The sequence below is a fragment of the Zingiber officinale genome, chromosome 1A (assembly GCF_018446385.1).
Source record: "Zingiber officinale cultivar Zhangliang chromosome 1A, Zo_v1.1, whole genome shotgun sequence".
In the NCBI taxonomy this organism is placed as follows: domain Eukaryota; kingdom Viridiplantae; phylum Streptophyta; class Magnoliopsida; order Zingiberales; family Zingiberaceae; genus Zingiber; species Zingiber officinale.
Window position 1 is genome coordinate 181,408,424 of NC_055987.1, and position 72,089 is coordinate 181,480,512.

Here is a 72,089-nt window from a genome sequence, read left to right on the forward strand (position 1 = left end):
GAGGAACACTCGGCACTTCACACCATCTGTGTATTGATGCAGAGTGGCAGTGCTGTCGAACTTACCCAGATGGTCGTCTGGGTCAGTTGTCCCGTTGTATTCCCTGATTGCCGGGGGCACATAATGCTTCGACAGTGGATCACGCAGGATGGCCTCTGAGAACTGCCGGTTGATCCGCTCGGGTGACACGTCTGTTCGGGGTGCTTTTCCTTTTCTGACGTCTCGGACAGGTGCTTCATCCGATGAAGATCCTTTATCCTGATTAGCTTGTGCGACCTCCGAAGGCATCTGGAACAGAGCCCGATGAAACGGTATCGGGGCGGGCGGCGCCCCCACCTGGGTGCCGGTCGGCCCCTTATTTTGCCCCCATATTGAGAGCTGCTCCAGCCACTCTTCGGGTGCCGCTTGTCGCCTGCTGCGCTGCCCTCTCAGCCTGAGCTTTCTGCTGCTGCTCCACTATTTTTGCTACTCGCGCTTAGATGAGTGCGTCGAGTTCTTCTGGGGAGAGCGTCATTATGAGTTGGCGTCCAGCTTCTTCCATCGTCTCCGCTCGAATTTAGGTGCGTTCCCACATACGGCGCCAATTTGATCCTGTCCGAGCGCTGAGTTGACGGACGCTGGGGACGTGGCACGCTCCGCTGTCTCTGGCCGGCGATGAATATCTCCGATTGACCTGCAAAGAAGCCGAGTCGGGAGGGGTTTCCCGACGATGGCCCTCCGACGCTCAAGTCAAGCAACGAGAAATGAGAGAGGCAGCGTAACTGTGGCTACAGTGAGGATTGCGCATACCTTCGTCGACGTCTGGGGGTCCTTATATAGGACCCCGGGGAGGCGTGGGCAAGCTTCTCGATGCGTGCATGCTTCCCCAAATATACCTTAACGAACCCATGTTAGAAAAGTACCCCTGACGTCATTCCGCAATCGTCCGATCATATCCCGGATGTGACGGTGGAAGCTTCCACCATATGATCCTGTGTACGGCTCGACCGCCAACCCTGCTGCCTGTCGGCGGCAGATGTCTTGAGGATGATGTTATCCCCTGTCTCCTTTGTCCTCTTGCGCCTCCTTTCTGTTCCAAGGCCGAGCGGTTCGGCCGCTCGGCATGCATATCACTTCTGCCCCGGTTGTAGGTATCGGTCCGACTAGGAGGACTCCCGGTCGTATGCTCGGATGAGATTGCTCCTGTCTGTCTTTGTTGCCTTGTGCCCAGGCCGAACGGACAGCCCGCTCGGCCCTGAAACCTTTTTACCTTGAGCATCGACCACCTAATCGGGTCGGTTGGGTGGCCGGTCGGCCCTCTCAGTCCGGTCGGTCGGGTCTCAGGGTTGAATCTCTTGACCTTTGACCTCCACGTGTCGTTGACCTTCCGCCAACGAGGGTCCCCAATCCTTACCACCGGATCATACAGGTTATCCAATTCAAGTGGCTATGATACTAGGTTTTTCTTCAGTTTTTGTGCTTCAATTTAGGGTGTAAGTTTTTGCTTTAATTTAGTTTTTCCGTAAAACTAGTTTTTCTGTGGTTTTTAAATTTCTAAGCCTAGGTCTTAGTTTAATTTTCCTAGAACGCACCAGTGAGCCTCACCTAGTAGAGAGCCTCTAGAACCATTTTATAGTCTTTGGTTTCTTACCCCAGCTTCTTCAGGTCTTACAATAGCCTTCAAGCTATTTTGCCTTACACTAGCCAGCACAAGTTTTACAGAATCAAAGGTCTATAGTTTCGTCTTCTCTCTTAGCTAGTTACGAGTCTATGAAGAGATTTCGATAAGGACTGAGGACTATTGATCTAAGAAAAACTAAACAAAGCCTTAAGGCTTAGAAGCAAGATTTACTCAGCCATAAAAAAAGATTTACAATACAAACTTACTTGCATATAAAAACCAAACAAGAGTACAATAAGAAAAACTTACAATACTTACTTACAAGGTTGCTTGTAGGGCATACAAGTTGATATTCTTATGAGCTAAGAAGAGAGGAAAGAGGTTGGAAAGCTTGAGTGTACATGCTCTTGTGTTCTTCTGTCGATGCCTTAGTTAGGCTGAGAAGGGTTGCTTTTATAGGGGGAGTGAAGCTTCAAGAAGAGAGGATGTGGAGGATAAGCATCCTCCTTAATGCTATTATGCGTCATGGATAACGTCTTTAGTGTTTGCTGACGTAAGTGCTTTCGTCAAGTTAGAGTAAGTGTTGTCTGAGGTCATGGCGTAGTTCAAAGTTCCATCATGTTGATCAGGTTGGCCTCTTCTACTAATCCCATGGAGGGAGGAAAAGTGGAAGTTGATGCTGCTGATGGTTTTGCTCTTTGTTTTTCGAACCAGGCAATATTTTTCTTTTGGTAAAATTAACAGAGATTTTGATGTTCAGTAGTATATAGAAAAGGGAAAAATATTGTACCCAAAGTTTTGGGCCAATAGATTTTTCTATAAAAGTTTCTTCAACCAAAGTATGATCTTGGGAATCCTGAAAGAGATCCCAAAGCCATGAGTTTCCTTGGAGAGAGGATCTCCAATGCTTATATTGTTCTTCTAAAGGCTTTGGTGACGTCCAGTCTTTTTCTATGTGTGACGGATAGTTCTCAAAAGGTAATAATTGTATGTTCAGGCCTTGAACATCTAATTTAATTAGATGTCTGGCTGGTTTTGTTTGTGTAGAGAGCCATTCTGGAGGGGAGCTTTGAAATATTGCCAGGACTAAAGTTTCTTTTTCTTCTAGTATATGAAGTATTATTTTGCCTAGTACAAAGGGTAAAGTTTGGATCGAGTCAATGTCTTGGATCCGTAATTGCTGTAACAACCCATAAGTTATCAGCTTTAGAGGAGTAATTAGTCTTCTCTATAATTTTTATGTTGATACTGTTCAACTTGAATATTTTCTTTTTCTGAAAGAATAGAGAAGTTGACAGCGGCATCCTAAATCCGAAGTGCCAGGAGTAGAACATTGAGGAAAAGCTTTTGAGCACTTGATTTTATAAGTATATTCTTCTACGTAAGTAATAGTTATCCCTTTTGTGGGTTTTGATGGAACCAATTTAAAGCTTCTACAAATTCAAGAAAATATTTATAGGAGGAGATATCTCCTAAGTCTCGAATATAAGTTTGTATGTCTAATGGTAAGGTTTTAATAGACAGTAAATTGTCTTTTGGTTTTGTGGACTGTATAATTTCCAAGGACTAGTAATTCATTGGTTTGAGTGGAACAACAAGTACATCTGTGTCTAGTCTATTAGGACTAGGCAAAGTTGTAGCCATTAAGTAACTCTTGTATTCTAGTACTAGATTAGTCATCTGAAGTACTGGATTAATAGTAAAGTTAGGACCTAATTTGGTTCAAAGTAAGTCATAAGCTTCATGGATGGAATAAAAACCTTTATAAGGTCGTGGATTATCTTCGTGGAGAAGGCTTTTTACTTCTTCCCAAGTAGCATAGAGACCAACGTATTCACCTGATAAAATAGCGTAATAAGAGAACTTTTTACTAAGTGGTTTCTGCACAATAGTAAGAAAGTAATTTGTAAGGGCATTAATGATGGTAATCTTTTGACTTGAGATACCTGGAGAAGTTGGAATGTTCCAAATATATTATCAATCAGGCATTGCTGAACATTATCAAGTTATCCTAGTAAAGGACATTTAAAAGTATCTTCTTGTCTGAAGCATTGTGGAAGTTCTTGTACTCCAAATTTCATAGAATGTTAGTATCCATAAGTTCTAACTCTTTTTTGTTGTCCGTCCTGCACAAGTAGTCTTATGTTAATAGGTGAGAAAGAGTATAAGCAAGAGAATTATTGCTTCCTTTAATATGTTCCCAGTGAATTTTTAGACCTCTGTTAAGAATTGTGTCTGTGAATTTAATCCATCTTTTTGAGCCAAGACCTTTTTTTACATCTTTTAACTATTGGCTATATTTTACTATAGCCTCACAATATGTTCTCAGTGTAATTTCAGGCTTACTGCAGATAAATAACATAAATGCTTCTAAACAGTAGATTACTACTAAAAGTTCATAATCCAAAGAAATTAGCCGTCCTTTTTCTTTATATTTACCAGAGCTATAACGACAAAGAGCTTTTGAAGTTTTAGGGTCATATTTTGATTTTTTTTTTTTTTTTTTTTTTTTTTTTACTAAACAAAGCACCACCCCATCCTGTTTCGCATCTATTTTTTTTCAGATTTCTAGATAGATTAGGGATTTGTAGTTGCCTTCTATGATGTCTTCTTCATGATGTTCTCCGGATTTTCTAGACAAATTTGGGATTCATAGTTCAAATTCGATGATGTTCTTCTTCTTCATGTTGTTTTCAAGATTTTTTGTCAAATTGGGTGGATTGGTGGGATTGTAGATCGAATACGATGGTGTTCTTCTTCTTCATGACGATTTAGGATTTTTGGAACAGAATGTGGTGGTTGAGACTTGATTGCAATGTTGTTTTGGTTCCCCTCTTGTTGCCGGATTTCTCTAAGCTTTGGGAGGTTTTGATTCAATTCCGATGTTGGCCTCATTTTATTTTTCATGTTTACTGGATTTTTTGGTATAGATTTGAGAGGTTGTAAGTTGATTTCTACGTCGTTTGTTCTTTCATGATGTCTCTGGGACCTTTAGTGCAGATTGGTGTGATGGGTTTTGATTTTCAATGTGTTCTTGCTTCTTGCGACAGCTTCGACTTCTCCTGGACAGTTTCGGTAGGTTGTGATTCATTTAGATGTGATCTTGCTTCTTCATGTAGTTCTTTCGATTTTCTACAATAGATTTGGGTGAATTGAGATTGAGTTCAATGTTGGTCTACTCCTTTCTGGTTGGGTTGGATTTCTGAAATATATATTGCTTTATCAGGAGTGATTTTGATATGGTTCATGCTTCTTCATGGGAGCTTCGAAATTTGGACAGATATGGAGATTTCAATTCATTGTCGATTGTTTCTCTGGTTTTCATGATACTTTCGGATTTTTGGACAGATTGTAACGTGGAGAATCATTCCTGGTGTTTGTTCTTGCTTCGTTAAGATAGATTTGAATTCCGGACAGATTAAGTAATTAGGAATATGATTTGATTTCGATGTTGCACAATTTCCTCTTGGTTAATTCATACTATTGGTCAGATTGGCTAGGTTGTGAAGTGATTATGACCTAGTTCTTGCTTTGCTATGGTAATTTCGTATTTCCGGACAGATTTGATCGGTTTTGTTGATTCGTTGAGATTTCCATTTCTTCAAGGTTGTTGTGGGATTACGGGGTTGAACTAGTATGTTTTAATTTGAATTCAATGTGGGTTTTGTTTCCTCACCATGGATTCAATTCAAGAACGGAATTGGGGAAAGGGATTAGGAGTCATTTAATGTAGTTGTTTTTCTATTTTTCCTCTTGATATGCATGGTTATAGTATGAATTGACCTTTGTTTCTCAAGATATGCATGATTAAGGTATGAATTGAGCAATGTTCCTCATCTAAATATGTTATGAATAAGTTATGTTCTTGAGATATAGAAAATTGGATAAATATGTACATGTGTGGTGACAATACAAGATGGGTGCCTTGGGATGAGCTCCAAAAAAGGTCCTTCCAAATATGAATGATGATGCAATGAATGTTAGCTTTAGCTATATGATTGTAAGTTTTACTAAGAGGTACCTCTAAAGTTATGAATACTAACCAAATGAATGCGCTCTAAAGATGGTTGCCACACTTGTGTCATGTTTATCCCTTGCTAAGTTATGCATAGTTCTTTTCCTTGTTTCCTTAATGGGTAAGTAAGTTTAAGCTTCTTGTTTCCTAGTTTCATTCTTGCCCTTCCATCTATTTCTTATACTTACTAGTAGAATATATTTGCTAAGTTTGTAGACTCACAATGCAAACGATACAGGTGAGGGAGATGCCACCAAGGATAGAATAGAGGACGTGGGGGCGGAATAGCTAAGGAGACAAGTTGGAAGCATAGCACATTGTCCGAGGACCTTGAGCGCATGTTATGAAATTGTTCTCTGGTTTGTTATATAATTAAGGATTGGAGTCTATTTGTTAGTTGCTTATCTTCCTGGTAGAAGTTCATCAACTTCAATTTACCGTGTTTGCTATGTGTTAAGGTTCATATGTCATGCAACTTCACTTTTATTTTTCCCATATCAAAAGTCTTAGGGTATGCTATGCGATGAGTCTCCCACTTGAGATCAGCATGTGCCGAATATCTTGTCAGGTGTAGGATATAGGGTTGTTCCAGTTGGTATCAGTAGTCTCTAATACCAACTGAAACGACCCTAACCACTTACCCACAACTGAACCATACAATATCAATAATGCACTAGCAGGTGATTTCCTCGAAGGTAAACCATAACCCCACGTTGAACTTTGCATCAAATATTTTTCCAAAGTTTTAAAAGAAAAATAAGAAAAAAGACATATCTCCCAAGAAAACACTTGTGACCTCCACCAAAGCAAACCAATAAATAATCTCTATCTCAGGCTAACATAACAATCGAAGAAAAAGAACTAATAACCGGCACTTGGAGCCCTTAGGCAGTGTGTGATGCATTCAACCTCATCTCCTCAGCTGCTCCGCCTCCGTGTCCCCTACCACATTCGAGATGGCACCTTCCCCACCTGTAATCATGATAGGATGAGTCCATAGACCCAACAAGCATATTTCACTAGTAGATATGTGACTTGGATAGAAAAAAAAACATAGCATAAGAACAAATGCAAGTTTCCAGTATTAGGAAACCTTAGCATAAGAATGAATGCGAGTTTCCAATAATAGCAAAACATAGCATCATGAATAACGGGGTGCCTAGATTTAACTACATAGTAAAGAAAAACTAAGGATAGAGCATAACATGGCATAATGAATAAATGCAAGTTTTCAGAACTTTGGGAGCATGATTCCTATCTGTACTATAAGTAACCATTTGACTTTCCCTTACATAACCAAATTTCATGAGCTAGGCCTCACCCTTGTGACGCTGCCCTTTTGCTGGAGCAAACCGGAGCCAGCTGGTGCTTCATCCTACTCACTCGACAGCAACGCCAAGGAAAGAGAGAGGCAAGTATCTTCCTAGGTGTGGATGAGGGTTCCCTCTTGACTGGCTAGCAAGATCTTCGATTGTTGTCCCTATTTCGATGCTAAATCATGTTCATTTCCTACTTTGAATCTGGGGAAATGTTTTAGTTTCTCGGTGATCTCGTGACCCTTTGTTTTGATTTTTGTTTTATTTTATTGAATGCGCTAGGAGGTGAGTTAACAATGGTATGCTTCTTTGTTTTGTATTGTGGGAATCGTCTTTGCTTGTCATTTTCTTTCTTGGTTTCAGAAATTTATATTTTCTCAACTGTTTGCTGTATTTGAAGTGATAGACCAAATGAAAATAACGTATTGAAAAAAAGGTTATTTTTGACATTCAAAAGGTTGTTGATTTTTTCAAAGCTTTTCCTTTAATTTATGTTCCTCTAATTTTGTTGCAATTAAACAAATGAGTAACTTAGCTTATTGATAATGCATGAATTACTTCAAAAAAATTGTTTGAGTTGTCCTAACCCAAAAGCATTTGCTGTCAAGCAATAGCCAATTTATATATTTATAGTTTGCATCCTCCTCATGTTTTCCTATATAATAGGATTGAGAAGCTCGAACAAGCCTAAAGATCAAATGTGTATGCAAAATTAAGTCTATTCACAAGCAGTTAGATATGTCCTAATTGTTGATGCAGTGGGTAGGAATAATGGTGCATTTAAATTCTGGTTAGTGTGTTGGTGGGCAGGAATAACATTGCATTTAAATTCTAGTTAGTGTGTTGTTTAATTTCCTTTCCTGTTGGTTTAATACTGAGGTAGATTCACTAGCATGGCAATGTTTGGTGGTTGTAAAGTTTGATATTAAGTTTTGGGTTTGTGTCGATTAATTTTATAATTATAGTGGACTTGATGGTAATTTGATTTGTTTGATTTTATTTTATCTTTTGGATTTAGATTTGATTTTGTTTTGTTTTTAAGTTTAAAATTTAGTTTTGAAGATTTATTTTGGTTTGAATTTAAGGTTTTAGTTGGATTTGATTTTATATAATGGATTTCATTTTTTGGTACATAATAGTGGTTAATTCCTACTCGTGTGATTAGGTACGATTTTGGAACCCAAGCTTTAGTTTGAGTCTTATTTTGATTAACTAAGGATATAAAGGATTTGTTGGTTGAGCTGGATTTGTATCCGAGTCCGGACTTGTTGTACACAGCTCTTTGTGACCCAAGTATCATGTCGAGATACTTGGATCTAGTTGTGAATTTTTGCAATAATTCTTTTAGCTCAATTATTTCATTTTTTAGTCTAAAATTATCCTCCTCAAGTTTTGCAACTTGAGTTGGGATTTTAGCTTGAATGGGTTCAGTTGTTGAACTTGATTTTAATTGTTCATTAAGTTTATTATTTTCTTTTATTAGTTCGTTTATGTAATTTTCAGAGTTAGTTAATTTCTTATTTAAACATGCAATAATTTTAAAAAATATTTTGCTTAAAGTAAAGTATACATCCTTAGAACCTTCAGAAACGAGTGCGAACTCATGGCTTAATTCAAGTTCGGACCCATCTTCTGATTCGTTCTCTGATTCTGATTCGTAAACTATCAGCGCGAGGTAATTGGTGTACTTCGGTTCTCCACCGTCTGATTCATCTTCGGAAGATTCGTTCCACGTTGCTTTGAGGACCTTCTTTTTCTTCAGATTCGGGCAGTCATTTTTATAATATCCCTTTTTGTTGCACCCGAAACATGTGATGTTTGTTTTGTTGCTATTTGATGTTGAGTTGATCTTTTGCAGGTCCCTTTTTAAGAAATTTTTCTTTCTCCTGGTGAACAGTTTTCTTACCAAGTTCACCAGGTGTTCTTCATCATCTGAATCTTGGTCAGTCTCAACTTTTGATTCTGGTTTAGTTCTGGTCTTCTCTTTTGACATTCCTGTAATAAGAGTAATACCTTTCTCAGTTTTGGCATTAGTCTGCTCGTGTAGCTTTAATTCGTAAAACAATTCATCTAATTTTAATTTAGACAAGTTCCTCGAAATCTTATAGGCATCCACGATGAATGCCCATAGTGCATTTTGAGGAAATGCGTTTAGAGCATACCTTATTAGGTCTCGGTTCTCTGTTTGATGGTCGATTATATGAAGCCCATTTAGGATATCTTTTATCCTTGCATGTAGTTGACTCACAGATTCTCCTTCCTATATATTTATGTTAAATAATTTATTCAAATAAAGATCTCTTTTTGTTACCTTTGCATCATTGGTTCCCTTGTGCAATTCGATGAGTTTATCTCATAGCTCCTTCACATTTTCGTGTGGGCTAACGCGGTTCAGTTCTTCCTTCGTTAGCCCACACTGGATTGTGTTGAGAGCCTTGAAGTCGATCTGAGCCTTCTTCTTCATTTCTCGATTCCAATGTTCTGGGTCCATTGGAATTTTGACGTTGTCGACGAGAGCCTTGTGGTCTCTGGTGATGCTGAACCACTGGTCAAAGTCGATCTTCAAGTATACTTCTATCCACTTCTTCTAGTACAGGAAGTCATCACCATTAAAGAGGGGAGGACGGACGGTGCTGTGTCCCTCGTTTTGAGCCATGAATCTTGCACACAAAGAGAAAAAGATAAAGGAGGTCTCAAGGCTTGGTCTTGGATTAGCAGTGTTTGAGATATATAAAAAAATAGAAGAACTCGAGAGGTGTTGCACCAACTTCAAGTTAATACCAAACGAGCGAAAAAAAATTTATCTGGATAGGTATAGTTTTACTAATTCAGATATAAAAAAACTGAAAATGTTTTCCCCCAGCTTGATTGGTGGTTGTACCAATTCAAAGCAGAACCAACTTTGATACAACTTGTTGGATCGATATGCACGTGAGAGGGGGGTGAATCATGTGATTTTCAAAAACTTGTTTTCTCATTTTTAAAATCGAGAGTACGAACGCAGCGGAAAGTAAATAAGAAATCGAAAATAAAAACCACAAGAAAACACAGTCGGTTTACTATGTTCAGAGCCTTTGGTGACTCTTACTCCAAGACCTAGGTCCCACGGATCTACCTATAGATAATCCACTAAAAACCTCTTCCAGTACCTTCGAAAGAAGGCATCGAGTATAAAAAGGATTAGAACAAGTGCAACATACTGCACTTGTCCTTTTGCAGAAATTAAGTACACAAACAAAATTCGTTACCAACACTTAAGGATCAAAATGGGAGCGCTCGTGTGTTGTTGTCGGTCTACTAGCCGTGATCGAAAGTCCTCAGAATAGTCATCAGGCGCATTAGCTTTGCAGTAGAGTCGTAGCAGACGCCTGAAGTAGTCAGAAGCTCAAACAGATACGCAGTAGCTTGTATATGCGTGTTCTGTCAAAGCCTTCTCGAGACTGCCTTAAATAGGGCTTGGAAGGCACCTTCCATATCTATTGAAGGTGCCTTCAACCTAGTAAATTTGATCCCGAGTAGCCCGGCACTTATCCGCGACTGCGTCCAAAATTTATCCTGCGGAAGGCGCCTTCTATAGCCAATAAAAAGTACTACTCTCCATGCTTAGAAAGAAGATGAGGGGGCTTTGGTTGAGGCAATATCAACCTATGGTGCACAGTTCGAAGGAACTCATTTCGACTTGTAGTTTCACTTTTGTTTCATATTTTTAAAAAATAAATATTCACATATTTTTTAATTTTACTTATATTTTTGAATTAATTAATTTATTGTATCAATTATAGTGGATGACCAACCCCATGTAATTTTGAATCCTGCTGGTCTTTCAAAACTAGCACTACAGTGTTCTATTCTTCTCACACAAGGTGTTATTGGTTTTCAAAAATCAACACCACTATAATGGTATTCTTAGAAGAACTAGGCCATTGAGTTCTAAAAGATTCAAAACCTTTTGACTATTACTAGGAAGATCTTAAAACAGTAAAAGAGGTCACATTTGGACTCCAGTGAATCTAATAAAATAATAGGAGTTGGAATGAGTTGAATATGAACTAGCTAAGTTCATCAATAGATTTTGACTGAAATCCATTAATGGATATAGGGCACTTAGATTTCTGAAAAGTTGACATGTAATGGAAGAAATGAGTATGTATAAGATATTTATGGTGCCCTTATCTAGTTTTGACATTCCTAAGATACATTATGTATATGTGTTAATTCCTTTAAAGTCTAATTTTGAAATCTTTTTTATCACTATTGTTTATGTCTTCAAGGTGATATCTCTGGGCACATATAGATTTCGAAGCATATCAGAAATCTACTTCACTTTGAATGAGCTTGATCAAAGCTTGTTAGTTCAATTAATGAGTTTTGACTGGAACCATTAAAGAACCTAGGAGACATGGATTTTTGAAATTTTGTCATGAGATGACGATGTGAGTGTGTAGAAGATATATATGATGTGTATTCCTGATTCTAAGGCTTGTAAGTGAAGTTATGGTTGAGTGCTAACTTGTACCTGCTGGATCGAGTTGCACGTGAGGGGTGAATCACGTGGTTTTGAAAAACTTTGCTTTCATTTTGAGATCAAAGTAAATGAAGCAAAAAAACACAAAAAATTGAAAGCAAGTAAGAAACTAGAAGCACACACGGTTGGTTTACTTAGTTCAAAGCCTTCGGTGACTCCTGCTCCAAGATCTAGGTCTCGCGGACCTATCGATAGGTAATCCACTAAAACTCCTTTTTCGATACCTCTAGAAAAGGGAATCGAATACACAGAAAAGATGGAACAAGTGCAACACCCTGCACTTGTCCTTTTACAAATAATTAAGTACAAATTACAAGTTCGTTACCAAACACCTTAAAAAATTATCAACTTAGGCTCGATGTCGGTCGACTCCTCGATAGTAGTCGAGCTCAACAGCATCGTAGCATAGTCATTGTAGGAAGCTGGAACAGTTAGAGCCTCAAATGGACATGTAAAAGCTTGTACAGAAGTTATTGTTAAAGGTTAGGTTGAGAAGCCCTTATAAGGGCTGTGGAAGGCGCCACCTGTTGGAACCCCAAGTTTGTCTTGGTGTGATCAACAAGTTAAGTTAGGGCCCGTGTGTTTCTAACCTGGTGTCTAAATGTACAGGAGCTTAGGAGCACAGATAGACGAGTGGAAGACGCAGCTAACGAGAAGGATGGCACGCGGTGCGTCCGAGGGACGAGGCGCTGCGGAAGAGTACACCGACGGACGAGAAGGAAGCGTGCGGTGGTTTTGAGGGACGAAAGCCGGAGCGGAGGACTGCTCGAGGAACAAGAGACGCAGCTAGCGAGAAGGACGGCACGCGGTACGTCTGAGGGACGAAGACTGCGGATGAGTACACCGGCGAATGAAAAGGAAACACGCGGCGATTCAGAGGGACGAGAAGCCGAAGGGAAGCCCGCTCGAGAAGACCGGAAGTTGGATTCGGGTGAGCCCTTTTCCGGATGGCAAAGATCACCCAAGCAAGCGGATCTGGAGTTGAAGACACGGACCGAGGCGAACTGAACTAGAGCAGTGGTCCCCGGATGAAAAAGTCAACATCGGTTGACTTTAGGCTCCGGGGCGCCCTGAACCATTTCGGGTGCCCGGAGCAGCCCGGGGCGCCCTGAACCATTTCGGGTGCCCGGCCCGGGGCGCCCGGAACCCTTCCGGGCACCTGGACCAGGTTTGTTGACCAGATCACGTCAAACGCGATTTGAACGTTGGGGGATAAAATTTTATCCCCCCAGGGCGCCCGGAACCCTTCTAGGCGCCCCGGCTAAGGCTATAAATATAGCTTTGGTCCAGAAGCTAATCATCAGTTCAGAAATTGTAACAACGCTTGTGTGTTTCCATTGTTTAGATTAGCTTCTTTCTTTCTGTGCCTAAATTGTTGTAAAAGATGCTTCTCCGCCTGAAGGAGATAGTAGTGTGATCATTTTCCTTGGATTAATAGCCTCCCCGGTTGTAACCAAGTAAACATCTGATGCCTCATCTTTTTCTGTTTTGATTTATTGCTTTTCTATTTTATATGCAAGTGTTAGTTTGAAAAGTCGAGAAGGGTTGTGTTTTATTTTTACAAGGCTATTCAACCCCCCCCCTTCTAGCCAGCCGCAAAGGTCCTACAAGTGGTATCAAAGACGAGGCGCTTCAGGAGGACTAACCGCCGAATGAAGCAACGACATGGTCGGACCAAGCATCCACCCACCGAAATTCGAAGGGGATTTCTCCACTTGGAAAAAGCTGATGCAGGTATTCTTTATCACCGATTCTAAAATGCTTACAATGGAATTTGGTTTTACAGCACCGGAGGGTAAGGAGAAAAATAATTGGACGAAAAAGGAGCAGGCCGACTTCGTGACGAACGGCAAAGCAGAATACCATCTGCTAAGTGTTCTTCTGCCTCAAGAAGTCAACAGGATCGGAAACTATGACTCGGCAAAGGAACTTTGAGAGAAGTTCCTCGAGCTGCACGAAGGGACGTCCGAAGCCAAGTTCGCCAGAAGAGAACTACTTAGCAATCAGCTCACCAGCCTACGACTTGGGGAAGACGAGACAGTTGCGCACCTGCACTCGAGAATCAAGGAGATCATCACCGGACTCTCAAATCTCGGAGAAAAGGTAAGTAACTGAGATTCGCTAAGGTACGCTTTGAATTTCTTTCCTAGAAATACCAAATGGGCATCATTAGTAGATGTCTTTTACATTTCTAAAGATTTAGAAAAGATTTCGTTAGAAGAATTTTTCTCGACTTTTGAAGTGCACGAATCAAGATGTGCAGGTTCGAAGGAGCCCAAGAACAATATCGCCCTCAAAGCTTCAAGAGACGAACCTGAGTTGAAATCTTCTCTCGATGACGAGGAAATGGTAATGATGGTAAGAAGATTCAAGAAACTTTGTAAATTTAGATCTACTAACCATCCGCAGGGGAAAAAGAAAAGGACGATCCGCTGCTACCACTGCGATGAAGAAGGGCACATCAAGGACAACTGCCCCAAGCTGAAGAACAAGGACAAGGAGAAGGGTAAGAAGCCTATCCAAAAGCGAAAGGCCCTAAAGGCGACGTGGGACGATACGTCGTCGGAGTCGGAAGTCGAGGCATTCTCCAGACTTGCTCTAATGGCAAGTCATCAAGACGACGATTGCAAGTCAAGCTCTTCCGAAATGAGCATCGAGAGTATCGATGAAGGGGGAGCCATGTCGGAAGAAAGCAGCAGTTTAGGGGGAGAAACGGACAACGAGATCGACAAGGTAAGTGAGGTACGATCACTTCCTCCTGATAAACTCTTTAAGTTTGTTAAACTATTAACAAAAGACTGTTGCAAATTAGAAAAGGAGATTAAAAATTTTAAAATCATTTTAGCTAAATCATGCCCTTTAGAAGAATTAGACAAATCAAAATTGAAAAATGAAAAATTGAAATTAGAAAATCAAATTTTGAAAATTCAAATAGATAACTTGAAAAACTATGCATGTTCATCTAAAACTAATTTTAGAAGATTTAATAATTTAAATTGGTACTTTAAATATCACCCGGGACAAATTAGGAACATTTCAAGAAAATATGTCCCTAAAAACTTTTTAGTTAATCCAGTAGGTTGGAACCTATATTGGGTTCCTAAATCATGCTTAAACTAAATTTTAAAATTAAAATTAGCGCTTTAAGTGAGAAAATTAAACAAAGAATTTCTTTATGAGGCTTTGTCAAGGAAGTGGTTGTTGCTCCAATAACCAAGAAGGCCTAGTGCCTCGCCACGACCTGGAAGTCAAAATATTGAAATAAATATTTCATTAACTTACTAATAAAACATTAATACAATAATTAATTAATTCTTTAAAAAAGTTATTCAAAACATTTTTTTTTCAATTTAGAAACTTACTTACTTAGAAAATTTTTACATTTTTTTTTAAAATTACCTAAGTCATTTTTTTGAAAACTTTTCTTAAAAATTCTCAAAGATTTAAGTTAGAATTTTTTTAAAAAAAAATTATCTCAAAAATATTTTTACTTAGATTTTTTTTTAAAAACTCTCAAAAATCATTTTTTTCCTAAGTTAAAAACTTTTTCTTGAAACTAGAAATTTCTGCTTAAATTACTTAGAAAAATTTTCATATTTTTTTTACTTAAAACTTTTTTAGAAATATTTTTTCAAAGTCTTTAACCCTTAGATTATTTTACTTGGAACCCCATTTTTTTTGTGATCAAAGGGGGAGAAGGAAAAATATTTATGTCTAGGGGGAGGTAGACCAAAAATAAAATTTTCTATCTTTTTTTGCACTTAATTGTAAATTCAATTAATTTATTTTATGTCTATTTTAACCCTAGCTTAACTTGGGTTGAGCACACCAAAAAGGGGGAGATTGTTGGAACCCCAAGTTTATTTTGGTGTGATCAACAAGTTAAGTTAGGGCCTGTGTGTTTCTAACCTGGTGTCTAAGTGTGCAGGAGCTTAGGAGCACAGGTAGACGAGTGGAAGACGCAGCTAACAAGAAGGATGGCACGTGGTGCGTCTGAGGGACGAGGCGCTGCGGAAGAGTACACCGGCGGACGAGAAGGAAGCGTGCAGTGGTTCCGAGGGACGAAAGCCGGAGCGGAAGACTGCTCGAGGAGCAAGAGACGCAGCTAGCGAGAAGGACGGCACGCGGTGCGTCCGAGGGACGAAGACTACGGATGAGTACGCCGGCGGACGAGAAGGAAACACGCGGTGATTCTGAGGGACGAGAAGCCGGAGGGAAGCCCGCTCGAGAAGACCGGAAGTTGGGTTTGGGTGAGCCCTTTTGCGGATGGCAGAGATCACCCAAGCAAGCAGATCCAGAGTTGAAGACCCAGACTGAGGCAAACTAAAATGGAGCAATGGTCCCCGGATGAAAAAGTCAACATCGGTTGACTTTAGGCTCCGGGGCGCCCGGAACCATTCCAGGCGCCCGGAGCAGCCCAGGGCGCCCGGACCTGGTTTGTTGACCAGATCACGTCAAACGCGATCTGAACGTTGGGGGATAAAGTTTTATCCCTCCAAGGCACCCAGAACCCTTCTAGGCGCCCCGACCAAGGCTATAAATATAACCTTGGTCCAGAAGCTAATCATCAGTTCATAAATTGTAACAACGCTTGTGCGCTTCCACTGTTTAGATTAACTTCTTTCTTTCTGTGCCTAAATTGCTGTAAAAGAGGCTTCTCTGCCTGAAGGAGATAGTAGTGCGATCATTTTTCTTAGATTAACAACCTCCCCAGTTGTAACCAAGTAAACATCTGGTGTCTCGTCTTTTTCTGTTTTGATTTATTGATTTTCTATTTTATATGCAAGTGTTAGTTTGAAAAGTCGGGAAGGGTTGTGTTTTATTTTTATAGGGCTATTCAGCCCCCCCCTTCTAGCCAGCCGCAACGGTCCTACACCTTCAACTCGGCAAATTCAATCCCGAACAACCTGGCCCTTATCCGCGATGAGGTCTGATTCTTATCCTGCAGAAGGCGCTTTCCATATACTGAAGACACCTTCTATGAACAGTGCCAAGGCGCATTCTACTACTTAAAGGCGCCTTTGATATTATTCACCCAGGGCTTTCTTTACTTTTCTTGTCTTGCAAAATATGTTAGTACAATAAACTAAATAATAATCTACAAGACAAGTGTTAGCATAATATTATTAAGTAGTAATTAGACTCTGTCTCTCTTGAGACCAAGATCTAGTCGAGGTCTCAGTTTAGGGATCCGAAATGGACATAAACTAGACTTCCGCCTATTGTCTCTTAACCGGGACGCGTCCTCACCGAGTCACTCTCCTCTAGTGACTTACCTTTACTTACCAACTTACAATCGGTTAACTAGCCTCTTGACCCACCAGGTCTTCATGCTAGTTGTCAGGTACACAGACCCAACTGGACTTCTGCCAGCTGTTAGGTCCCGCGGACCCAACCAAACTTTTTGCCAGATCTCAAGTCGGCTCGTTGACCTATCTGAACTTCACACCAATCATCCAGTCTCGCAGACCTAGCTAGATTTCAGCCTGGTGTCAAGTCTTTCAGACCCATCAATTCTTATATACTTGGTAGAGTAATTAGATCACAGAAATACCTAACTTAACTCACTTATCATTTATCGAAATCTGAGTTAGACCGTTAGTGCAAACTGCACCAATAGTACCCACATTGTGGCACTGGTTTTGGAAGAACAACACCATTGTAGTGACAAACTTCTGAAACCAGCACCACAGTATTTTGTTCTTCTCACGCAAGATGGTGTTGGTTTTTGAAGATCAGTACCACTATGGTGTTGTTCTTAGAAGAACAAGAGCACTAAGTTTTGGAAAATTCAAAACCTTTTGACCACTGTTTGGAAGGTCTTAAAATAATAAAGGGAACACATTTTGCCTCTGATGTATCTAATAAACCAACAAGAGTTGGAATAAGTCAAATCTAAACTGGCTAAGTCTATAAATAGATTTTAACCGAACCCCATTAATGGACCTAGGAGACTTGAATTTTTAAAAAATTGACATGTAATGAAAGAGATAAGTGTATATAAAGAATTTATGGTATCCATACTTGATTCTAACATTCCTAAGATACATTATATGTATGTGACAATTCCCTTAGTCTAAAACTTTGATTTTTTTTTTTTTTATCATTGTTGTTTATGACTATAAAATGATATCTCTGTTAGATCGAGACGTGCTAGAGGGGGGGGGTGAATAGCGCTCACGGCTATTGTGTTCAATTATCGGAATCGTAAAAACTCGTTCAGAAATTAAAGCAGCGGAAATGAAATAATGAAACACAGACACGAAGGATTTTACTTCATTCGGAGCCTATGACGACTCCTACTCGAAGGCCCGCGATCCTTGATCGCTTTCGATGGGCAACAACTATAAGCACGATTATTACAAACTAAGTATTACAATAAGTGCGTTAAATAAATCTATACCGACGACGAAAAATGAGATCTCGGAGCTCTGGGTCGTCGGGCACGAGTAGCAGCACTTCGAAACGTCTTTTGGAGCAGTACGTGGCAAGAGAATCACTTGTAAATCAATGAATTGAGGTGCTGCTCGAAACCCCCTTATAAAGGGTGTTCAAGGCGACTTGGAAGCCTCCGAAGGCGCCTCCATACTGCCGAGTCACCCGCGTGGATCAAGTTTGAACTGGTCGAAGTTCATCTGCTCAGGGCGCCTTATGCCCCATTCAAGGCGCCTTCCAAGGCGCCTTATGACTCCTTCAAGGCGCCTCCCAAGGTGCTTCGCAGCCAGCTCCAGCTTTGCACCTGAGGTACTTCCAAGCTCCATGGAGGCGCCTCGGACACTGTTCATCCGAGGAAAGATTTTATTATTTTGTACCTGCAAGACATATTAATCTAAAACAATATCCTGCAACACAAGGTTAGCACATAAAGCCATAAACAAGGTAACAAAATATTATCAATAGTCATCAGACTATCCGGGTCTGACTTCGGATTTTCGTCCGGAAATCCTAGGTCGACCCGATGCCTACTGTTCCCTCTACGGGGAACGCGTCCTCACCTACTCCACTCAGGAGAATTACTTGCTGCCAGTGCGATCCTCCAGATCGACTGGACTTTTGCACAGCACTCGACGCTTCCGGACTTTCTGCTGGACATCCGCTTCCCGGCTAGTCCAGTCTTTCACCTGGTTCGCGACACCAGGATTTTCCATCTAGGGTTACTACCCCCTAGGACTTTTGCCTGAAGCCATCGTCCTGCCAAGACTTTCTGCATAGGGTTACCACCCCCTATGACCTAGGGTAACCGCCCCCTAGGGTTTTCCCTTTGTCTAACCTCAGCTAGGACTTTTCTCCACCTAAGGTTACCGCCCCCTAGGACCTAGGGTTACCACCCCCTAGGGTTTTCACCTGCCTAACCGCAGTTAGGACTTTTCTGAAATACTCATTCAACATGTTAGATAACAACAAGACTTAACTTTGAACCCTTTGTCATTATCAAAACTTGGGTTCGATCGTCGGATGTTTTCCACACTAACAATCTCCGGGCAGATATAGACTTCGTGACACTTCAGAAACTTATATTATTTGGAATGATTTTGATCGGAATTTGATAAGTCGATGTATGAATTTTGACCGAAATTTATTGATAGAGCTAAGAGATTTGGATTTCTAAAAATTTGAAATAGAATAAAAGAGACGTACGAAGAAGGTAGATATGATGTTCAAATATGGTCCCGAGCCTCATAAACGAAGTTATGATTTCATGTCAATTGACCCTACTGTTTTATGATGCTGAATTTTTAAATCATCAGTACACAATAGAAAGTTCACCACTAACATGGTGCTGGAATTTATATTCCAGTACTACAAAAGAAAGTTTAACACCACTGTGGTGATGCTGGAATATAATGCTCAGCACCACTGTATTACAGTTTGGAACTATTGTACATCTTTCAGGTTTTAAAAATTCCAACACCAAGTTGTAAAACACAAAAAATACTACTAAAAAGTTGGAGAACCCTATCATCATATAATATCTCATATAAAATAAACTAATCATTTGCAATAAGATGATTGTATTTACGGCGTCAACTTTATAAAAACCTCAACTACATAGAAATGGACGATAAAAGAATCCTAGGATAATCTTTTCTATTATAAGCTACATAAATAAACAAATAAACAAGAACGATATCCGATATAATACATACATGAGATAATCTTGAATAGAATCGATAAGAAAATATCACATACCTTAATCAGTTTTCTTCGAAGAACACTGACTCTTCAAAGTTTTAGCTGCGCTGAAGTTTTTGATTATCTTGTAGGGTTTAATCTTCCCGACAGTATTTATACTCTGTTGAAATTCCACCGGAATGTGTGTTTTGTGAGGGAACGGAGCTCAATGTTATTTCATGTATCCGAACAAAAAAAAGAATTATTTTTTTTAGAATTGTGGCACGGATACTTATAAATGTGATCAATTGTTGGTGGGAAGGGTAAAATAAGAATGCGATGTACTATTTGTGCAAGCTAAAAATTTGGTGCGTTATTGGGCATTTAGAAACTTTAGATGCGTTCTGAGAAATTACCCTAGTTTTTATGTTTGACAAACGGGTTAGGTAAACTGTATTTAATGAGCAAAATTAAGTGGAAAGGATGAGACAGATCAAGCTTAATTGGATCTGGCTTGAAGTTGTTGAAAGTTTCAATAATATAAATACGTAGGTGGGAATGTTGGAGAATAATTCATTAAATTTGATTCATATAGGATACGTGCAGCTAGTCCATTCGGTTGAAAGTATTATAAGTATCGGTAAATTTTGTTTGCTAGAATCTGACCCGTTAGAAAATGAATTATAATGTATACTATCTTAAATTGTAATTAATTATAAATATAAAGAGAGAGAATTTTACTTGAACATCCTTAATAATAATTTTTTAACCGGTCAAATTTTAATAATTTAGTATTATCCTATAAGTATTGGATAAGAGAATTAATATACTTTGTTCATGGGCAGAACCCTAGAAAATGATTACACACACTTATTATTGGTTTTTGCCATTGATGATCACTACAAAAACTAATGCATAATGAAAGCTAATAAAAAAAAGGCATTTTTAAAGTCAATGTGTCACTAGTACAACCCTAAGGAATCCATAAGTAGCCACCCCTCTACGTCCACCCTTCTCAGCCATAGCAAATAAATTGTCTAATTGTTCTCATAGATAACCGTAGCAAGACTAAGGAATCCTTCCTTTCTTTAGAAAGCTTATAGTGGACTTCCATGACCTAAGGATTATATAAGATGGATATTTGTCAATTTTGGTGTTGTATGGTGTATCATTGAGTTCCACTTTGGCCTTATGATCATTGTATTTTATAGCCTTGGTGGCGAATGTTAGGCATTTGGATTTGATATCTAACTAATAGCTAACTTGCTCAACATAAAAAGAATGAAATAAAAAAGAAAAAAAAAACAGCAATCAAGAATGCTAAAAGGTTTAACATCCATTTGTTGTAACAAATTTGAACAAATAATAGCAGGAAAATAAAAGGATGTGATGAGAAAAACAAATGTCGAAGGAAAGAAGAATCTGCAAGAAGAAAAGAAATGTTTGATCAGAGACATAAGCGAGGAAGAAAGGTTACCATGTGATGTGCTAGTGTGAGAAAAAAGATAGATGCGAACAGATTTTATTTTTTCTTTTTAAAGAAAAAAGTGGTGATAGAATAGATCGCCAGAGGCTGTGAAATGGTGTTAAAAGTATAATTAATAATGAGTTTAATATACATGCTACAAGGCCCTGTTTACTGCTGTGAAATGGTGTTAAAAGTATAATTAATAATGAGTTTAATACGCTATACATGCTACAAGGCCCTGTTTACCGTACCAACAATGACCGAACACAATTTACTGATGTTTAACTCGTCCCACTTTGAGTAAGCATTCTGCATATTTTAGCAGCAAAAGTATCGTACGTTCAAAGTTTAGAATCTTCAAAGCAATTTATAACCTGTATCAAGACCATCACTTGGTCTGATCCATAGCTGTTTATACTTGCAATAGTTCTGCTCAAAACAATTGATATGGCAAATACAAAATGCATGCAAGTATATCAGCATTTAAGAAGCAAAACTTTAGCAGAGCATACTTAGCATCTACAAGCGAAGGTCATTTTCAGGACCATCCTTGCACTTGCAAAAGCTATCTACAGCAAAACAAGGAATTGCTAAAGCAGGATCACTAGGCTCTCCAATAACCATTGCTTTCTCAGAATCAGACCCCACTAGGGTTCTTCATGTGGTTCTCCATGTCCATTAGAATAATGTATACAATTGAAAATAATTGGAATTTCCAGGATGTTGTAAGAATCAAGCCTCCAGCTAGCTTAGAGAAATTACACAGAGCAGACTCAGTCTACAGATTGATTCTTCTTAGTCACTTTAAAAGAGTATCTGATAGTGCTTCACAGGATAACATAAAGCCTCCAAAGCAGGCGAGGCTCTTTTCTTTTGAAGGGGAAACCAAACCATGGAGATTCACAGGGTAAAGGTTGAACTAAGAGATTCCCTGTAACAGGAACCAGCCTTTCCATGGGCAAAAGAAGGTGGATTCAAATGCACCATAATGAAAAATATACAGTGGATGCATGGCCTAAGATCAGCACACAACAACAAGCAATTTGCAAATCTTAGAATCAAGAAATCAAATCGATAGAAATAGCCATTGAAAAAAAAAACAATCATCTGCAGTCAGACAGTAGCTTCCACTCTTGGCTCGAACGAGATGGCAGACATGAACTCCCTGGGTTTCCCGTTCACATTACATCTTGGCAACTCTACCCACTCTTCGTCTTCCATGCTGAACATTATGTATCTGCTGCTTTCGCTCGAACTGGCACATATGAAGATCACATCCTGGTATGAGGTGCAGTTTATGTCCATCTTCTGCCCGTGGAACTCATGTGACATTGCCGGCGGCATGGCAGCTACTTGCTTCCACGATTTGTCTTCCTTGGAGAACTTCCAGACCCTCAGGCTCGCGGTTTCCAGGAATTCAGACAAGACGACAACTAGCATCTCTCCCTTGCAACCAACCACATCTATTGAGTACTCAAAGTAGATCGGCAGAATTCTAGGGTACTCGAAGAATGTTTTCTGAGTTAGATTACAAGCCACAACAGTTCCTGTCTCGCTGAGGAAATATACAACCTGTTCGCTGTTTTCTGTGATGAGGACGGATGAGTATTGTTTAGAGGGGCTCCTCTGCATGTTTGTGGCAACCACATCTCCTGCTTTACTGAGGAAGTAGAAAATCTCTTCTCCCATAATTTGAGACTCTGAGGAACTATCAGCTTTCTCAAGCAATGTGATTTCATCTTCCCATGTAGACCTCACTGAATCAAAGACTCTGCAGACAAGGTTTGGTGGTTTCCCCAAGACTAGTACAATCTTGAAGAAAGTTGGCTTGGTTGAAGAAGAACACATGGCAATGGCGTGTAAAGTATGGCTCTCACTACCTTGGCCGGCTGGCGGCGGGAGCTCACGGCAGGATCCTGTTAGAAGATTGCACACGAAGAATCCACCAGAGCCAGTGCGGTAGCACACCAGGCCACCAGATGCAGCCACAGGAATGGCCTTGCGATTGTGGCCTTTTGGGTTGCAAGTTCGATGAGTGAAGCTCTTCCAGTTCCTTTCGCTGGTATCGTAAACAACCAGGTCTTCGAATTCATGATCGACCATAAGAAACCATGGTTCTCTGGAAGGTATTTGAGAGCATGCGATATGAAATGTCTCAGAAGTGGCAACAGATCTCCATCGCTTGCACACCGAACCAAGACGAAAGAGGCTTGAAGCAGGAAGCCAGGAGAGAACTCTCTCAAGTAGATCTTCGTTCAGCTCATCTAATAAGAAAGGAATCGTATGAGTTGCTTCGTTTGCTTTTCTCTTCCTGTTTTTTCCGGCTACGATATCCACCATCTTTTGTTCCATCTACAAGGAGATAAAAGGTAAGAAATTTATAAAGCAAGAAAAAAAAAGACTATTGAAATTCTGGATGAGAAAAAATTGAGCAAAAATAAACACTCAAAAGTCATGGTTAATCACAAGAAGAAAATTTACAGAGTGGAGCAAGAACAGGATAACCAGATGCAATTGCAATGCCTAATCATATAAGGGGGAAAAAAATGAAATTATATGTTATAGAAAAAAAAACTTCAACAATCCCAACACTCTCTTCAAATAAACGGTATAATCGACTAAGGAGTACGAAGAACCACCAAAGTTATACTGGCAAGAACCTAAGAACCAAAGATTGAAGTCTTCTATCTGCCTGGTTTTTCTTACTACTCATCACAAACAGAAAAAAAAACAAGATGAAAGAAATCAATACTGTTTTAGACCCACTTGGCTATGCCCTTTGTTACCACAAATTCCACGAGCGCCAGAAACCCTAACGCATGAATCATCCAAAATCACAACTTTTCTAAACCGCTTTCCGATTTTTCGTAGCAAAAAGCAAGAAAAGTCGAGAGAGAGAAAAAAACCCAAAAGAATACTCTCTTTCCACAGCTATTTGCTAGCAAAATCGCGTCTTTCTCGCATCTCCGGCAACAATAGAAACCCTAAGAACCGCACGCAATCCATGTAGACGGCTAAATCAGAGAAGCAGTAGAGGGGGGAAAAAACAGAAGACGCACCTTTGCCTCAGCGATGCAACCACGGAGGGTTTCAGGGATGCGGATAAAGAAACAAAGATGGAAGGGGCGAAGGTCGTGGGCTCCTCTTCTCCGGCTTTTGTAATGGATTTGGGGAGGGAGGAAGGGGAGAGATGGGAGGAAACTTCGTGTGGAGCTCTTTTTGTTTCGCGTTGACAGCCGGGAGAAGGGAAGAGACCGAGGGAGGAAGGAAGGTGGGGCTGTGGATGCTGCTGCTATGTTGGGGCGAGTGCGTGCCGGTGTTAGAGCTTGGAAAACAGATAAATAGAAGCGAGCCGAAAGGCTCGAATACCCAAAGCTTCTCGCTTTTGGCAGAGAAGCGCATGTGACCCGCTGCTGCCACCCTGCCCACAAACATTAATTCAACAAGAATCCAAAGTCAAGATCAAGTTTTTCTGAATTACCATTTCTAAAAATTGAAATTTTAACGCCGAGAGAAAATTGCAAAGACTAAATGAAGAAAAAAAATAAAAAAGAATTGACCTTTGTAAAGCAAAAGGCGTCCCAAGAAGACAACACGACGTCTAGATACGATACGCAATACCTCGTGACGACTCCTCTTCCTCTCCTCGCTGAGGGAATCTCCATGCTCTTTGGTTCTCTCTCCTCTGTATCTGGGGGTTGCAGCATCATTAGTCGCTTTTGCTTTACACAAGTCAAATGGGGGACATGGGCAGCTCTGGGAGAGAGATAGAAGAAACCAATAGTAAAATGATGAACTAAGAGGGAGAGAGAGAGACAAGGTGGGTGGGAGAAGGTAAAGCCGTCAATTCCGATGACTTTACCTGTAGACTGTAGGAGTGGCTTTGTGTGTGTTTGTTTTTGAGGTCTGGGAGGCCGTTGAATAGTAAACTTCAGTTTCTTCTTGCATCGATCGCAGCTTTACTTCTGCGGATGTTTGGAGAGGGATACATCTGATCATGGTTCGAAAATGACTATTTGACGCCTTAGAATCGTGGATTTAGATCGTCCAAAATAATTATGGCTCATTATTTATGATTTAAAACGGTCCGTTCACGGTTCAACTCATAATTAAAAAAAGAACTTGTATTTATTTAAATTGTCTATATATCCTTTTAAGATATAGAGGAATCAAAGTTTACATAATTTTTTTATATTTTTATCATTTTATATTGTCATTCACTTCCATTTTTCGTTCTTGTTATATTCGTTCATTCAATATCAAAATCTTCAATTTTGTCATTTGGAAATTATATTTCTTGGATTTTTTCTTGACTCTGTACAATCGTCCAGTAATACTTGGGGTTCCAATGAGTCGATAGATAAAGTTGATCGTCCTTCATCTAATATGTTGTTGTCGGCACTAAACGTCTGCTCCATAGCAACAGTTGACATTGGACAAACTAAAATTTTTTTGACGATCACAGAGAGTACGGGAAAGCTTTGAGTCTTCTATGACCACCACTTTAAGATATCGAAATTTTTATTATCTGCTTATTAAAATCAAAATAAGTCGTAAAATAATTCTCAAGTTTCTGTATGGAACTTAAGGATCCTCGTAGACGTTTCATCTGTTCTTTTAATAAAAATTGTGTTTTTATAAATTTTAAATTGCTACTAGTAGTTTGTTATATTTCAAAAATATTAATTTGTGTTCTATATTTTGCATAACATTAATTATAAATATCATATAAATAAATTCTAACAATATATATAATATTAAATCTAGAAACAAAAGTAAATGCAATTAAATAAATTTTAGGAATAAAATAAAATTATTTTTCCCATTTAGTTTTCATAGATACAAGAAGATAAAGATTTATTATTAATATGTTTATTTAAAACTAATACTATATTAGAAAAGTTTTCTAAAACTAATTGAGCAGTGGGATAATAAATACCGGAAAGTTGTTCGGCTACATCATTAAATACTTTTAAAATTTCATAGATACTACTATAAATATTCCATTGTTGTGAAAATAAATATATATTAGTATTAGTATTTTGTGCAAAAATAAATATAATAATTATTTATATTGAAATGAATCTTGTAATAATTGGTATGTTGAATTTCAACATCACATGGAAATTTTTTATGTTTCATTCCATTAGTTTTCCAAAACCTACCGTATTGTTTCATTATAAATGGATGGCATCATAAATAAGAAATTATAATTCTAATTGGTTTAATATAATTTTTTAAAATTTTTAATCTCAACACATAAATTTAAAACATGGCATACACAATGAATATGAAAAAATAAACCACTAATAATAAATTGACAAATAAATTTTAGATCATCTATATAAGCGGTATTAGAGTTTAGGGTTTAGGGTTTAATCTAATAATATTGAAAATATTTTATGATTTAATCCATATTCTTCTAAAATTAAAACATAATAAACATTATGTGATTTATCAAAAACTCAATAAGCTAACAATCTTTTTTGGAGGCTCTAAGGGTGCATTTGGTTGGTTATTCTTGATAACCTTGATTATCCATCCAAGGCTATCAACAAAAACCCTGTTTGGTTTAGGTAATCGATGATTCTCGAGTAATGTTCCATGCCCGACACGTCAACAAAAGGGGCATGCAACTAGGAAGCGGAAAAACCTCGAAAAACTGAGGTTTTTTTTTTATTTCGGGGTTAACGAATTTTTTTTTATCCAAAATACCCTCGGATAAGAGAAAAATGTGATAAAAAAACGTAAAAAAAATGGAAAATATAAAAAAAATATTAAAAATAAAAAAAAATAAAAAACCATAAAAAATAATAAAAAATTGTAAAAAACTTTTAAAAATAAAAAATAGAAAAAAAATTTTAAAAATGGAAAAAAATAAAAAAAACACATAAAAAAATAGAAAAAACATAAAAAATAAAAAAAATTAAAAGTAATAAAAATAATAAAAAACATTAAAAAACATAAAAACACGTAATAAATAAATAAAATAAAAAGGTAAAAAAGTAAAAAAACTTTAAAATAAAAAAAAACTTAAAAAAATAAAAAACATAAAAAAGCAAACAAAATAAAAAATATATAAAAATAAAGAAAAATGTGGAAAAGAAAAAACTAAGTAAAAAAAACTTAGAGTCTCAATAATAATAATAATAATAATAATATTATTATTATTATTATTATTATTATTATTATTATTATGTATAGTTGGTTTTGTAACTGAGGGTAATATAGTAAAATATTAAATTATGTTATCCATTAAAACCTTCAAATAAATAAGTTTTTGTTGTATTAACCAAACAACATTTGGTTATTTTTTTTTTACTCATAATCTTAGTTATGTGATTACATGGTAATCACATAACCAAGGTTATACATAATAACTTGAACCAAACACACCCTAACCCTCTGTTTGGATGGGGTGAGGTAAGGTTCATTAATGGAAGAGGATGGAAGGGGAAGGGAGGGAAAGTAATATATTTATCTTGCCCTTGTTTGGAAGGGAGAGAAAGTTTAAAGGGATGGAAATGAAGGTTAAATATACAAATTTACAAAAATATCCTCTTATTTTTTTAATAAATCTGCATGTGAAAATATAAATAAGGATAAAATTGGGATAATTTTTCCTTACCCTTCCTTACACCCCAATTTGGGGTGTAAGGAATTTCGCTGATTCCCGAGCATGCAAGGGGAAGCTTTACCCTTCTCTCCCCTTCCCCTTCATGGCTCACTCTCTCCCAAACAAGTATAAAAATTTTTTTTACCCATGTCCTTTCCCTCCCCTTTACTCACCTCCTCCCAAACAGAGGGTAAGAGTTATCGATCCAATGATAAGTCACACTCATATACAAATGTGTTTGCCAATGATCACTCCAAATATCAGAACATCGAGAAACTTTATTATCTAATTTACTAAATTCATCAATTAAATTATTTTTTTCTTGTTTTACTAATTTTTAAATTTTACGAGTAAGTGTAGTCCTAAGAACACATTTAACACATGGATTAAGAGATTCTTTTTTAGATCCAAAACTAAAAGAAAGATATTTTATGGAAACAAATTTAGCTAATGATTCTCTTAATTTATTATCCGAATATAAAAATAAATCGGAATAAGTACTATCGCTAGTTGAAGAAAATCTTGATAATTGTGTTTGAGAACGGTCGAGTCCATATTTCGTTAGGTGCTTCATTTATATATGTCGTTTCAACGACCCATAGCCGCTGCCGACTTGGAATTTGTAGGAGGCATTGCAATACTTACATTTTGCATGCATTTCTCCCAACAGAAGAGTGACATTCTCAAAATATTAGTGAAAATAGAAGATTTTAGAGAAGGAATTTCCCGAACTTTAGAAGTAATTACATAGATATTTCCTTGTATGTCGGGTGTTAGATTCGGAAGGTGCTCGATTTCATCATCAGTGGATTGAATATTAGGGTCCTCTTCCCGTAAATTTACTATTTCCTTTCCCTTCCAAACTCGAGATGATGCACCTCCACGGTTTCCTTCCATTGTAATTGAAAATTGAAAACTAAAGTGTGTAGAAATGAAAACGAAATGTATAAAGAATACGAAATTGAGATTAAGAGGGTGTTTGGCTAAACTTATTAAAAATAGCTTATAAGCTCGTACAACTTATAAGTTGTTTTAGGAGCTTATAAGTTGTTAGATCTTATTTTAAAAATAAGTTGTTAAAGTGTTTGGGTGAACTTATTACAATCAACTTAAAGGTATTGATGTGTTTGGTATTATAAGATCTTTTTATTAATAAAATTACCAAAAATGATATAATACTATTAATAGAGGGTTTTAAGATTTTTATTAATAGAGGGTTTTGGGCGAATTTTTGCACCGGGGGAGAGAAAATTGGAAAGAGGCATTGACCGAGAAGATGACACAGCGTTGGAAGAAAAGTCGGCGGAGATAAAAAGATATTAGGCTTATAAAAATTTATGGAGGATAAGATGAGGATTTATGAAATTATATAAGGATATTTTAGAGAAAAAAATTATTAAAATAAGATCTTTTTTAGAAAAGTAGGGTCTTCCATACTTTTTTAAAAACAGCTTATAAGCTCCAAAACAGCTTATTTTGACAGCTTATAAACTGTTCGAAAAAAATTTTACCAAATAAATTTGAAGAGCTTATAAGTTCTAAAACAGCTTATAAGCTGTTTTAGATAGCTTATAAGCTCAGCCAAACACCCTCTAAGAGTAGAGAAGATGTGTGTGAAAATGATGAAATAAGCTATCTATTTGTAGAGTTTGGATAATAACACATACTAAATCATAGTCATTGATAAAAAAAAATAATCAAATGATCTTAACCGTTGAAAAAAATATCAAAAAAAAATCCCCCACTGTTCTCTCAACGGCTAGGAGCTGCCGGTTAACCGACAGTTCCAATGACTTGGAACCGCCGATTAACCGACAATTCCAGCGACTAGGAACTGCTGGCTAACGGTAAAAAAAACCTATTGAATTGACGGGCGAACCGACGGTTTACCGGTGGGTTTGCACTTAAGGAACCAGAACTAGCCTGGCAACTTGCCGGACTGGTTTCGGTTCCGGTTTAGCCCGATGAACCAGGTAAATAGGCAACTGACCTGTTGACCTGATTATGGGCTCGACCCGAGTTGGACCCGACCCGGGGTCGGGTCTAGAGAGGGACAATGATCTTTTATTGTGAGACCAATTTAATATTTTAAACACAAGTTTTAATCTCATTATACATTTTGAAAGTGTACAGAATTTTAATCTCATAAATAACTTGAGATGTTTGAACGATCGATGATACCCAAACAGCATTTCAATCTAAAAAAAAACTTTAATACTTTAGTCCAGTTAATTGTTCATTCTTTAAGAAGGCATGCACTAGGCTTTTGGTACCATTTTTCTTTTTTAAACTTTGAACAAGAAAATCTACCAATTAGAGCATGCCAAAACAAAAAGGGCCATCATAATTGTTAAGGTTGTGTTTATACTTGTACACTCGTTCAAATTCTCAAATTCCCTATCAACACTCATTTATTGTTTTTTATAAAAAAATAATCTAAAATTAAATTCTAATTCATTTTTAAAGACTAAATTTGTACCCTCAAAACTGTCAAAATAAAAACTTAAATAGTAGCAAAGAGAAAAACGAGAATTTGGTCTCCGTTGTTTACGTTGTCATGAGAAACTAACAATTTTCTAATAAATTATTGTCGATAGATTTGGAAGAATTGTGTATTTTAGTTATTTATAATCTCTCACTCTTCCCATGTTAAGTTCCCCATCAATAGACAAAAATCCTCTCATTTATTTTTTTTTTTAAAATAATCTAAAATAAAATCCCAATTTACAATCATAAAATCACTAATTTGTACCACTCAAAACTCCCATATTCAAAAGCTTAAAGTAGCACCAAGAAGAAAATACGACTGTTGTTTATGTTGTCTAACCGACACTAATAATCTTCTTAAAGACTTTTGTCAATAGTTTTAGAAGAGTCATATTTATTTGTGAGCATTTTATCTTAAAGGTTTAATTATTTGTAGTTGGTGGCGGAGGAAAATTCTGATGGTACTAGATGGTCATCCTAAGTTCGATGTTATCTGATTTATTATTATTTTAATTATTTATAGTCATTTTTCTCCTCCCCTTTGCTTAACTAATTTTTGAACAATGCATCAATAGTTTAATCCCTAACTACGGTGTAGTAGAAGAGTGTCAAGTTATCACTTAGATATCTATGATTCGATCCCCAGCTACAACGTATTTGTAGGAATTTTCGACCGATAGGAAACTCTCATAAGGTCAAAATGTCATCCTATGATAGCACAAAGGTAAAATTTACCACCCTAACAACCCCAACATGAGTTGAATCATCGCTCTAGATTTAATATTATTTGGTTCATCATTTGAATTTTCAAATCATTCCCATGATTTGTATTTGCTTATTCAAGGCCGCCCCTATCTAATGATAATACCCATCATATAAAACTCCTTCACCCTAAATAGTAGGTCTCATTAACTTCATATTACTTCCCTAACTAATCTTGTAAATGTAAGTTTGAACACCAAAAGTTATGATTTTTTTCCCCACAAAGGTGTGTGAAAACTCTAGCAATTAAGTCATCATTTTCATCGGTCATAATTTTCTTATCCCCATAATCTTACTTTATTATGCATAAAAAAACTATGGCCTTCTATTCATTTTTCTTGTTCCTCATACGTCCATAGGAGTTTTTGCAAAATCTCCTTGATAGCCATTCAGCAATTTTTGATATAAGATAATCAAAAATATCATCCTTGTTTGGTGAAAATAGGCATCAAAGAGTTTTTTTTTTTAAACTCCTTAATGATTTTTTTAAATCGATCGAAATCTTCTCGATGACTTTTACAAGTTGTTTTGCTATACAATCAATAGAAAACTCAATAGAGTCCTAAGAGAATTCTCGTTCTTTTAAAGAACAAAGAGCCATCAGTTGGATTATTTATCCTCTTAGTTTCTTTGTATAGGTTGTTTTTGATATAGAAGGCATCAATACATTCGAGCAATATTTTAAATCCTTTTAGGTGAATATCTGTTTCAAGGAGGTTTTCTCAAAATCTCCATGTTGATTGTGCAATGATTGTTTTATATTCAAATTATAGTTAAAACATTGATGATGTGGTAAAAAAATTACCGTCGAGTTGGATATCGAGGTCGACATTCTGATGAAAATGGAGATTGCCTTCACCACGGTGCCATAAATAGTAAAATGAAAAGAGAGAGAGAGAGAGCCAAAAAAAAAAAACAAAAAAGAGAGATTGTGCCGTGGATATTTATATGCTTAAGAGAAGAAAGAAACATGTGAAAATCATAAAAAAGTGAGGGTTATTATGAAAGTATGTGAATGCCATAAATTTGAATCTATCTTCAATATCCAATGAATCAAGTGAACATATCCAAAGTGTAAGATGAATATATCTTATCAATGTTAGATGAATATATTTTACCAACGTAATGTATATAACTCTTCGATTTGTTCAAATGCATTTAACTTTAATGGTGAATGTATTTACTCACCCTATAAATAGGGAATTGTAAATATCATTTTGGCCAGAAGTAACAAGGATTCTCTCTTTTTCCTCTTCTCATGTCTTCTCTCTAGTGGTTATTCTGTTGCTTTTATAATATGTTATTAGCATGAGACTTTGACAAAGAAAAAAAGGTTGTTATTGGGAAAAGAAAGCTAGAGTCACTAATTTTCAAAAGCATTACTTTGGTTGGTAAAGAGTAATATATTTTATATCATTCTTATTTTATTTATTAGATTTACCAAATCTAAAAAAAAAAAAAAAAAAAAAAAAAAGGAGTTTCCTAAAAGTGAACTCTCCATTAATGATGACAAAACATGTCTTGCAATGCTTACATTTCGCTCTCACTCTCGGACATATTGATCTAGTCTCGGGCCATTAGTGCAAGGAGACTCGTCTGATCGAGTTCGTCGTTGTCGTCTTCTGAGGAAGATTCTTCGAATGTTGCCTTCAAGACCTTTTTCCTTCTTTGTTTCTTTATCTCCTTTTGGTTGAGACAGTTGGCTTTGATGTGTCCTTTCTGGTTGTAGCCATAGCACGTCACTTCAAATTTTACCTTCGAGCTTGATTGAGCTTCTTTGGACTGGACTGCCTTCTTGAGGTCCCTTTTGTTGAACCCCTTCTTCTTCTTGTAGAGCTTCTTTACAAGGTTGACGAGTTCAGCCGTTAGTTCGTCGTCTTCATCGTCTAAGTCAGGTTCTTCATCTGATTCTGGTTTAGTTCTACGCCTTGGTCTTAGTTCACGTGTTCTGCTTGTACTTGCAACCAAAGCAATGCCCTTCTCGGTTGGCTGTGCATTAGTCTGCTCATGTAATTCAAACTCAGAGAATAATTCATCTAATTTTATAGAAGATAAGTCCTTGGAGACTTTGTAGGCATCTACCATTCATGCGGGCAATGTACTCCTCGGAAACGCGTTGAGAGCGTACCTTATTATATCCCTGTTCTCGACCCTTTACCCGATCGCGTGGAGGGAGTTGAGAATGTCTTGAATACGTGCGTGGAGTTGACTTGCTGTCTCTCCTTCCTGCATTTTGAGATTATATAATTTATTAAACAACAAATCTCTTTTGCTTACCTTGGTGTCGGAGGTGCCCTCGTGCAGTTCGATCAGCTTCTCCCACAACTCTTTTACGGTTGAAAAAGGACCAACTCTATTGAGCTCTTCCTTGGTCAGTCCACATTGGAGGGTGCAGGTTGCTCTGGCATTGACTTCCACCTTCTTGATTAAAGCTGGTTCCTAGTTCTCGCAGGGTGTAGGCTTGTCATCTTCGTCGGTTGGCAGTTGAAACCCCGTCTTGACGATCATCCACATCTCGAACTGGATTTTTAGAAAATTCTCCATTCGTCCTTTCCAGTACCCGAAATCTTCTCCGGTGAAGAGCAGGGGATGAACGATGTTGTAACCTTCTTGCTGGGCCATTTAATTAATATGCAAGAACAAAATAGAACGAGATGTCCCAAGACTAGGTCTTGGATTAGTAGTGCGGGAAAAATTTAAAATAACGAGCTCGAGTGGTGTTGCACCAATTTCGAGCAAAAACCAATTCGTAAAAAGAATTAGAATGTAGCTATTAAGCTAATTCTAATTGATTCCATAAAACTGAAAATAACCACAACAAAAAAAAAATGCTTGATTGGTGGTTGCACCAAATCTAAGCGACCCCGCTCTGATACCAATTGTTGGATCAAGAAGCGCTAGAGGGGGGTGAGGAACGCTCGTGGCTATTTCGCGTTTGGATTCCTAAAACTATCGAGTTAAAGCAGTGGAATAAAGTAAAAGACAACAAACATAGAAAGGCACCAGGGATTTACTTGGTTCAGAGCCTGTAACGACTCCTACTCCAAGGCCCACGATCGTTGATCGCTTCCGGTGGGCAACAACTATAAGCTCGAAAAGAGTACAAATTTGTATTACAATAAGTGCAATAAAGAACTATTATATCGACGACAGAATCAAAATCTCAGAGCTCCGGGTCGTCGGGGGCCTGTGACAGCACTTCAGGGTGTCTTTTGGAGCAACACGTTGTAGTAGAAGCACTTAGGAATTGTTGTCTTGACTGCTGCCTCGAGACCCCCTTTTATGCACTGCTAGAGGTGCCTCCAACACCATCCAGGGTGCCTCCAACACGCCGAGTCAACCGCGTGGATCAGTGTTGAAAAGTTCACCTCTTATCCTGCTTGAGGCGCCTTCATGGCCACTCCAAGGCGCCTCCAAGCTCTGGTCCAAGGCGCTTCCATCTCTGTCTGAGACGCCTCCAAGCCTGCTACGCAGCCAGCTCACTCTCTGCACCCGAGGCGCCTCCAAGCTCCATGGAGGCGCCTCGGACATTGTTCATCCGAGGTGTGACTTGCTCATTTGTTCCTGTAAAATGTGTTAGTCTCAAACACATACCTTGCAAAACAAAGTTAGCACATAATAGTCACAGTAAATGAGATATTGACAGTCTTCGGACTGTCCGGGTCTGACTTCGGATTTCCAACCGGAAACCCTAGGTCGATCCGACGCCTACTGTTCCCTCTGCGGGGAACGCGTCCTCACCTACTTCACTCAGGAGATTTACCTAATGCCAGTATGATCCTCCAGATCGACTGGACTTTTGCTTGGCACTCGATGCTTCCGGACTTTTTGCTGGACGCCCGCTCCCCGACCCGTCCAGTCTTCCACCTGGTTCGCGACACCAGGACTTTCCACCTAAGGTTACCACCCCCTAGGACTTTTGTCTGAAGCTCTCGACCCGCCAAGACTTTCCGCATAGGGTTACCACCCCTTATGACCTAGGGTTACCACCCCCTAGGGTTTTCCACCTGCCTAACCGCAGCTAAGACTTTTGCCTAAGTACACTTAGGACTTTCCCACAAGCTTATTCAAACTGTTAGATCACAAACCAACTTATCTTTGAACCCTTGTCATTATCAAAACACGGGTTCGATCATCGGATGCTTCCAGCACCAACAACATACACTCGGGGGAGGCCTTGTACAAAGAGATACTCTACTAAAAACCTAGACTCTTTAAGTTACTTCTTCACTTGATGACATACTTGGTTACTGGTAGGGTAAGTACTCCGATACACTGTCATGAGGTGATATTCAGTAGTAATTTAGACTATCTTATAAACATACAAGTGGAGAATTAGGAAAGGATGAATTCATAATACAACATTCACCATTATATGAAACTCTCGGCCTAGAACATTTTCTGAACTAAGGACTTCCTCAGTTATCTTTCTTTTATTTTTCACATCTTAGTTTTAAAACCCAAAACAACAGTTATCGATTACTATTAGTTTTCCCATTTAGTCTGAAAGGCCCTGCCAAAACCTGGCTAAATACCTTGAAACGTTAAAGCATTCATGATTGGAGTGATTTAGAGGGAGAATTCTTGAATAAATATTTCCCTTCAAAGAAGACAATCTTTCTGAGGAATCAAATACTAAACTTCAAACAAGAAGAAGGAGAGTCATTATGTCAGGCATGGGAGAGATATATTACTCTTACTCAGCTATGTCCAGATTATGGGTTTGAGGAATGGTTGATTATCCAGACATTCTACATAGGGCTATCTTTTTCAAGAAAAATGCATCTCGATTTAGCTGCTGGAGGTTCATTGATGTGCAAGAATTTGTATGAAGCCTATGCTCTGATCAACCATATAGTCAGGAATTTAATTGATTAGTCAGAGGATAACTCGACAATTCCTTCATTCAGGATCTCTAAAATAGAAAATCTTTGTGAAGACAACGACTTTCAATTTGAAGACTTTGAACAATTACGTGATGAATTAGAAGAATTTGCACCTTGGTGTGGTGAAACTCTTACTCGAATGCTTGAAGATTCGATTCCATCAATTGGACTGGAGGTGAATAATGTTCATGAAGATTATGAGACCTCTGAAGAGTTGAGCTTGCAACTATTAGAAGACCACATTGAAATAAGTTATGAGTATGAGAAGGAGGACAACTCTGATGAAATCATGATGCTTGAACAATGCCCTTCAATACCCAGGATTGTGCCACCTTAAATTGAGCTCAAACCCCTGCCATCAAATCTTAGATATGAGTTTCTTGGACCGTATTCTTCCTCCCCAGTGGTAATTGATGCTAATCTAAATGAAATAGAAACTTAGAAACTGGTTAGGGTGTTGAAGATGCATAGGAAGGTAATAGGATATACGATTGATGATATTAAAGGGATTAGCCTTTCCTTATGCATGCAAAGGATTTTATTAGAAGATGATCAGAAGAGTTCAGTTGAAAATCAAAGAAGACTGAATCCTAATATGAAGGAAGTGGTCAAAAATGAAGTGCTTAAACTGCTTGATGCGGGAATCATTTATCCCATTTATGATAGTCAATGGGTAAGCCCAGTACATATAGTTCCAAAGAAAGGAGGGATGACAGTGGTGAAAAATAACAATAATCAGCCAATCCCTAAGAGAGCAGTTACAGGATGGCTCATGTGTATTGATTATCAAAAATTGAACAAAAAACTAGGAATAACCACTTCTCTCTTCCCTTCATTGATCAAATGCTTGAGAGACGTGCCAATCACAAGTACTCTTACTATTTTGATGGATATTCAGGATTCTTTCAAATCCCTATTCACCCAAACGATCAGGAAAAAACTACATTCACTTGTCCATAGAGAATATTTTCTTATAGATGAATGTCATTTAGATTATGCAATGCCCCTGCAACCTTTCAGAGATGTATGATGGCGACATTCTTAGACTTGATAGAAAAAATTATGGAAGTATTCATAGATGATTTTTCAATTTATGACATTGACTTTGATTCTTGCTTACCAAACATTTCTAAGGTCTTGCAAAGATGTGAAGAAATGAATCTAGTTCTTGTTGGTGCAGCGGAGGCCAGCAAGAGGGGGGTGAATTGCCTGAAAAATAAAAACTATACCCTCCCCGTCTTTCAACTCAAACAGATAGCAACAATAATAAAAATAAATAGTAGAAATAGAAGAGAGACAAACTTTTAATTTGGTTACAACCTAGGGGGTTGTTAATCCAAGGCGTTCGAAAATCACACTAACAAAGTCTCCTTCACTGTAGGCGGAGAAGCCTTTTTTACACACTTAGAGCGCTCACTAGTTGATAGGAATGAATACAGAATTGGTTACTGAGTTGATTACTAAGTTCATATCTAATTCCTAGCTCCAGGGGCTTTATATAGCGCTTGGAAAGTCTATCCCGAGGGTCCAAGGCACCTCCAATGAGGTTCAAGGCGTCTCCAATTCGATGAGTGGATAGAATTCTATCCGGTGCTCGAACAATCATTTTGACCAGCTTAGAGGCGCCTCCAATAGTGTTGAAGGCGCCTCCATTGTTGAAGGCACCTCCAAGATGGAGGACTACACAGGCGCATCCAACACTTCCTTTAAGGCGCCTACAGCTAGTTCTTTAGCTCCTTTTGACTTTGTTTTAGCTTCTAAAGCTCCGATAAACTTGGGCGATTGCAGCCAATCGAAATAGAGCTCACCCAAACCCAATTTCCGGCCTTCTCCTCGAGCAACCTTCCTCCTCGGCTTAACATCCCTCGAACAACACGCACGTTCTTCTCGCCCACTGGTGTACTATTCCGTAGCTCTCTCGTCCTTCGGACGCACCGAGCCCATCGACTCCCTTCCCATGCCGTCCTTCTCGCTAGCTGCGTCTTCCGCTCGACTTCCTGCGCTCCTAAGCTCCGCACACTCAGACACAGGGATCAAACACAAAGTAGGACCTAACCAACTTGGTTGATCACATCAAAACAACCATGGGGTTCAACAATCTCCCCTTTTTTGATGTACATCAACCCAAGTTCAAGTTAGGGTAAAAATAGACAAACAGTAATTTTAAAGAAAATTACTAAACTAACATGTTAAGCATAAATTTGCAATAAATAAAATTACGACTAATTAATTAAGAGTTAAGCAGAATTTTTCAAAAATATTTTTAAATTTTAAAAAATTCTCTCCCCCTGAACTTGTACTTTTCTCTCCCCCTTTGATCACAGCAAAAACGGGATAATAATAAGAGAATATGATATTTTAAAAATATTTAACAAATTTTAAGTTAAAAAAAATTTCTGAGCAAGATGAATTTAAAAAAATATCTAAGCAAAAATGAATTTTTAGAGTTTTCCAGAAAAAATTTCTAAGTAACCTGAATTTTTAGAATTTTTTAAAATAATTTCTAAGTCAAAATTAATTTTTAGAATTTAAAAAAAAATGTTTGAAAAACTTTCAAAACATTACTTAATTCTAGTTTAATGCTTTTTTCAGAAAATTAATTAAACATCTTATTTCAATATTTCAGCTTCCAAGTCGTGGCGAGGCACTAGGCCTTCTTGGTTATTGGAGCAACAACCACTTCCTTAGGCAAAGTTTCATAAAGAAATTTTAACGTTTAATTTTTCTTCTGAAAGCCTTAAAAAATTTTTTTAATCTGGCAAGGATTTTGGAATCCAGTATAGATTTCTTCCTACTGGGTTATTCAAGAATTTAGGAGGTACATAATTTCTGGGGACTTTCCTAAGTTTCCCCTGATGTTTTCTAATATACCAGTTCAATTTTCCATAAATTCTTAATTTTGATTTTGGAAATTTATTTAAGCATGCATCATTATTCTTCAATTTCTCAATTTCAACTTTTAATTTTTAATTTTCTAATTTTAGATTATCATACATTTCTAGTGGACATGATTTTGCTAGGTTCAATTTCAATTCAGCATTTTCTTTTTCTAATTTGAATAAGTCTTTAGAAAGAGACTTAATAAATTGAAACGATTGAGTAGGGGTTAGATTACATACCTGACTTGGTGATGCTCCCCCTTCATTGTCGCTTTCTTCGTCTGAAGTTCCTCCCCCATCATCTATGCTCATTTATGAGCTTGACTCTTTTTCCAGCTGATGGTTAGCCATTAGTGCTAACCTAGAGAAGGCTTCGACGTCTGATTTGGAAGAAGACGAATCTGACCAAGTGGCCTTCAGGTTCTTATGCTTGGAGGATTCTGGTTTCTTGTACTTTGTCTTTTCCTCCTTTTTTTTTCTTTAATTTTGGGCAGTCATCTTTGATGTGCCCTTCTTCGTTGCAATTATAACAACGAGCTGTTCTTTTTCTTTGTTGATGCCTCTTTGTCTGCAATCTAAATTTATCAGAATTTAAAAACTTATTGAAACGCTTTACCAGTAGTGCCGCTTCCGATTGGCCGATCGAGGCTTCGGAGTCAGAATCATTTGTTATTGCCTTCAAGGAAATGTTCTGACTTGCTTTCTCCACTTTATTGGGCTCTGCAATCCGAGATTCGTGAAGTTCAAATATAGAAAACAAATTTTCTAAAGTACTTACCTCGAAGTCCTTAGAGATGTAGTACGCATCTACTAAGGAGGCCCACTCTGGAGTTCTGGGGAAGGCGTTGAGCGCGTACCGGATCGAGTCCCAGTTTTATACTTCTTCTCCAAGATTGCTTAGTTGAGTTATTAGCTCCTTAATTCTTGCTTGGAGTTGCACTACCTTCTCACCGTTGTTCATCCGAAGGTTCGTTAATTGGGTCTGGAGGATGTCGCGCCTTGCTAGCTTAGCTTCCGAGGTACCTTCGTGAAGCTCTAGGAATTTGTCCCAAAGGTCTTTAGCGGAATCATAGCTCCCGATCCGACTTACCTCCTGGGGCGGCAAACACGCTGAGTAGGTGGAATTCCGCCTTTCCGTTGGCCACGAATTCTTCCTGCTCCTTCTTTGTCCAGTTGAATTCTTCTTTGTCTTTTGGAACTACATAGCCATATTTAATGATTAAACAAATATCAAATTCTGTCTTGAAAAATACCTCCATCTGGAGTTTCCACGTCTTGAAGTCTCCGTCGAACTTCGGGGGATGAATATTCGCTCCGGCCATCGTCTTGATCGTTGTGCTTCAATCGGCGGTTAGTCCTTCTGAGGCGGTCTGTGTTGGATCGATAAGCGCTAGAGGGGGGGGGGGTGAATAGCGCTCATGGCTTTTTTACTTTTCGAATTCGTAAATCGTACGAAAAACTAACAGAGTAATAAGTAGCGGAAAATTAGAACAAGCACACAGACACGAAGGAATTTACTTCGTTCGGAGCTTGTGATGACTCCTACTCGAAGGCCCGCGATCCTTGATCACTTTCCATGGGCAACAACTATAAGCTTGAATAGAGTACAAATATTACAATTAAGTACAATTGAAAAATATAGTTATATCGACAACAGTATAGTAATCTGAAGATTCGGAGCTCCGGGTTGTCGGTGTTAAGTCGCAGCACTTCTGGGTCGTCTTGTTAGCACCTAGTTGCAAAGGGATCGCTTGGAATTCATTGTTGAGAGCTGCTGGTCAAGACCCTCTTATAAAGGGTGTTCAAGGCGCCTTGAAAGCCATCCAAGGCGCCTCCATGCTGGCCGAGTCACATGCTGAGATAAGGGCTGAACTAGTCGAACCTTATCAGGTTCAAGGTGCCTTCTTTGCTCTCCAAGGCACCTTCAGCCATCAGTCCAAGGTGCCTTGAGCTTCCTTCAAGGCGCCTCCAAGCCTGCTTCGCAGCCAGCTCATCTTTTGCACCCAAGGCGCCTCCAAGCTCCATGGAGGCGCCTCGGACACTGTTTATCCTAGGCTTAACCTTGTTCTTTCGTACCTGCAAGACATGTTAGATCCAAAACACAAACATATCCTGCAAAACAAAAGTTAGCACATATAATATCATAAATATGAAGTTTGACAGTCATCGGACTGTCCGGGTCTGACTTCGAATTTCTAATTGGAAACCCTAGGTCGACCCTACGCCTACTGGTCCCTCTACGGGAAACGCATCCTCACCTACTCCACTTAGGAGATTTACCTGATACTAGTGCGATCCTCCAGATCGACTGGACTTTTGCTCGGTGCTCGATGCTTCCGGACTTTCTGCTGGACTTCCGCTTCCCGGCTGGTCCAATCTTTCACCTGGTTCGCGACACCAGGACTTTCCACCTAGGGTTACCCCCCCCCAGGACTTTTGCCTGAAGCACTCGACCCACCAAGACTTTCCGCATAGGGTTACCACCCCCTAGGGTTTTCACCTTGCCTAACCACAGTTAGGGCTTTTGCCTAAGTACACTTAGGACTTTCCTACAATCTCATTCAGGCTGTCAGATCACCACACACCTTAACTTTGAATCCTTTGCCATTATCAAAACTCAGGTTCGATCGTCGGATGCTTCCCGCACCAACAATCTCCCCCTTTTTGATTATGGCAACTCAAATTCAAAGTTAAGTAAAACAAATGCATAAATATATTTAAAAGGTTTAAGTGAGTAAGCTTAAGTATATAAAATCAAATACAAGCATAATTTTAAGCTAACACTAAAACTTTGTGAAGCTCCCCCTTAATACAGAGCTTTCTTTTTGAATTAGATTTTCTTTTAATTTTGATTTTCCCTACTCTTCCCCTTTGCCATTTATCAAAAATAAGCCATTTGAAAGCAAATTATAAGTTTTTAGAAAAAACCAGATTTAGACTTTAAAAAAAAAAAATGCTTGTGTAACACTTAGCTTATAATTAAATTTTACTGAAAAAATTGTTAGCTAAGGGAAAGGGAGGACTTAAAAGGAATATTTTTCACCTAAGTTTAAAAGGCTAATTTATGGTTGACTTCGAAGGATGACTTTAGCCACTTTTGAAACTTAGTTGTTTTTAGAAAAAATACTTAACTAAATTTTGAAAAACTTAGCTAGATTTTAAAGAATTTTTGGAGGCAAATTATTTTGAAAAAAATTTAAAGTCTTAGCAGAAATTTTTTGAAAGCCATGAGTTAAATTTTGCAAATAAAGAAATATGCATTTTAATACTTTTAGCTAAGTTTCAGAAAGTTTAAAAGTTGCTATATGAATCACTTAGCTAAGCCTTTTGCAAACAATGAACATGTAGTTTCAGGTTAAAAAGGTACTTAGCTTAATTAAAAAAAACTTAATTTTGAAAAAATAGGAGTAAACACTTATTTAACTTTTAGGACGAAGAGAGAGTACCTAAATATTTAATTTAGGTTATTTAATCAAATTTAGTTGGTCCTTAAGTCCAAGCATGAGTCAAGTTAAATAGTTGTTAACTTATCCAAATTATTTTGATCAGGTATCAGAGCCCTAAAGCACAAGCATGTATAAAATATAATAGGTCTTTTATATTTTGCCTAATTTTCCATCTCACCCATTCTAGGTATTCAGACATATTTAGCTTATGAGTGAGTGTGAGATAAAGTTAACTTTGTCAATAAAACTATTGAAAATATAAGCTTGAATTTAAAATGAGTAATTATTAAACTTTTGAGAATATATTTAAAAATTAATTGGAGTTAACATTTACAATCATATTTTATAATATGATTTGAGAATTAAAGATTTTTAAACCCTTTTAAATTACTCTTGAAATTAATTGAATAATATTATGAAATTAATTGAATAATATTTTGAAATGATTTTCAAAAATTTGTTAAATGATTTTGAAATGAATTTTCAAAAGATTTTTGAAATGAATTTTCAAAAGATTTTTCAAATAAATTTCAAAAGATTTTTCAAATAATTTTTAAATGATTTTGAAATTAAGTTTACAAAGATTTTTAAAATAATATTTAAAATATTTTGAAATTTATTTTAAAATATTTTGAAAGTAATTTTGAAATGATTTGTAAAATATTTTGAAAGTAATTTTGAAATTGGTATTAAAAATATTTTTCAAATAATTTTTAAAGATTTTTTTTTAAGATTTAAAATAATTATTAAAGAATTTTTTTTAAAAGATTTAAAATAATTTTGAAATTAAGTTTTAAAAGATTTTTAAAATGATTTCTTTTAAAAGATTTTAAATAATTTTGAAATTAAGTTTTAAAAGATTTTTAAAATGAATTTCTAAAAGATTTTTCAAATAATTTTGAAATTAAGTTTTAAAGATTTTTCAAATAATTTTTAAAAGTTCTAATTAAAAAAATAATTTTTAGTTAATTAATTTTTGAAAAATAATTTTGAGTTAATTTCATTTGAAAAAATAATATTAATTACGAATTTAATTTGAATTTGAATTAATTATAATTATGAATTTAATTTTGAATTTGAATTTCAATTTGATTCTCTTTTAAATTTCTATTCCTTAGTCATCTCACCCAATCTAAAGTTTCAATCAGGTAATCTTACAATTTTTGTGAGATGAATTAGGTTCAATTTTATGGTTATGTTTAACTTTGTGTTAGATTCAGGTTTAGCTTTGGGTTCAACAAGTAAGCATTCTTTGGATAAACTTCTGGGCTATGGTGAGTTACAAGGACATCATTAAAGTAACCATGCCTTCGAGATTTTCCGAATAGTCCTACCCATTGAACTTAGTACAAAACCTTGGTCTAACTAATTATGATCCATAAAGAGTAGCTTCGGTCAGTTTCACTTAGCCAAATGCACCAGGTCGAAGCCATATCTTCCTAGACATGCGATGACTAAGTTTCCCCAACGTTCTATTATCTAATACTTCACCAGTACCATGGGTCAAGTTAAACCTAGCTCATTTTAATCTATCCTTAATTACCCTGCCGGGTAGTCTACTCTTGGTTACCATTATCGGGTGGATTAAGTTCGGAGGTGCCAACTATTTTGGAGTCTTCCTTTGGATTTTAATTTGATCTTGATTTAATTTAATTCAAATTTAACTTGATTTTAATTTAATTTGACTTTTAAGTTTATTTAAATTGATTTTAATTTAATTTGAATTTGAATTTTATTTGTTAAGATAATTATTTATTTATTTATTAAGATGAATTTCATTATTTATTTATTAATTAAAATAATTTTTCTTTTTGCTCCCCCTGGATTATAGCCTCGATAAGGTCTATCAAGGTAATAGACTTGATCCTTGGGGACCCAATATTGACCAAGTCCAACTTGATTGACCAAGTCCAACTTGATTGACCAAGTTGGACTTAGGTACCCATGCTTGAACTACCTTTCTATTATTTCTATTTACTAATGATAAATACGATTTGTATTTTCTTTTAGTTTTAAATCCAAGTCCGGATTTGTTGTAAATGACTCGCTGTTTTCCAAGAATCAGATCCAGATTCTTAGAACCCAAGGTGAACCGTTCCAACGTGTCCTTGAGTTCTTTAACTTGAGTTTTCAAATTGAAATTTTCTTCCTCAAGTTGTTGGACTTGAGTTGAACTTCCAATTTGAACTAACTCAGTTAAGGGACTTGAGTTAGTCACTTCTTTAAGGGCTGCTACCTCCTTTAGAAGTGACTTGACCCGGACGTTAGATTTGGCCAACTTCTTAAGCAAGTAAGAAATTAAGTTTTCCGAATTATCTAGGTTAATACTAGACATTATAGAACTTACAGTGGGTTTGGGTCCTTCGGAAACGGATACAGATCCGTGGCTTCGCTCGGACTCGGTGTCTGATTCGTTCTCGGTTTCGGATTTAAGCTCGGACTCAGTTTCGGCAACATGTGCTAGTACTGGTAGAGCGAGGAGGCTTGCATGTTCTTCTTCATCGGATTTAGATTCGTCTGATGACTCGGACCATGTTGCCTTTAACACTTTCTTCGTCTTGCTTGTACCTACAAATGACGCAACACCTTTCTCGGCCGGAGTAGTATTGGTCTGCTCAAATAATTCGTTAATTAAAACATGCTTACCCATTTTCGTATCAGAAATACCTTCGTGAAGCTCAATCAGCTTCTCCCATAACTCCTTCGCACTTGAGAGCTTTCCAACTCGATTAAGCTCTGAATTTGTTAGTCCGCACTGTAGGATGTAGGTTGCTTTGGCATTGACCTCTACTTTCTTGATTAGGATAGGATCCCAGTTCTCGCATGGTGTTGGTTTGTCGGTTCTGTCAGTTGGTAGTTCGAATCCAATCTTGACCATCATCCATATGTTGAACTGGGCCTGGAGAAAAGATTCCATTCGGCACTTCCAATAGCCGAAGTCTTCGCCGGAGAAGAGCGGGGGACGAGCAGTGTGTTACGTTCCGCAAGTATACAGAAATGTCGTAAGTAATATAAAAGATTATCGTATCCACAGGGACTGGAATAAGCACTATAAATATCTCAAAGCGAATTAGCTAAACAACTAATCAATTGGTTTCAAATGCTAAGGATGAAAAACAAATCTAAAATGAAAGATTAACAAACAAGAGTTTGGGGTTTGAGTTATGATGAAGGGAGGTTCTAGGAGTTTTGGTTTCTTTGTAAGATCTCTTGAATGTATATGGTTTACCAATTCTTATTTCTCAATTGTCTCATATTTGTAGAAGGTTGTCGGTTCTCTCTTGCAATAGATAACCGACTTAGGACTGAAAAATGTACCTAAATGTGATCAATTAGATATGAACCTACGTTGTCCTTACATAGGATTGCACCTATTTCTATGCTTCCCTCGGATATCAACATAGAAGTTCATAACTTCTTAACCCATAAAGATACAAGGATTGAATCATAAACTCTATCCTACCCTCTTGAATATTCTCATTTCCCCTTCAAGGTTATCCCTCAAACGTCCTTACACGGGCTTACACCTGTCACGTGGATCCCTCGGAAAATCGAGTGAGAGTTAATCTCTACAAAGTCTATAAGATATCCAAACAATCAATCAAGAATGAGAATTAAGCCCTAATCATAATTAATCATTCAAGATCCAATCGATACAAACTAGGCAACATCATAGAAACAAAGAAATGACAAATCCACAAGAGTTTACATCAATTTATCTCACAAATACGCCCTCCATCCTAGAATAAAAAGATCTACTCCATAAAACGAAGAAAGAAAACCAAAGATAAGAAGATTACAAGCATTTCTTCAATCCCAATCCAAGAAGAGGAGAGAAAGAAAACTTATCTACAATATAGTTCCATCTTCGGATCCAATCCTCGCTCCCGGTGTAACGACCCGCCTTCTACTAACTAAGCTGTAAGGCCGATCGTCACATTATGCTGTGCTAACTAATCCATGACCATCATTAAGTCTAATTGCGGAAGCTGTACTAATTAAAATTTTTGCTAAACTATTATCATTTCTTAGTTCTACATGTACTAAGGGGTGTAATCTAAGCTATTCATGTCATTATTACCTCCCCTTATGGTCAAGGAACTTAACTAAGGGTTTCTAGCTAATATCAGGCCTCCCAATCGATCCACGGATCAATTGGAATGGTCGAATCGATCCAGTGATCGATTCAGCGGGCTACTGTGCTCGGCCGATATTCTGGATCGATCGGCTGATCAATCCCGACTGGTCAATCGATCCAGTGATCGATCCCAGGGCCTTTTGTTCGCGACAGAAACTGCTGGATCGATCGGCTGATCGATCCAGAAGCCTATTGTTCGCGGAACAAATTTCCCAATCGATCAGCTGATCGATTAGGAACCCCCAATCGATCCACCGATCGATTGGAGTTTCTGATTTTGCAGCTAAGCTCTTATTTCAGCACTGTTTCATGCCTCAATCACATTACAAGTTCTAAAATGACCAGGAAACATTCTAATAACAAACAACTAGCATTCTAAATAGGTTTACTAACAATCTAAGCAGAGTTTCTATTACTCCATGCGTGCAAACACTTAAATAAGCAAAAGTAGCGTAATAAGAAATGCTAAAGGTTCTAATACTTAAAACAAACTTGCTGAAATTCCCTAAGATCTTTATTCCAAGTTCCTGTCCACACACATCTTCGTAGCATTGCCCTCCAGCTTCCGCTAGTCCATCTTTCCTTTACCTTTATCTGCAGTATAAGGAAAAGAAAGTATCTGTAAGCTTTCGCTTAGTAAGAAACCATCTACCTCACTAAAACATGCATACGATGAGTTCATGCTTTTGAAAGATGCTGATTGAAAACTTGATGGAGAATGCTAGGCATGGAATACTATCTTACAAAACATAGAAATCAAAACTAGTCATGGCAATAACTGAAGTATCAATAAGAAAGGACTAAACTGAAACATAGCTGAGTTAAACTAAAGCTGAACTAGAACTGATTTAGAATATAATCACATGTTTGATTGTGAGTTTGGAAATCTAATATCATAATAGATTAAAATACATAATCATGCTGCTAATGGGCCCGACAACTGTACATGCTATGCGCGCATCCTTAACTAGACCCGGGGTTGCAAATCCCGAATTTAGTAAGGTTTACTAGGTTATCTAAACCTAGGGACCGACTATGGGAGCCCAGCCCAATGGATATCTAATCCAGTACAGTGCCACTGAAAAGTAAAATACTGAACATAAGCTAATAAATTCTTGTCTTGCTTTTACTAGGTTGTCTAAACCTAGAACTAGGTTATCTAAACCTAGAGGCGACTGTGGGAGCCCACCCTTTGGACATCTAGTCCTGTAAAAGCTGGAGCAAGACTAAATAAGCTATAAAATGCTTCTATTGCATTTATCTAAGTTACTAAAATGCCTAAGTTACATTTTTCTGTGCTAAACATTTAATCGGACACTTGGTATGCGCTAGTTCGCATCCTTTGTGTCGATATTTTACATATTACTAAACTAAGACATGGAATTCACACGAAAGCTACTTATACTGCAGGTGAGGGGTTTCTTACCTCGAGTTCGGATTTTCTTATGATTCTAATCGCTAGATTTCCGGAGGAGACGATCCTTTCGACGATCTTCTCGTGTCTATGCGTTCTTCTCGCGGAGGAGAGCGTCCTCGTGTCGAAGTCGTCGCCGGAAAGTGCCCTTGGGCCGAACCTTAGCCCTCCTTGTGGTTGGCGCCGAGAGGGGAAGAGAAGAGAAGGAGTCGGCGGTGAGGGTTTGAGGGAAGGGAAAAGTTACATTAACAATAACTCCTCACTTATTAATTTCCCTATTTATATTAAGTGGTTAATTCTCCCAACTCAAATATAAATATTATCGACCCCTTTTCCTATCAGCACGGCCCTGCTGGGTTCACCTGGTTACTAAGGTTCACCATAAGTCATAGGGCCCATAGGTCTCGGGTTCAATTCCCGCTTAAGCTATTTTCGTTTTCTATTTATTTTTGCTACTTCCGCTATTCTAAAAATTCCATAAAAATATTCTAAAATTCTAGAAAAATCATAGAATATTTCTAAAATAATTTTGAGAATTTTCGGACGTTACAATCCCCCATACCTTATAAAAAGTTCGTCCTCGAATTTAGAATAACTCTGGGTACTTCTGTCTCATACTGGCTTTTGTCTCCCAAGTTGCCTCTTCTGCTGTGTGATTTTGCCAAATGACCTTCACTAATGGTACTTCCTTATTCCGTAATTTCTTAACTGCTCGATCTACTATCTGAGTAGGACGACTATCATAGCTGAGGTCTTCGCGGACTTGTAACGGCTGGGGCTCAATCACCTGGGTGACATCTGGGATATGCTTCTTCAGCATAGAGACATGAAATATATTGTGGACAGCTGACATTTCCTGAGGTAGCTCTAGCTCATACGCTACCTTGCCCACTCTTCTACTGATAAGGTATGGTCCCACATATCTGGGACTTAATTTGCCCTTCTTCCCAAAACGCATTACTCCCTTCATGGGAGCTACTCTGAGGAACACTGAATCCCCAACTGAAAACTCTAAAGGTCTGCGCCGTGTATCAGCATAGCTTTTCTGGCGGCTCTGAGCTGTCTCTATCCTCTAGCGGATCTGCTGTATAGCTGCTATGGTATCTGCTACTAGATCTGTTTGAAGCTCTAGTTCTTTCTGTTCACCACTCTCATACCAGCAGATTGGAGATCTACACCTCCGCCCATAGAGAGCCTCGTAGGGTGCCATGCCGATGGTGGCCTGATAGCTGTTGTTGTATGCAAATTCTGCTAAACTCAGATATTTGCACCAACTTCCCTTAAAGTCTAGGGCACATGCTCGGAGCATATCTTCGAGTACTTGATTTACCCGCTCCGTCTGTCCATCTGTCTGAGGGTGGAAGGCTGTGCTGAACTTTAACTTCGTGCCCAACGCTGACTGTACACACTCCCAGAAGTGTGATGTGAATATGCTATCTCTGTCTGATATAATGGTTCGTGGGACTCCATGTAATCTAACGATCTCCTTGAGATACAACTGAGCTAGCTGTTCCATGAAGTAGGATATCCTGATAGCTAAGAAGTGGGCTGATTTTGTCAACCTGTCGACTATTACCCAGATGGTATCAAAACCATTCGTGATTCTGGGTAATCCCACTATGAAATCCATAGAAATGTCTTCCCACTTCCATTCTGGAATCTGAATAGGCTGCAGAACTCCTCCTGGTTTCTGATGTTCTGCCTTGACCCTCTGACAGGTCAGACAGGTGCTAACATATCTAGCGATGTCTCTTTTCATCCCGGACCACCAAAAACGTTTCTTTAGATCTTGGTGCATCTTGGTGGAACCTGGATGCATCGCATAAGGAGTCCTGTGAGCCTCATCTAAGATCTTCCTGCGTAGTTCCTCCTGATCTGGAACGCATAATCTGTCGCCAAAATACAACACCCCGCTAGTGGACACTCTGAATTCTCCACTTTCTGGTTCTGCTATCCCTTGCTTGATTTTCTAAATTTCAGGATCCTGTTCTTGAGCTGTCTGAATGTCATCAAGCAAGGTCGACTCTAAGGTCATAGTAGAGAGCTGTCCAACTATGAGTTCGAGACCGAAATCTGTGATCTCTTTTTGTAGGGGCAATGACATGGATGCTAGAGATAATAAGGTAGCACTGGACTTCCGGCTAAGTGCATCGGCTACCCTATTTGCTTTCCTTGGGTGGTAAAGGATGTCTATGTCGTAGTCTTTGACCAGCTCTAGCCATCTGCGCTGACGCATATTCAGATCCTTCTGAGTGAAGAAGTACTTCAGACTCTGATGATCTGTATACACTCTACACTGAGCTCCATACAAGTAATGTCTCCAAATCTTGAGAGCGAACACTACTGCTGCAAGCTCAAGGTCATGAGTGGGGTAATTCCTCTCATAATCCTTGAGTTGTCTGGAGGCGTAGGCGATTACCTTGCCATCTTGCATCAGCACTGCTCCTAGTCCCAGTTTAGAGGCATCACTATATATATCAAAGCTGTCTGTGCTTTCTGATAGAGTCAGAATAGGTGCACTGGTCAATCTCCTTTTCCGCTCGCTGAAACTGTTCTCACAGTCCTCTGTCCACTGAAACTTTCTGTTCTTCATGGTAAGAGCTGTCAGTCGGGAGGCTATCCTGGAGAAGTCCTCTACGAATTTCCTGTAGTAACCTGCTAATCCCAGAAAGCTTCTGATCTCACCAGCGTTCTTGGGTCTTTTCCAGTTGCTCACAGCTTCTATCTTACTGGGGTCTACCATGATACCATCCTTTGAGATGATGTGACCCAGGAAGGACACCTGATCCAACCAAATTTCACATTTTGTGAACTTGGCGTACAGCTGGTTCTGCTGAAGGGTCTGCAATACTATTTTCAGGTGCTCTGCGTGTTCTTCCTGAGTTCCTGAATAGATAAGAATGTCATCGATGAATACGATAACGAACTTATCTAAGTATTATCTGAATACCCTGTTCATAAGGTCCATGAAAGTAGCTGGAGCGTTTGTCATGCCAAAGGGCATGACTACGAACTCGTAATGTCCGTATCTGGTCCTGAATGTTGTCTTGGGTATATCCCCTTCTTTAACTTTCACCTGATGATAACTTGATCTGAGGTCTCTTTTAGAGAACACTGCTGCTCCCTTTAGCTGATCAAACAGGTCATCTATTCTGGGAAGAGGATACCTGTTCTTGATAGTGACTTGGTTCAGCGCTCGGTAATCTATACACAGGCGCATGCTCCCATCCTTCTTCTTCACGAACAATACAGGCGCTCCCCATGGTGAGTGACTAGGGCGTATGAAGCCTTTGTCAAGCAGCTCCTGTAGTTGCTCATGAAGTTCCTTTAGTTCTGCTGGAGCCATGCGGTACGACGCTTTGGAAATAGGATTTGTACCGGGAATGAGTTTTATCTCAAATTCAATCTCCCTATCTGGTGCTAAGCCTGGTAACTCTTCAGGGAAGACTGCTGGGTAGTCACATACGACTCGGACCTCTGCTAGTTGTTGGTCCTTGTCCTGTCTGGTATTGACTACGTGCGCTAAAAATCCCGTATATCCTAAATCCATTAATCGATGTGCCTTCATAGCTGAGAGAAACTTCTTGGCCTTTCTCTTGGGTTCTCCAATGAACTCGAACTGTGCTTCTGCTTCAGGTTGGAATACGACTTTCTGCTTATGACACTCGATGGAGGCACCGTATCTAATCAAGAAGTCCATTCCAAATATGACATCGTAGTCAGTCATATTTAGCACTATCAGATCACAAAAGAGTTCTCTGTCTGCTATAACGACTGGCACTGCTCGGAGCCAGTGTGTGGATGCCATAATTTCTCCTGAAGGCAGTGTCGTCAGAAACTGACAACTGAGTACCTCTGGAGGTATTGCTAACTTCTTTGCAAATGCCCTAGATACATAAGAATGGGTTGCCCCAGTATCGAATAAGACAGTTGTACTTTGCTGTAAAATGTTAATCTGACCTGTGACAACTGTCGAGGCATTTGCTACGTCCTCTCTGGTGAGTGAGTAGGTCCTCGCATTGGTCGTAGCTGGAGGGGCTTCTAATCTACCCTGGCAAATGTGTGGACCATCTAAAGCGGCCTGCATCTGATGAGACTGTGCTGGCTTGGCTTCATACTGGATCGGCTGTGGTGGAGGAAAGCTGGTCTTGTTCGAACACTGCTTGGCCATATGCCCTTCTTGTCCGCATTCAAAGCATCCTCGTGTGCCCTTACGACAAACTCCAGGATGGAATTTCCCACAAGTAGCACACTTTGGATAACTGGGCTGTTTACTAGCTGGTCCTCCCTTTGGGTAACTCCCTGGCTTGCGCTTGTTGCTGGAGTTTCCTTTCCAGTTAGAGCCATGAGAGCTGTGGCCCTGCTGTTTCTGAGTACCTGAGCCTCCTTGACCTTTAGCTTCTGAGAGGACTTGCTTCTGCTGCTTGATGCTGTTCTGGTAATGCTCAGTGATTAGAGCGTTGCTCACTAGCTCCTCGGTGGTTTGTGGCCTATGAACGCCACCAGCCACGTTCATTGCTATTTCCGGCCTCAGCATCTTGAGCATCAACCGGACTCGTTCTCTTTCTGTACTGACTAGTTCAGGGCATAGACGAGCCAATCTGTTGAATTTCTTCACGGCCTCTTCCATTGAAAGGTTGCCCTGACGAAATTCCGTGAACTCGTCGTAATGACAGTTTGTGACCCGCATGTGAAAGAACTTCTCGAAGAATTCTTTCTCGAAGTTTGCCCATGTCATCTGGTTTACTGGGCGCTTCGCTCTAATTCTCTCCCACCACATATGTGCATCTCCTGTCAAGCAGAAGGAGGCGCACTTCACCTTCTCGAGTTCTGGCCAGTCCAGAAGCTCCATCGTACTTTCCAGTGTTTTGAACCAGGCTTGGGCATCCCATGGTTCACTGGTGCCTGAGAAGTTCTCGGGCTTGACTCTCTGCCACTGGATCAGATAGGCCTCCCTCTTTGCTTCTGCTGCTGTAGGCTGGACTGGTGGAACCTCTAAGACTACTGGTGTCGCTAAGTTTGGTTCCGGGGTGACTGTGGGGGTATTTTGCTGACTAGCCTTCAAGGTGGCTATCTCCTGTTGCTGTTCAGCTAGCTGCTGCTGTAACTGAGCCACTAATGCTGTAAGGTCTGGGGTAGGCACTGAATTGTCTGCCTTATGCTGGGGCTCAGTAGTTGGTACCCTTCTAGCTGGGCGTCCTCGTGCCATTTCTAAAGGAACAAAGGACATACATAACTAATACAACATACTGGAGTAACTATTGTTATCATGTTAACTACCATCATAAACAAGCATGCTGTAGTTATATCAAACATGGAAACAAGAAGCATAAAGAAAGTGAGAGATGTTCTTACTTGGGAGCTGCAGGTTGAATGCTGATGTGCGTGTAGGAAGTATGGGAACTGCTCTGATACCACTCTGTAACGACCCGCCTTCTATTAACTAAGCTGTAAGGCCGATCATCACATTATGCTGTGCTAACTAATCCATGACCATCATTAAGTCTGATTGAGAAAGCTGTACTAATTAAAATTTTTGCTAAACTATTATCATTTTTTGGTTCTACATGTGCTAAGGGGTGTAATCTAAGCTATTCATGTCATTATTACCTCCCCTTATGGTTAAAGAACTTAACTAAGGGTTTCTAGCTAATATCAGGCCTCCTAATCGATCCACGGATCGATTGGAATGGTCGAATCGATCCAGTGATCGATTCAGCGGGCTACTGTGCTCGGCCGATATTCTGGATCGATCGGCTGATCAATCCCGACTGGTCAATCGATCCAGTGATCGATCCCAGGGCCTTCTGTTCGCGACAGAAACTGCTGGATCGATCGGCTGATCGATCCAGAAGCCTACTGTTCGCGGAACAAATTGCCCAATCGATCAGCTGATTGATTGGGAACCCCCAATCGATCCACCGATCGATTGGAGTTTCTGATTTTGCAGCTAAGCTCTGATTTCAACACTGTTTCGTGCCTCAATCACATTACAAGTTCTAAAATGACCAGGAAACATTCTAATAACAAACAACTAGCATTCTAAACAGGTTTACTAACAATCTAAGCAGAGTTTCTATTACTCCATGCGTGCAAACACTTAAATAAGCAAAAGTAGCGTAATAAGAAATGCTAAAGGTTCTAATACTTAAAACAAACTTGCTGAAATTCCCTAAGATCTTTATTCCAAGTTCCTGCCCACACACATCTTCGTAGCATTGCCCTCCAGCCTCCGCTAGTCCATCTTTCCTTTACCTTTATCTGCAGTATAAGGAAAAGAAAGTATCTGTAAGCTTTCGCTTAGTAAGAAACCATCTACCTCACTAAAACATGCATACGATGAGTTCATGCTTTTGAAAGATGCTGATTGAAAACTTGATGGAGAATGCTAGGCATGACATACTATCTTACAAAACATAGAAATCAAAACTAGTCATGGCAATAACTGAAGTATCAATAAGAAAGGACTAAATTGAAACATAGCTGAGTTAAACTAAAGCTGAACTAGAACTGATTTAGAATATAATCACATGTCTGATTGTGAGTTTGGAAAACTAATATCATAATAGATTAAAATACATAATCATGCTGCTAATGGGCCCGGCAACTGTACATGCTATGCGCGCATCCTTAACTAGACCCGGGGTTGCAAATCCCGAATTTAGTAAGGTTTACTAGGTTATCTAAACCTAGGGACCGACTATGGGAGCCCAGCCCAATGGATATCTAATCCAGTACAGTGCCACTGAAAAGTAAAATACTGAACATAAGCTAATAAATTCTTGTCTTGCTTTTACTAGGTTGTCTAAACCTAGAATTAGGTTATCTAAACTTAGAGGCGACTGTGGGAGCCCACCCTTTGGACATCTAGTCCTGTAAAAGCTGGAGCAAGACTAAATAAGCTATAAAATGCTTCTATTGCATTTATCTAAGTTACTAAAATGCTTAAGTTGCATTTTTCTGTGCTAAATATTTAATCGGACACTTGGTATGCGCTAGTTCGCATCCTTTGTGTCGATATTTTACATATTACTAAACTAAGACATGGAATTCACACGAAATCTACTTATACTGCAGGTGAGGGGTTTCTTACCTCGAGTTCAGATTTTCTTACGATTCTAATGGCTAGATTTCCGGAGGAGACGATCCTTTCGACGATCTTCTCGCGTCTATGCGTTCTTCTCCCAGAGGAGAGCGTCCTCGTGTCGAAGTCATCGCCGGAAAGTTCCCTTGGGCCAAACCTTAGCCCTCCTTGTGGTTGGCGCCGAGAGGGGAAGAGAAGAGAAGGAGTCAGCGGTGAGGGTTTGAGGGAAGGGAAAAGTTACGTTAACAATAACTCCTCACTTATTAATTTCCCTATTTATATTAAGTGGTTAATTCTCCCAACTCAAATATAAATATTATCGACCCCTTTTCCTATTAGCACGACCCTGCTGGGTTCACCTGGTTACTAAGGTTCACCATAAGTCATAGGGCCCATAGGTCTCGGGTTCAATTCCCGCTTAAGCTATTTTCGTTTTCTATTTATTTTTGCTACTCCCGCTATTCTAAAAATTCCATAAAAATATTCTAAAATTCCAGAAAAATCGTAGAATATTTCTAAAATAATTTTGAGAATTTTCGGGCGTTACACTCGGAGTCCAATTCGCCAAGATCTCCCTTTAGATCGCCCAAAAATCCTCCCAAGAATGGGAGGAATCCACCAAATCTTGCTTTCTCCCAAAGGGGAGAAGATCCCCTTTCAAATCTTCAAAGAGGCTTTAAATAGAGGGGGCTTTCGGGCGCCACACGACCCCAAAGCATGGCCGTGTGAGGTTCACACGGCCAGAGCCTTTCCCCTCTCTGCCATCCATACTCGGCCGTGTGGTGTACACGGCCGTGGACAACTCCCATCCAGACCTCCAAGCACGGCCATGTAGATCCACATGGCCTGGACTGCCCCAGCTTCTGGAAACCTGGCACGATCGTGTGGTGCACACGTCCAGAACACTTTTAAGCGCTGGAAACCTTGTATGGCCGTATGATGCACACGACCAGGGCCTTCTTGGTCTCTGGAAACCTTACACGGCCATGTAGATCCACACGACCATGTAAGGATTGAATTCTGATTTGCTTCAAAACTTGGCACGACTGTGTGAGGTTCACACGGCCAGGCCAAGTTCCTTGTCTGTTTCTCCTGGTTGACCACACGGCCAGAGCACTCCACCTAGGCAGAGCCGTGTGTAGCACACGGCTAAGTGCTTTCTCCAATGCTTAGCTCATAAGTTTGTCCAAGAATGTAGAATTTTCACCAAATTCGACTCCTGTGTACAAAAAATGCACAAAAAGCAGATCTCCGAACAAAAAGAGTAAATATGCTAAAAGAAAAGCTGGAAGTATAAAAATGCATAGATCAAGCAAGCTCAAAGTATGTAAATGTGCGTTAAAACATGCATAAAAGTATATAAAATCTACGCACATCACACCCCCAGACTTAAACCTTTGCTTGTCCTCAAGCAAAACACTGCAATCTAAATTCATATGTTCTACAACGCATTCATAAACCCTAATGTACTTTCCTAACTCTATCAAAGAGTTCCAATAACAAGCATAATCATGGAAACAAATCAAGTATGACTCAAGTTTAAGTATCCTGTGCACAATGTAAAAGTAACTCAAAAACCCTTCAAGTTTCAATCTATGTCCTAGTCAAGTCGTCATCAAATTTGAATTCCTAATATTTCCGGTGAGAGACAAGTAACCAGTGATAGGCACTTACTTGCCACTCACTTGATTCATATTTCTTAACCAACCCAAGGTCTCAAAGGTGTGCTCAATCTCAAGAGAAGCTAAGCAGTCATTTCCCCAGTAACCTAACTCGATCTCAAAGGGGTGACTTGCTAGATTCCACTCACGACAACTATTTTTTATATCCCTTATTTTTTTTCATTGCTTTTCTTTTTCAATTTTTTTCATAAGTATTTGCATTGGCCAAATCTTATTTCACAAGTGTACTTTTAGCACAAATATTGAGATATTTTGATTTTTCCAAATGAGCTTTCATGAGTTGAGCCTCATCCAGTAACCAAAATGAAGTTTGAAAAATCACTATGGAAACCAAGTACTAAGCAAATAAGATGAATCATGACTATATCAATGATATCAACCATTCAAGCATCAAGTCAAAGTGTAGTGAAAGTAAGATTCTTAAGGTCAAGCCAAGACTAAAACTCATCTCCATATGATTCTTAGCTTATTTCATGCTACCCAAGATAGAGAAAAGAAGTACATAAAGCTTACTACTAGCATCATTTATAACATCATGAATCTAGATAATGAGCGTGCTAACATTTTATCTTGAATCCAAGAAAGCATAAAAGTGAAGATTGATGTTCTCAAGATGTTTGCCAAAGAATTTCAAAAGATAATCAAATGACTATCAAAACAAACACTCAAGCAAGACAATCAAAATAGAATGCAAAACAAAAACTACACATGCAGAAAACAAGAAAACAATCAAAAACTGAAGCATAAAGAAATCAGGTTTGACACCCCCCCAGACTCAAACTTTTCATCGTCCCGATGAAATCAATATGGTGGAGGTGGAGGTAGATCAGGAAATTCAAGCAGAATAAAAGGGAAATAATCCATAAACCACCTTACTTCATTTTTAACAAACATATGATACTCGAAAAGTTTGTCAACATCATCTTGGAAAAACCTCATATACCCCTGAAAATCTTCATTAAACTCAAAATGGGTCCTATAGGAATTCATAAATTGAGAAATATTTTCACATAATTTCCTCTCACTCCTAAAACAATCTTGTAACTTTTTAAATTGTTCCTCTTCCATGTGTTCCTTACTTGTAAGGAATTCATTAGTCAAGTCTAGATCATTATGAATATTGTTCAAAACAGAGTGAAGTTCTTGGAAAATAAAACTATGGACATCTTGACTAGCCTTGGTAACATTCCTTGGAGTAAAAGATGACAATGTTCTAGATTGTTGCCTAACTAATTTCAAACACCAATTTTCTTTATCATGGATGGTAGTAAGATCATGATTTGACAATTTCAAAGGAAAATCATTTTTAATAATTAGACTGAATCCATGTTCTTCACACTTAATCATTTTAATTGCTAAACATGAATCTAAATCCAATCCACAAGAATTTTCAACCATTTCCAATTCACTTAAATCACACCCTAATACTAAAGCCAATTGAGTAAGTAATCCTCCTAGAACAATAGGTGTAGTAGAATATGATTTTCCTAATTTCACCAAATGTTTAAGAAAGAAGTAACCAGAATTAATTGGTACATTTTCAACCATTGCCCATAAGCAATACAAATCCATAAGTCTTATCGATCCCTCTTTATCTTCTCTTCCAAATATGGTATTTTTCATGACTAAATAAGCATATTTAATAATCGGGTTAATAATGTGAAGAGCTCTGGAATTATGAGGGTTAAAATGTAATTGTTCAGAAATGTGTTGCCAAAAATGTGAATTTTCAAACTGAGGTAAAATTGTACACAAATCATTCTGAGGCAACTCATAACAAGTGTTAAAATCACTTAATGTCCATGCATAATCATCATTAAACAACCAAAAACTAAGTTTACCCCCACCTTGAACATTATCAATTACTATAGAACTTAAAAATTCAAAAACAATTCTAGGGTAGGTAGGGTATTTCATATTCATTAAACCATTCCAACCTATTCTTTCAAATAACCAATTCAAATCATCCCTAAACCCTAGAGTTTCCAAAGTTACTTCATCAATAAACTTAGTGCTCACAAGAGGACGTTTACATAAAGAAGTATATCTAAGTTGTTGCTCTTCACTAGAGAAAATGATATCAAAGTTATTAGAGATACCTTTAAAACAAGAGTTCCTCCCTTTTATTGCAACCATCTTCTCTTTTCCTTTTCCCGTGGATGAAGTCTCCTTAATCACATTTTCCATGAAGAAACGATTCAATCTTCTCAGGAAGAATGAGAAAGAAAAGTTAGAAGAAGTAGTCTGAAACCTTAGAAATAGAAAAAATGAGAAAAGAGGATAAAGAAGAGGATGTGCGGCGGTACACGACTGTGTACCGCCCACACCCTTTGCCCTAACCCTTTTAGAGGGTATAGACTGGGCCGTGTTTCATTACACGGCCTTATTCACACCCCATAACACGGTCGTGTCTAAGACACGGCCATACCCATCTTCTTTTCTGGAATTCTTCACACGACCATGTCTGGGACACGACCACAACTTCCTTCTTCTTGGCTTTCCTCACACGGCCGTGTCTGGGACACGACCTTCTGAGTTCTCTTCTCTGGATTTGGCACATGGTCGTGTTTGGTACACGATCAATGCAGGCTCTTGCTCGGACTTCTTCACACAGCCGTGTCTGGAACACGGCCGAAGAACTCTCCTTCTTTGGATTCTTCACACGGCTGTGTCTGGGACACGACCTTGCCCCTTTCCTTGTCTGTAGACTTTACACGGCCGTGTCTGGTAGACATGGCCAGGTCATCTTCCTTCTTTGCATCCTTTGCCTGGCCGTGTACAACACACGACCATGCCCTATTTTATTCCATTTAATGTTTATTCTCCTAATCCACTTTTCCAATACTTCCATGCCCATGAAGAAGTCATGGCCAGCTCATGGAAGTAGATTTTAACCTGAAAACAAAACTAAAACATAGTGAAAACAAAATAAAGATGAAAATACAAAATACAACTAACTAAAATAACCCTTGGGTTGCCTCCCAAGAAGCGCTTGTTTAGGGTCTTTAGCTCGACCAATCCAACTTATTCTTCTCGTTTCCTTGCCCATGGAGGGCAGACATATTTTTCATTTTTGTTGGGAGGTCTTCTCCCAACATCCTCCACCAAATTGTTCTTTTCATTAGGTGGCCTTCCATGAGGATGGAAATTCCATTCCTCAAGTTTGTAAATGCTTGCCCTGCTACAAGCATTTAAAAGAGAAGAAACATGGTTAGAGACATTAGATAAGTCATACTCCAACTGTTCCTTACTAATTATCAATGACAACTTATGATTTTTAACATCAATAATTGCTCCAGCTGTAGCAAGGAATGATCTTCCTAATATGATAGGAATTTTAGGGTCCTCTTTCATGTCCAACACAATAAAATCTGTGGGAATAATACTCCCACCAACTTCTACTGGCACATCTTCAATAATACCCATAGGGTACCTGCAGGAATGATCAGCAAGTTATAGTGCCATAGTAGTAAGTTTAATATTTTTGAGACCTAACTTATTACAAATTGAATAGGGAATGAGGCTAACACTTGCCCCCAAATCACAAAAAGCTTTTTCAATGAATTCTGTTCCTATATTGCAAGGAATATAAAAGCTCCCTGGATCCTTCAATTTCGAGGAAGTGTTCTTCACGAAAAGAGCACTGCATTCCTCAGTTAGTGTAATGGTCTCTACATCTCCTCTCTTTCATTTATTTGACATGATGTCCTTCAGGAATTTGGCAAATTTTGGCATTTGAAGAATAACATCTATAAGAGGAACTTCAACGCATATCTCTTTAACCTTCTCCAAAAATTTGCCAAATTCTTCATCCTTTTTAAGCATATTGAGTCTTTGGGGAAAAGGGATAACTTTGCTCTGATGGTTCAGTGGAAGAGTCTCTTCAACCTCAATGGTATTCTCCTCATTATTAAAAGTTTGACTAGGTGTAGGAGGAGAGAGCTTTTCTTCATTTTGCATCCCTTTTTGAGCAATCACTTGGGGATTTCCCAAGGTCCGTCCGCTTCTAAGCTCAATTATGTTGCAATGCTCCATAGGATTTACATCAGGTTTTTCAGGAAGTTGTCCTGGTGCTCTAGAAGATGAGGAAGCTAGCTGGGCAATTTGGCTATCCTGAATCTTTTGATGCTTTTCAGAATTATCCATTCTCTGAGTAAGCTTTAATAGATTCTGCTTCATTTCATTTTGATTGGAGATAATTTCTTGCGCAGTCCCTGACAACGGCGCCAAAAACTTGTTACGTTCCACAAGTGTACAGAAATGTCGCAAGTAATATAAAAGATTATCGTATCCACAGGGACTGGAATAAGTACTATAAATATCTCAAAGCGAATTAGCTAAACAACTAATCAATTGGTTTCAAATGCTAAGGATGAAAAACAAATCTAAAATAAAAGATTAACAAACAAGAATTTGGGGTTTGAGTTATGATGAAGGGAGGTTCTAGGAGTTTTGGTTTCTTTGTAAGATCTCTTGAATGCATATGATTTACCAATTCTTATTTCTCAATTGTCTCATATTTGTAGAAGGTTGCCGGTTCTCTCTTGCAATAGATAACCGGCTTAGGACTGAAAAATGTACCTAAATGTGATCAATTAGATATGAACCTACATTGTCCTTACATAGGATTGCACCTATTTCTATGCTTCCCTCGGATATCAACATAGAAGTTCATAGCTTCTTAACCCATAAAGATACAAGGATTGAATCATAAAATCTATCCTACCCTCTTGAATATTCTCATTTCCCCTTCAAGGTTATCCCTCAAACGTCCTTACACGGGCTTGCACCTGTCACGTGGATCCCTCGGAAAATCGAGTGAGAGTTAATCTCTACAAAGTCTATAAGATATCCAAACAATCAATCAAGAATGAGAATTAAGCCCTAATCACAATTAATCATTCAAGATCCAATCGATACAAACTAGGCAACATCATAGAAACAAAGAAATGGCAAATCCACAAGAGTTTATATTAATTTATCTCACAAATACTCCCTCCATCCTAGAACAAAAAGATCTACTCCATAAAACGAAGAAAGAAAACCAAAGATAAGAAGATTACAAGCATTTCTTCAATCCCAATCCAAGAAGAGGAGAGAAAGAAAACTTATCTACAATATAGCTTCATCTTCGGATCCAATTCTCGCTCCCGGAGTCGAATTCGCCAAGATCTCCCTTTAGATCGCCTAAAAATCCTCCCAAGAATGGGAGGAATCCACCAAATCTTGCTTTCTCCCAAAGGGGAGAAGATCCCCTTTCAAATCTTCAAAGAGGCTTTAAATAGAGGGGGCTTTCGGGCGCCACACGGCCCCGAGACATGGCCGTGTGAGGTTCACACGGCCAGAGCCTTTCCCCTCTCTGCCATCCATACACGGCCGTGGACAACTCCCATCAAGACCTCCAAGCACGGTCGTGTAGATCCACACGGCTTGGACTGCCTCAGCTTCTGGAAACCTGGCACGACCGTGTGGTGCACATGGCCAGAACATTTTTAAGCGCTGGGAACCCTGCACGGCCGTGTGATGCACACGACCAGGGCCTTCTTGGTCTCTGGAAACCTTACACGGCCATGTAGAACCACACGGCCATGTAAGGATTGAACTCTGATTTGTTTCAAAACTTAGCATGACTGTGTGAGGTTCACACGGCCAGGCCAAGTTCCTTGTCTGTTTCTCCTGGTTGACCACACGGCTAAAACACTCTACCCAGGCAGAGCCGTGTGTAGCACGTGACTAAGTGCTTTCTCCAATGCTTAGCTCATAAGTTTGTCCAAGAATGTAGAATCTTCACCAAATTCGACTCCTGTGTACAAAAAATGCACAAAAAGCAGATCTCCGAACAAAAAGAGTAAATATGCTAAAAGAAAAGATGGAAGTATAAAAATGCATAGATCAAGCAAGCTCAAAGTATGTAAATGTGCTTTAAAACATGAATAAAAGTATATAAAATCTACGCACTCATAGTGCTGTAGCCTTCTTGATGGGCCATTTGAGAAATAAATCTTGCACACAAAGAAACAAGAAGGCTTGTTCCAAGACTTGGTCTTGGATTAGTAGTGCAGAATAAAGATAGAAATAACAATTTACAAATTTTGAGAAAAAATAATAAAATAATAAAAAATAGTATTAAAATAATATAAAAAAATATTATTTCAAAATTTGCTAAATGCGATATTTCGTTAATCCCAATCAATTGTGAAAAGATGAAAATGAATTTTTTGAAAACAGTTTTGGAGGGAAAAAACGAAAGGCGTAAGGTTTTATTTTTAGCCTAAACAGACAAAAAAACCACAAAAAATGCTTGAATGGTGGTTTCACCTATTCGAAGCGACCCCGCTCTGATACCAATTGTTGGATCGATAAACGCTAGAGGGGGGGTGAATAGCGCTCGTGGTTTTTTCACTTTTCTAATTCGTAAATCGTACGAAAAACTAACAGAGTAATAAGCAGCAGAAAATTAGAACAAGCACACAGACACGATGGAATTTACTTCGTTCGGAGCTTGTGACGACTCCTACTCGAAGGCCCGCGATCCTTGATCACTTTCTGTGAGCAACAACTATAAGCTAAAATAGAGTACAAATATTACAATTAAGTACAATTGAAAAAGACAGTTATACCGACAACAGTATAGTAATCTGAAGATTCGGAGCTCCAGGTTGTCGGTGTCAAGTCGCAGCACTTCCGGGTCGTCTTGTTAGCAGCTGTTTGCAAAGGGATCACTTGGAATTCGTTGTTGAGAGTTGCTGGTTGAGACCCTCTTATAAAGGGTGTTCAAGGCGCCTTGAAAGCCATCCAAGGCGCCTCCATGCTGGTCAGTCACATGCTGAGATAAGGGCTGAACTAGTCGAACCTTATCAGGTTCAAGGCGCCTTCTTTGCTCTCCAAGGCGCCTCCAAGCCTGCTTCGCAGCTAGCTCATCTTTTGCACCCGAGGCGCCTCCAAGCTCCATGGAGGCGCCTCGGACACTGTTTATCCGAGGCTTAACCTTGTTCTTTCATACCTGTAAGACATGTTAGATCCAAAACAAAAACATATCCTGTAAAACAAAAGTTAGCACATATAATATCATAAATATGAAATTTGATAGTCATCGGACTGTCCGAGTCTGACTTCGGATTTCTAACCGGAAATCCTAGGTCTACCTGACGCCTACTGTTCCCTTTACGGGAAACGCGTCCTCACCTACTCCACTCAGGAGATTTACCTGATGCTAGTGCGATCCTCCAGATCGACTGTACTTTTACTCGGTGCTCGATGCTTCCAGACTTTCTACTGGATTTCTGCTTCCCGGCTGGTCCAGTCTTTCTCCTGGTTCACGACACTAGGACTTTCCACCTAGGGTTACCCCCTAGGACTTTTGCCTGAAGCACTCGACCCACCAAGACTTTCCGCATAGGGTTACCACCCCCTAGGTTTTTCACCTTGCCTAACCACAGTTAGGGCTTTTGCCTAAGTACACTTAGGACTTTCCTGCAATCTCATTCAGACTGTTAGATAACCACACACGTTAACTTTGAATCCTTTGCCATTATCAAAACTCAGGTTCGATCGTCGGATCCTTCCCGCACCAACAGTCTGGCTCTGATACCAATTGTTGGTGCAGCGGAGGCTGGCAAGAGGGGGTTGAATTGCCTGAAAAATAAAAACTATACCCTCCTTGTCTTTCAACTTAAACAGATAGCAACAATAATAAAAATAAATAGCAGAAATAGAAGAGAGACAGACTTTTAACTTAGTTACAAACCAGGGGGTTATTAATCCAAGGCGTTTGGAAATCGCACTAGCAGAGTCTCTTTCACTGTAGGCGGAGAAGCCTTTTTTACACACTTAGAGCACTCACTAGTTGCTAGGAATGAATACAGAATTGGTTGCTTAGTTGATTACTAAGTTCATATCTAATTCCTAACTCTAGGAGCCTTTATATAGTGCTTGGAAAGTCTATCCCGAGGGTCTAAGGCACCTCCAATGAGGTTCAAGGTGCCTCCAACTCGGTGAGTGGATATAATTCTATCCGGTGCTCAAACAGTCATTTTGACCAGCTTGGAGGCGCCTCCATTGTTGAAGGTGCCTCCATTGTTGAAGGCGCCTTCAACACTTGTTGAAGGCACCTCCAAGATGGAGGACTGCGTAGGTGCCTCCAACACTTCCTTTAAGGTGCATACAGCTAGCTCTTTAGCTCCTTTTGACTTTGTTTCAGCTTCCAAAGCTCCTATAAACTTGGGTGATTGCGGCCAATCGAAATAGGACTCACCCGAACCCAATTTTTGACCTTCTTCTCGAGCAGCCTTCCTCCCCGGCTTAACGTCCCTCGAACGCCGCACACGTTCTTCTCGCCCACCAATGTACTCTTCCGCAGCTCTCTCGTCCTTCGGATGCACCGAGCCCGTCGGCTCCCTTCCCGTGATGTCCTTCTCACTAGCTGCGTCTTCCGCTCGACTTCCTGCGCTCCTAAGCTCCTGCACACTCATACACAGGGATCAAACACAAAGCAGGACCTAACCAACTTGGTTGATCACATCAAAATAACCACGAGGTTCAACAGTTCTGAATTGGAAAAGTGTCATTTTATGGTACAAGAAGGAATTATTTTGGGACATATGGTATCAGAAAGGGGAATTGAGGTGGACAAAGAAAAGTTAGAAGTCATCAAAAAATTACCCCCTCCCCCCCTACCCCACGATTAGAAGTTTTTTTAGGACATGCTGGATTCTATAGACGATTTATAAAAGATTTCTCAAAAATTTCCAAGCCCTTGACTAAGTTGTTATTAAAGGATGATGAGTTCTGCTTTAATCAGAAGTGCTTTGAGCCATTTGAAAAGATTTAAAGAGTATTAATATAAGCTCCCATAATTCAAGCTTTAGATTGGAGTCTTCCCTTTGAAATAATGTGTGTTGCGAATGATTTTGTTGTTGGGGTAGTCTTGGGACAGAGGAAAGATTATAAATTACATGTCATTCACTATGCAAGTAAGACTCTAGATGATGCTCAGATTAACTATTCAACTATAGAAAAGGAATTATTAGCAGTGGTCTTTGCATTTGATAAATTCAGATCATATTTAGTGGATGTAAAGATAATTGTGTATATCGATCATGCCGTTGTTCGATACTTGTTGAATAAAAAGGATGCTAAACCATGGTTAATCAGATGGATTCTACTTCTCCAAGAATTAGATTTAGAAAATCTTGATAAGAAAGGGGCAAAAAACATGGTGGAAGATCACTTGTAAAAAATACACCAGAATAGTGAAGAAAAGTTTGGAAATGATTTACCTATTAATGATTGTTTCCCAGATGAACAACTCCTAACCATTTCCAATGCTAAGATACCTTGGTATGCAGATATAGTAAATTACCTTGTTAGTGGAATTCTTCCCCTGAACATTACACCGCAACAAAAGAAGAAATTTTTTATGGACATTAAGTATTATATATGGGATGAACCACTATTGTATAAGCAATGCAGCGATATGATTTTTAAAAGATGCATACCTAAGGAGGAGGTTAAAGATGTCTTTAATCATTGTCATTAATCATCATATGGAGGACACTCAAGTATTTCCAAAATAGCAACTAAAATTTCACAAGCAGGGTTTTATTGGTCAACTCTATTCAAGGATGTAAAAGAGTATGTTCAATCATGTGATAAGTGTCAAAAAAAATGGGGAACATCACAAAATGGCATGAAATGTCATTGAATTACATGCTTAAAATTGAGCTATTTGATGTGTGGGGGATTGATTTTATGGGACCATTTCCATCATCATATGGAAACAATTATATTTTAGTTGCAGTTGATTACATGTCAAAATGGGTAGAAGCTGTGGTTCTCCTAAATGTGACTCCAAAACAGTCATCAAGATATTCAAGAAAGTTATCTTCCCCAGATTTAGAGTTTCCAAAATTGTCATTAGTAATGGGGTCTCTCATTTTATTGAAAAATAGTTTGAAACATTGCTCAAGAAATACGGGGTAAGTCATAAAATTACAACTCCTTATCACCTGCAAACTAGTGGGCGAGCGAAAATTTCAAATAGAGAGATCAAGACTATACTAGAAAAAATGGTATCCACTTCTAGAAAGGATTGGTCTCTCAAGCTAGATGATGCCCTTTGGGCATATCAAACTGTTTACAAAACTCTAATTAGAATGACACCCTTTAGATTAGTTTATGGAAAATATTGCCATCTCCTAATTGAGCTTGAGAATAAAGCATATTGGACAATTAAAAAGATCAATTTTGATTTAAAAGAGGCATGAGAAAAGAGAAAGCTTCAGCTTAATGAACTTGATGAGCTCAGGATGGATACTTATGAGCATGCTAAGTCCTATAAGGAAAGAACCAAAAGGTGGCATGATAGACACATCAAAGAATGAGAATTTCAAGAGGGAGACTTAGTCCTACTATTCAATTCAAAATTGAAATTGTTTCTAGGAAAATTGAAATCAAGATGGTTTGGACCTTTCAGAGTTTAAAAGGTTTATCCATATGGAGCTATAGATATTTGTAAGTAAGAGACCAAAATCTTTAAAGTTAATGGGCAAAGGCTCAAAAGATATTTCTTAGGAATGCCGAAGGAGAAAATTGAGAACTTGAATTTTAATAAACCATATCCTCCAGATTAAGTCGTGTAAAAGGTCGAGCTTAGGACCTAAAACAAGCGCTCCTTGGGTGGCACCCCAAGAATTTTTTGTTCTTGTACTTTGTTTCCTTATTTTCTATTTTGTAGAACTTAATAATTCTATCTTTTTACTTTTTAGGTTATTGTTCCATTTTGGCCCTGGCCGTGTAAAAGGACATGGCCTGAATAAGTTCTCGTGCCCTAAGGCAAGGGCTTGGGAAGCCAAACAGAGGCATCTTGGCTCTACCTGGGCCATTTGGCACAGGAACAAGGCAATAAAGGAGCCAGCCACGTCAAAAGACATGACCTTTGAATGAAGGAGCAGAGCTATTTTAGCTCCACCAGTGTCAAAAGACACGGGCCATGCCAAAGCACACAGTTGGTATATAAATCCCAGCCACAGTCGTGCCCTAGGGCACGATGCCGCACACCACTTCTCTTTCTCTCAAGTTTTTTTTTCTCCACTCCTCTCTAACTCCCATTCTTGTTCTTTATTCTCCAATTTTCCTCAGATTGGACCTTATTCCTTCAAAATCAAGTATCATCGATGCAACAAAAAACTCGGGGCTTCTTCGAGCAAGGGCAAGGAAAAGATTGTTATCAATGAAGAACCTAATGCACACTTCAAAGGTATTTCATTATTCATGGTAAAGCAAAACTTATTGAAACACTTGATCAACAAAATTGTATGTCTGATGCAATGTTTAAAAAGTTGCAAGATTGCTTTGAAAATGAGTTTGATTCAATTGATATGATTGATGGCATCATGGATGGACATAGGAAGTTATGAAAGAAGGAAGTGGAATTTCAAGACACTATGCAAATAGTTCAAATTCAAATAAATGCTATATATCAATATCATCAAAATTTGATACAGAAGTTTTATTGAGGACAATGAAATATCTAAGTTTGGGAGAGGGGGGTTAGTTTTTATGTGCAGTTGCATTTTGTTTTTTTAGTCATGTTGCACTTTGTTTTCTTAGATTTGTTTTCTCTCATGGTTTGAGGCATTTTGAGTTACATTGCCCACATTATTACTGCTAACTTGTCCAAGAGTAAACTTCTAGCAAGATCATTATCTAGAGGCTATGAGTTACACTTCTTATGCCAGTATATTTAGTGAATTATTCCTTTCTACCTCTAGTGAAACAAAATGAACATATCATTTGTTTGATAGTAAACTTTTTTGCATGTTTGTTGCTTAGATTTATGTTAATAGGTTATTAGTGCTAGTATGTTTGGTGTTCTACTATTCTCTATTATCAATAGCAGGACGTGAGCATTGTTTTTCATTGAAAAGATTTGATTCTAGTCTAGCTTAGGGATCTCTATACACTTTGCCTTATTTTGATAGTTGAAGGTTCTAAAAATAGTCATGATTCATTAGATTTGATGAGTACTTAAATTCCCATGGTGATTTCTTAACTACATCTTGGTTATTAGATTGATGCACAAAACATTAAAGCTCATTTAGAAAAATAAAAATCCCACTAATTGCATTGTTATAAATGTGCAATTGAAAAAAAACATATGAAATAAGGGATCTAAAAATTTTATTGTCATGAGTGGAAACTAGTTGTTTGCTCTTTTGAGACCGAGTTAGGTTACTAGGGAAACAAACACTAGACTTCTCTTATTATTGAGCACATTCTTTAGACCTTAGGTAGATCTAAGATAGATGAACCAAACAGTATTTGCTGCTAGGAATAAAAGGAAAAGATGGTTAAAATGACGACTTGACAAAGACTAGGAATTGATACTTGAGAAATTTAGGCCATGATTTGTACTGAGCACGAAGAACTCATTCTTAGGCTAATTAAATCCATTTTTTTATCATGCTCATTATTGAAATTGTTTGATAGAGTTTAATTGACTCACCAAGGATTATGATGCACTTACTTTTACACATGCTTCTAGATTGCAGAATTTTGCTTGATAACAATCAAGGGCTTTATTGTAGATCATTTTTATTATGCTCATTAGTTTCACTAGATTAATAGAGTTGAATAAAATTACTAAGGATACATATTTTTAGCTCATGAATCTAGATTGCAAAATTTGCTTAAGGACAAGTAAGGGTTAAGTCTGGAGGTGTGATGTGTGTAGATTATATATATTATTTTCTATTGTTTAACACACATCCTTCTGTATTCATTACCTGTGATCTATGCTTTTGCACCCTTTATCATGATAATTTTAGCATAATTACTATTTTATGTCCAAACATCTGCTCAGTAGTTATTTTTACTTTCATAAGCAGTTTAGAGCGGAATAGGATGCTAAAGAAGCAAAAGAATATCAATTGAGAAAACCATGACACAACCTTATCTACCCCGAGGAGAGAAAAGCAAGGATTGGAGTGCCCAAGTCATTTTAGATGCAAATTGGGTTTGACCATGCCTTGAAGCACGACCAAAGAAGGAATGAAGGAAGAGGCTGTGCCAAATGGCACGACCAAGGAGAGGACCAGTGCACGACCATGCATCCGAAGAGCAGATTTAAAGGTCTGGTCATGACATATGGCATGTCCCATAAGGCAAAACAGCGCATGCTCATGTTTTAGCTGTGCCATATGGCACGACCAAGCTTTGTGGATAGAGCCAAGTTGGCTCTGGCCGTGTCTCTAGACACAGCCAAGAAGCCAGACACAGAAATGGTCATGATAAATGGCAAGGCCAAGCTACTTGTGCTAGAGATAAGCTAGCTCTGGCCATGCTACTTGGCACGACCAAATTGCTAGGCAGTATTTTGGCTGTGTCTCTAGACACGGTCACCCCGTGCCCTTACCTCTATAAAAGGGACACTTCATCTCCTTGCTAGAGGAGGAAGATCCAAGGAGAGAAAGGACCATCTAGGTCAAATCCTTGCACTCGGAGGCTTCATTTGGGTGATTCGAGGCCATCCTACTGCTGTTGGTTAGTCCTAGGAAAATCGTACCGGTTCCACTGTACAAAAATTTTGTACAAGTGTCAAACCTTTCCTTAAATAACCTATTGTGTTCTTTAGAAGTTAAATTAGGAATCACAGACGGAACTTAACATCATTGATTCCAAATTTAACTTATCTGTACTTAATGGTTTAGATTTGAATCGCAAGCGGAACTTAACACTATTGATTCAAATCCACCTACGTTATAAATTCCATTAAATATTAATTTCCAAAATTGGCTTCCAGGACTGCATGGCGAGGCACATGGACTTCTTGGATATGGGAACAACCACCACCGCCTAGACAAAGCCTTTTAAGGAAAGCTAATATTTAATTTCCTTAAATAACTCTAGGTTAACCAAAAAGAACAATCGAATCACAAATTCAAAAAACAAAGAAAACACAAACTCAAAAAATAAATTCGAAAAACTAGATCTAATGCCTCTTGTGTTTGGAATTCATACAAAGAAAAATAACTAGTATGATGCGGAAGAAAATTACTAGTTATACCTTCTCTTTGTATGTTAATGACCTCAAGATCTTTTGCCCTATTCCTCGCCTCACCTTGGACGTCGTGTGGGCGACGATCCTCCAAGATGAACACCACCCAAAGAGCTTTCTTCTTCCTCCTCTAAAATCCAACCAGCACCACATATTTAGGAACCAAAGAGAGCAAGGGAAAGGGAAGGGGAGAGATCTGACCATCATGAGAGAGCATAAGCAAGAGACTAGAATTAGATGTCTTCTTCTTCTTCTTCTTCTTCTTCTTCTCCTCCTCCTTCTTGTATCTGACCACTTAAAGGAACCACAAGCAATATGTGGCCGACCCTAGCATGATAAAGAGCTAGGGGTCGGCCCTAAGGAGGAGACTAGAGAGAAGAGAGAAAAAGAATTCATTAACCCATGAAGCCTCTCCTCCCCTTCTTTTATAATACTTGCCCAAGGCAAATAAGGAAAAAAAATTTACAAAAAAATAAAATCTTCCTCATGTTTTTCCTTTTCCCTTTTTATTTTTCCTTTTCTTTCTTCTTGATTAAATCAATCACCAATCATAGATTAGTTTTAATTTGATTGGATGATGATTTAATCCTATTGGCCGGCCCCTTGCTTGGGCACCAAGCAAGGGTGGCCGACCCCCTTAAGAGGAAGGAAATATATTTTTTTTTATAAAATTTTACAAGAAGAAATCCTCTTATAAAATTTTACAAGCTCTCTTTCAATTTCCTAAAGTAGGAGTTAAAAAAAGGAAAGTTTTAAAAATTAAAACCATGTTTTAAAATTTAAAGCTTCTCTTTATAAAATTTCCTTTTTTAACATGGTGATAGAAAATTTAAATTTTAAAGCTTCTCTTCCTTTTTCTTTCTAAACCATGAGGATGGTTAAAAAAGGAAAGTTTTAAAACTTTTAAACTTTCTTTTAAAACATGTGACCTAATTCAAATAAGGAAAGTTTTTAAATTTAAAATCTTTATTTTAAAACTTGTAGTTTTCTACAAAGAGAAGATTTTAAAAATTTAAAACACCCCTCCTTGTTTGAATGATTGTGGCCGACCCTCTCTTGCTTAGGCACCAAGCAAGGGGTCGACCCCTTAAGAGGATATGGTGGTCAACCATTGCTTGGTCACCAAGCAATGGACTGGCCCCCTTCTTGGACACCAAGATGGGTCTTTCTTTGGATGGACTTGAGGCTTTAATGAGGCTACGACAGGGACCTAGAGGAGAAATTAATTTTGGCCTTCCGATGAGCTTGAGTATCCCATGTTCGTCCCGAAAATACAACTCAAGTTCATCGATAATAACTCATTCCACTAGAGAGTTATTATCGCACTACTGCACCAATCCCAAATTACATTATGGGCTCCTTCTTATCATGAGTGTGTTAGTCTCCCTATGTTTAAGATAACGAATGTCCACTAATTAAGTAAGTTACTGACAACTCACTTAATTAATATCTAGCTTCAAGAGTAGTACCACTCAACTTCATTATCATGTCGGACTAAGTCCACCTGCAGGGTTTAACATGACAATTCTTATGAGCTCCTCTTGGGGACATTCTCAACCTAGATAACTAGGACACATATTCCTTCTATAATCAACAACACACA

The 72,089-nt window shown here is 38.5% G+C and overlaps 1 protein-coding gene across 1 annotated transcript; it reads right to left on the minus strand.

The window, feature by feature from the left end:
• Positions 1 to 21,871: 21,871 nt before the first annotated feature.
• On the minus strand, positions 21,872 to 24,455 carry LOC122038556 (F-box only protein 13-like). The gene is made up of 2 exons (XM_042598354.1): positions 24,096 to 24,455; positions 21,872 to 23,388 (listed from the first exon to the last, which is right to left on the minus strand). The coding sequence occupies exon 2, from the start codon at positions 23,386 to 23,388 to the stop codon at positions 22,150 to 22,152; it is 1,239 nt and encodes a 412-aa protein (XP_042454288.1). The 5' UTR covers positions 24,096 to 24,455; the 3' UTR covers positions 21,872 to 22,149.
• Positions 24,456 to 72,089: the final 47,634 nt, after the last annotated feature.

Coding starts and splice junctions, on each gene's coding strand:
- LOC122038556 (XM_042598354.1), bottom strand. CDS start 23,388: ATGGAACAAAAGATGGTGGATATCGTAGCCGGAAAAAACAGGAAGAGA.